This window comes from Amblyomma mixtum, chromosome 5 (genome assembly GCF_055824585.1).
Source record: "Amblyomma mixtum isolate Tamu chromosome 5, ASM5582458v1, whole genome shotgun sequence".
NCBI lineage: Eukaryota > Metazoa > Arthropoda > Arachnida > Ixodida > Ixodidae > Amblyomma > Amblyomma mixtum.
In genome coordinates this window covers 116,902,017-116,974,105 of record NC_143016.1, presented here as the reverse complement: position 1 = coordinate 116,974,105, position 72,089 = coordinate 116,902,017, and the positions used below count along the sequence as shown (strand labels likewise).

Genomic DNA, 72,089 nt, shown 5'->3' with positions numbered 1-72,089 from the left:
ATTGCCAGCAATTTTCAATCTTGTGTTGACACAAGTTTTAAAAAGGTAATAATGCTGTTTATAAAAATCAAAATACTATACTCGGGGTGTTTTTTTTTTTCTTTTGCAATTCAGCAGAGGATAAGCCTGAAAGGGCTGGAGTCGGACCTTTATCCCTTTGCCATGGGGAGTGGACTCCCTGGCGTAGCGACCTCGCACCGTCTCTCTAACTTCTCTCCTTACACCCCTCCCCACACCTAGCTAGCCCGAACAACGAAAAACCCACAGCCTCGACGGTACGGGGATAACTAAAGGCCCGTCTCTCTCCCTTCCCTGTCTCGCCTCTGCTGCACTGCCAAAAATCTCTGTCCCCGATTATAGCAGCCATTCAAAGCTCTGTCTATATTAGTCGCTGTTCGCCCTAAAGTTGCGTTCTCTTCGGTGTGTTCTTTCTTACACATTCGCTATCTGCTTAGTTCTTTATGGCTGTGACTACTTCTGTTGGCTGATGCCTGGACCTGATTGCATAGCGTAAGCAGAGTATTCCGTTTTGGGCTGAATTAAGGTTTAGGGTATCAAGTGCCAGGGTATCAAGCGGTGTTGGTCCGACATTTGTCTATTTTATGTATTTTATTTATTTATTTATTTTAATCAATAAATAAAATACAGTCATGAGCAAACAAAAAAAGTAGAGCAAAGATGCAGCGTTTGAAATTTCCTTATTTACTTCTTCACAACTAATTCCAGCTAAGTTTTCCAGATTTCTAGATATAAGACAAACGCGCCAAACCAAACACATACACTCAAATGCGGTACAGGAATTTTCTTGCAATAATAACTCGTTCTGGAATTCTTATTTTCCGATGTCCGTACGCGAATGGAACGCTTTGCAACCTTGTATTACCGCGCAGCCAACATTGTAAAAATTTGTTGCGCTCGCTGAAAAGGCAGTTCTTTCTTATACACATTGTTGACCCTGTTTCGTCATGTGTATTTGTTTTCTGTTATTTTGTTTTTCAACCCACTCCTGTAATGACCCCTTTGGGGTTGGCAGTATTGCAAATAAATAAAATCTGTCTTGTGAGTAGGTCATTCCTATTTAGTTTCACGCAGATTTACTTCAGTACAAGAAAAGAAACGAAAAGAACCGTGCTTTAAGCACAGAAATAAATAGACGTCGTCCCATACAGTGCTCACCCAGATGAACGGCGCCTGTAGACTGTCTCGACAGCGACGGTCGTTAACCCAACGTGCTCACGCTAAACGCCTACGAGAATGCAGCGAATTCTTTCTCATCCATCTAACTCGACCGTTGTTTCATAAAACGTCGTTGCCAAGCATCGCCTCCCACCCAGCACTTTTTCAAGGCCATAACCGGTCCTCATCTTCCCTCCTCCCATCCGAAAAAAAAAATGCGGCGACTACGACATTAGTATTCCGCTCTTTAAAAGCTCTTTCCACTAAAGCACGAATCTATAAGTGCCTCCCAGTTATTTGCTTCTTCCGTCGTGACTCTGAGACAGCGGAGTTCGTTCGGAGGGAGTTAATTACACACGCAATTCTCAGAGTTTAATCCTTGCAGCGGACGCGAAAAAGGCTATTAAATTCGAAGCTCCGCACATAAACACACGCACACATATACATGCACTGGAATAGGCAAGGTTATAGCGTTCCTGATTCTAATGAAGAGGCATTAGGCACGGAAAAGCGGAAGAACTGCCCGACCGGGGCTGGTACGTATAAATGCTCATTTTACTCGATGTTGCGTCTGCGTAAGGGGAAAGGGGAGGGAGGGAGAGAGAGAGAGGTTTAAGGGTGCCACCAACGGGAAGACGTAGCCACTAGAATTCGTGTACGTATACATGTAATAGCATCGGATCCAGGCAGCGCGGTCAGAAGAGAAGACGCCGCTAAGAGCAGGCCTATTGAAAGAGCCGGTGTTCATTTTGATTTATGTGTGGGAGGGGGCAGTCGTGAACGCCTTCCACTTCCGATCTGTGGCGGCGGCGGGGCTCTTGCGTGTACGGTGATTCTCGGCCGGGGCAGTTTTTCACTCGCGGAGGCGAAATGGCGAAATGTGGGACTGCGGGATAGCGCGCGGACCGCCGACGCTTTTTGTAGAGCGCTCTCGCAAGTTTCTCCGGTTTATGTCCATATGCTGGGGAAAAATAGAGAAAGAAAAATGAATGAACAGAACTGTGTGTGTGTGGAGGGGGGCGGGGGGGGGGGGGGGCGATATGTATGAGCCCCCATATAGTGGAGGATGAAGATACGGTGCACATTTATCAAAAAGGAAGTCGGACGGAAATATGACCCCTTCAGAGATTCTTGAGACCGAGTCGGACGGGAGCTTCCTTCGCCACGGTTGTTCACGGCCTCCATCGGAACGGAGTGTTTTCAAAACGCACGTCGGCCATATATTCCCGGAGTGCCTTCTTCCTACCCCCCCCCCCCCCCCCCCCAAAAAAAAAAAAAAAGTAGAAAATTTAAGGAAGCAACTGCGCCAAAGCAGTTCATAGAGATGCCCGGAAAAAGATCGTAAACTTACAGCACCTTAGGTGTCACAACACAGCGGCATCCTGGAGCTGGGGGTGCGCTTATACCTGCCTGAGATTCACCGCACGCGTCTGTAAGCCACGTCTGGTAGCTATTTTAGAGTTCGCGACGAAGTTGTTCAGCAGGAAAAAAACCCGGACACGCGATACGACCATCTTCTTATATACTCCAGAGATACATAGCGAGCGCCGATCCGGCGTGGTGCGACTGTGATAATTCGAAAGCGGCAACAACAACAGTTGATAACTTTTTGTTGCGGTTGAATTGTTTCTGTTTTTTACCGCCCTCAACTTGTTCTTGAGTCGCGATGTTCTTTACAGATTACACAGAGCGAACCCATGGCCCACTTGCGATTTCCTTCTCACATGCGTCTGGTGTGTAGGCCTCTCTCAAGAGGTCTATAGACGTATTTTTGCACCTCGCGCTACCAAGTGGTTCCTGGGCGTCCCCTTATTTTTCGTCAATCCTCTGCGCACCTGTACCATATAAGCACGGTGGATTGCTAAGCACAGGTGCAGCAAGCAATCCAGCGCGCAATATGGCGGCGCACAGGTTTTAAAGATCTGTACGTGCTCATTCCTTCACCATTGCACTGAATGTCAAACGAAATCATATAGCGGTACAAACGCGTAGTGTGCCTCCGTCTGAAAAGAAATACACTTGTGAACGGTGAGTGAAATCACTGGTGCATATTTAGTCCCATTAGAGCGCTTGTTATGAAGACAAAAGAAACAATTTCTTCCCATGTTTATTCTCAGTAAAAATTAATCCTATCGCTCTTTTAACATTAGGTTCATGTTTGTTTGGCAGCAAAAGATGGATATATTGCAGCGAAAATTAGATTTAAAAAAGAAAAAAATGTCCTTCCGCCTCGCGATATAAATTCGTGGCGTCTGGTGGTGTAGCCTATCATCAGGGATCTGCATCGACACTGTGTTGACGTCACGGCATCGTGGGTTGCTTGCGAAAACAGCCGGCGGCGGCGACACTGGTGTTTCAGAATTTGACCTTGTGTAGCCCATACGACCTCTGTTTTCAGTGAAAATAGCCTATTTGGTGCTCCTTCAGTTTGCTTCTTACCAAATCATACGTCATCACATTGACTACTGCTTCTGAGCGTCGTTATTGCGTTCTTGGCCGCATCCCTAACTGTACAAAACGTTCGGAAACAAATGGCCAGGGTTGTCTGTCTGCCGGTAATAATACGCTTAAAGCCGCATCCATATTCATATCGGCGCCATTAGTGGTTGTTCACTGTTACGCAACACGTAATACCTCGTTGAAGTATTGTCTTCCTTGTCCTTCCTCGACTGAATTGCCTGTTTTTTTTTTTTCGTTTTTTTTTGGACTTCTAGGCTCACTCACTGGCCAGGCTATTTGTATACTAGCTGCGAGAGTACTTCTGCGATTGAAAGAGGTATTTTCGACTGCGTGCTAAGTGGAATTCTAGGCACAACTCTGGCACACCCAGACGACTCTTAACACCCGCACTTGCTTGGGCGAGTTCAAACTTCTTTTTTGTTAAACTTCAGTGGAAGCAAACCGGACGTTGAGGGTATGCCCTGTTTATCCTCTAACGAGACTGTCATTGTATCCATTCCGCGGTCCCAATTCCATCGTAAAATTTTAATTGAATTCGGTGGAAAAGAGCAGAATCTATATCCCGAAAGCTATAATCACTTGTCAGCAGCGTTTTCAAACCGTTTGCCTAATTTTGCAGAAAGCTTCAATGGTGCCTTCAAGCGGCTTTCACAACTACAGCAAACGCAAAGTACAGCCGCATACGAGCTTGCATGCCGCAAATGAGTCCTCAAGAGCCGCAATATGCGGAGTGTTGCGTAGCTGTTACAGTACGCGAAGACGCCGACGTCAACGAAACTGGGACACAAAACGGACGACGAAGACTGTACGCGAAACCCATTCTCGTCTCACGCATTTGTGCGTGTGGGCTAGAATAGGCTTTGCGCAGAAATAGCAATCTATATACACGCCAGCGCCTCCCGCGGGCCCATTTGCTGTCTCTTCGTTATTGCCGTATATATCTTCGTTATAGCCCGCTGTCACGGGCCGCAGCGGAATGCGCCTCAGCTGCGGTTGCGTGAAAAATGCGGGACGTGATTACGCGCGATTGCTAAACACGGCCCAACACGCGACAGAGATGTACGCGCAAACGCGCTTAAGCGAGTCTGTGCGGTGTACGGTAAACGCGCCTTGTGGTACCGCTGTTCTTGGTGAATGGAAGAAAACACCGCGACCCACACGTAACCCCCGCAGGAGCGGGAGTGTGGGCCGAAGCAAATTAGGTACCGAAAAAAAAAAAGGGGGGGGGGGGACGTAATAGCGTGGCGCAAAGCCAGACAAAACATTCTAGGAAAGGTCGCAACCGAGGACTCTTTTGGGGAGGAAGTGTGCCGCCTAGAATAATGGCGGACTCGGTTTTAGTAATTAAAAGTTGTCGGCACCATCCTCCCACGACCGTGACCCTCGAGCGCAGGGCCCCGTCGCCAGTCAAGCACGACCAATGAGGACCCCGACCGACCTGCGTTGTAGACGGGCAAAGGTGGAGTCGTGTCCAAGGTCGCACCCACGTCTATTGAAGATATGAAGAATAACCCGTCTCATCTGTTGGACTGTGCGTTTACGAAATTAGAAAACCTGAAGAATTGCCGTCTGTGAAATATAGGCCGCGAAGTCAAGCGCAAAGTTTCGAGCTCTTTTCGTCCGCATTGTTTTGTGCGACGGGAATTTATTGCCACTTTGCGTTGTCCTCTTATTTTACTTTGTGGTAGGAAATAACGGAACGCCAATTAGGGCCCTAACGGCGCGCAGGCAGCATTGAACTTTATTTAAGATCAGAAATATCTAAGACAGAGCCTCGCCCTCTTGTACTCATCAGCGAACCGAGTCTCGCTCACCGCTTTGTTCGCTTTATTTTACACCTGCGGCATTTTTTTTTCCTTTGCTCTGCCACCTCCCCATAATATGCAACTGTGTCATTCGCGCGTGTACCAAGTAACGATTTCCGTTTTCTGCATTCTGTATTTTATTTTGTTTTCTGCATTCTGTATTCTGTTTTCATCCTGGCAGTCCTCGCGATTTCGTGCATGTGTCATCACCTCAAGGAATGACGAAGAACTCAAAGAAAATTTCACAATTCCAACTAATTCCATCAGTGTGTTGGCAACGCGATGGTATAAGCAGCCGTTGTGCCTTTATCAGAAATGACGCCACCTCCGATCTGGAGGCGTTACCTCCCTCCAGCCACTCAGCCAATGCGAATACTCCGGTCTAGTGACGTCACTCCCTTCCAGCCAATCAGCGAATTTAGCTTGCGAAGAGACATTTTCTTTCCGATGAGACTGTTAATGCTCCCTCATTAATAAACGAAACAAAAGAATTAGAATATATTTTGGCGATGGAGCACCGTAGTTATCCATCAATCATTCCCACCGCCAGATCCAGTGCAAGCTAGGCCATTGCTGGTACACAACTATTATATTATTGTGACCTTGTATGTAAAGCAGAGAGCACTCTCACAGAACACAGTTTAGAATCCTGTATCTGGTTGGACTCACAGTTAAATTGCCAACATGTAGACATTATCTAATAGGCACAAGACCTGGTTAGGGACGATTACGCATTCAAGATTTCTGTTTTCTTTACTCGCAGTTCGCTTTGTTTTTATCTTTGTTCGTTTCTTAGAGATCATAATAGCAGAGTTCCGTCTCAGTATGTGGCTACAAAGGCTGAAGCGAGGCAAACATGCCGAGCAAAAGATAAAAAGAGAATCTGAAACAAACACTTCAGCGGTACATAAATGAAAGGCTGCAGCAGCTGGCAAGGTTCAGCCAGCCTGTATATAGTGAACGAAAAGTACGATCTTGCATGGTGTAGTCAACCGTAATCGGTTGGTTGGTTGGTTGGTTGGTTTATGGGTTTAACGTCCCAAAGCGACTAAGGCTATGAGAGACGCCGTAGTGGAGGGCTCCGGAAATTTCGACCACCTGGGGTTCTTTAACGTGCACTGACATCGCACAGTACACGGGCCTCTGGAATTTCTCCTCCAAAGAAATTCAACCGCCGCGGCCGGGATCGAACCCGCGTCTTTCGGGTTCGATCCCGGTGTTCAGCCAGCCTCCGGAGCCCTCCACTACGGCGTCTCTCATAGCCTTAGTCGCTTTGGGACGTTAAACCCATAAACCAACCAACCAAAAAACCGATTACGGTTGACTACACCATGCAAGATCGTACTTTTCGTTCACTACATACAGGCTGGCTGAACCTTGCCAGCTGCTGCAGCCTTTCATTTATGTACCGCTGAAGTGTTTGTTCCAGATTCTCTTTTTATCTTTTGCTCGGCATGTTTGCCTCGCTTCAGCCTTTGTAGCCACATACTGAGACGGAACTCTGCTATTATGATCTCTAAGAAACGAACAAAGATGAAAACAAAGCGAACTGCGGGTAAACAAAACAGAAATCTTGAACGCGCAGTGAAGAGCGGCTACGCCCGCCAGCCTCAAAAGAGGCCGCTCAGTGCCGAGTGATGCCTGCTCTCACAAGGCTGGCGTTGAGGGAACCCACGCTTGGCTAGGCCCGAAGACAAGCGCGCATTAAGGAGCTCACATGAGCAATTTATTACCGGCTAAGCACGTGTACGGGGGTAGCGCTCGTTCTCACACGCGGACGCACGCGTCTTTGGAGCGGGGATGAAGCAAAAAAAAAGAAAGTTATTCACCCGTCGATATCTATCGTGCATCATTCGTGCGTTCCGCGAACGCGTTATGCGTCGCGCATGCCATGAGATCCTGCTCACGGTGTGTAGAGCACAAAAGGGTTCCTACACGGAAGAGTTCGTGATCAACTAGGTTCGAAGAGGGGCGCCTAATGAGGACGTTGACGTCTTTGTCAGGCTGATATGAACACTAATCGCCGCATCTATCCTCTAATGCGTGCGGCCCTAATACGGGAAGCCTAACGGGGCCTGCTTTGTCAGGAGCGCTGGCGCAAGTGCCTAACGTGGAAGCAACAGGTGGCTGAATTACTGTGCTAACAAGGCAACAAAGAGGGGCTTGATCACCGGGGGAACTTCCGCGTGTCTCCTGCTCGGAGGAGATGCGCACACCAGTAGCATAAACGGGGAGGATATATTACTACACAAGAAATGGTCTCAAGTGTTCCCAGTCGGCCAGCTACCGGAACTGATAAATACGTTTCGTGAAATGCGTTGCCATCGGAATAGTTAAGGTAAGTTCAGGCAACGCAACCCTCAGTCGACTAGTACCGGTCGCCAGAGCTCTGATATGAGAATATATCAAGGGAATATTACAGGAAGTTATTTGGGTTCCCTCATTTGGCTCTATTTGTTTTTCCCGTGCAATCCGGAGTGAAAAACCTTGGCACAGTGACGTCATCGGAGCAGCGAAAATCGCAGCGTGCGGCTGACGCGGTGCCCTGATTAGCGAACACGCCCTGAACTTTTGTTATAGGCGTGTGCGAAACCGCAGCGCAGGGGGCCGCTATCTGCCGCTCCGTTACATTAACCTTCCCCAAAACGCCAGCTAATTTCAGCCGATAAACGTAGCTGGCCCGGATTTCGCCGAAAAACTAGAAATATTACAGACTAATTCAAAGAGAGAAATAATCTCGCATTAATGCTTATCGTACCGTTGCCTATGGGTAATTTTCTCAGTTACAAAAAGGGACATGAGGCTTGACGCCATGGTATGCTAAGAGAAGACCTACTCTACGCGAAAAGTCTTCACTGTGTTCAATTTTCAATGCGTCAAATTCATCACGGCGTTACGTCTTGACTTTGCCACGACCTGTGTCCTACGTCCGCTAATTCTTGTCCGTCTGCCCACTAATATGCACAGGTGCGCATCCCCTCCCCTGCTCCTGTGCCTATTCCATGCACACGTGATGAAACCAGACGTCGTGAACCGGGCCACGTCCCTGTTGCAGCCCTCGTTGTAATACACGACCTTTAGTGGGAGCCCACCTCATTAGTACAGCTCCAAGCTCACTCGAATATCAGGGGAGCAGCCATGTCTTTTCAGGGGCAGAAGATATCCCCGAATTATGCGTCGATCTCGGTTGCAGTAACGAGAGGGTACCCCTTGAATAACAAAAAAATGTATCCAGTGCGGCAAGATAACTCAGGCCTACCACGAATTAGCATCCAAGATTTTTATTTTTTAATCCATTATCCTAATCCAGGCAGCGCTGAGGACAACGAATACACGACGCGATACAAGGATCCCCGTTCGAGTGACACATAAACATCGCGCAGCTAGCCTCCTTTCGCGTCGACAACATAATCTCGCTTCTTCTCCAACTCCCTCTGACAACACAACGGAGAACCGGACGAGCAGGGCCGACACTTGGTTTGTGCACACCGTTGTTTGCACTGTCCGCGGAATCTGTTTTTTCTTTCCTCTCTTTTTTTCTCCGTGTGGAGTCGCAGAGCCGTCGCCAGCCTTGACCGCGCCGCCCAAAAACCTGAATCCCGTGAACACGGCCTCCCGCTACCCGACGCTCGACACCGAGATTACGCTGTCAAAAGGAAGACGCACCCCCGTGCAGTTTTTATTCTATTCGCCTTTTCCGCTGAGCTCTCTCTCTCTACCGGGCCCTGAGAAGAGCGGAGCAGTGCTCGAGGCCAGGCACATAGTATACGCGGGGAACGTACCTGCAATCTATGCTCCTTATCGTGCACCGTGTGCACGTTCTATAAACTTCGCGATCATTTATGCAAAACAGCTGCCTCCGCGATCAACACGTACTTCACTACACCCATCCATTCTGTTATCCTCCTCCTCCCCCTTTTGTTCCCGCTCACACTCTATCTGCCAACAACCATGGTCCTGCACAAAACGAACACAGTCCGCCTGGCTCTTTACACGGCTTTTTCTAAGAGGCAAAAACAAGAAGATGAGGACGTAAATTCTACCAGACGGATAGCGCCTACAGGGTACTCGGTCGGGCTCACACCCGGGCACTTTAGATAAAACGGTTCACTATCGCGCCCTGCAGCCGCGAGCAAATCATTCAATCCTTCCTTCTGTGAACCGGGCGCGGCTTCGCCTGGCGCACACAAACACTCGTGGACCCGAAGCGTGTCTACACAGAGAGGTGCGTCCGAAGGTGAGCGCGTTGGGCGAAGATTGCGAAGCGTGCATATACGGGCACCGCGAAGAGGAGACCGGAACTAGCGGGATGACCCGCAACACCGCACGAGCGATTACTCTAATTCTTCAAGGTGAAGGAGGTTCGTGAGCAACTGCGCGCGCCCCTTCTTCAGCGGCACCGGGAGAGCTGGCCCAGCAGTGGCTCTGGTGGAGGTGGTGGAAGAGGGAGGACGCGGGGCCCTAACCAAGTTCTCACGATGCGCGGCCCATTAATCACCGCCGGCAGCCGCGTGTTGTTCCGTGCACGCGTGCGCACCGAGACAGGCTGATGCGTCTGTCGATGGCTAGCTGTGAAGGTCGGCCCTCCATGGACCGGTCCCTTTTGAGCGTGCTATTTACTGCTGGTTTGAGAACAATAAGGTGCTTCGGGATTAGCGTTTGAAACCGTTTTTTCTCGCTGTCTCGTTGCTGTGTATGTTATCCTTAAGGTCGCTGCATTTGGTCACGCGTGTGAAGGAACGATGAAGAAGACGTTCCTCCTCTCATCAGCATGATACTGCCCCTGTCTTTGCGTCAACCAGGAACACCGTCTTTTTTTTTTTCAGAGCACATTGGCTACTCAGCTGCTCAATTCCAACAACCTTCACCACTCACTGGATAAGGCCATATCTTTAAGGCTCTAATTCTCCTGGGCGTTTCATCTGCTGCCTGGAAAAAGGCCTATTCTCTCTCTCTCTTGCAACGATGCATGGAATGCACTAGAGTCAGATGGTCTCAGTTCTTTCGTATCGCTATACCTTCTACCTTTATTTCTATTTTTGTAGGCCGCATATTCGTGTCTCTCAAAAAGAACAAACTTCATAACCTGGTGCAATGGTTACGAAAGGGAACGCCAGCCTCAACCACGAGGACATCTTAGAGCAGCGGTTAAAAGCACGTAATAGTTTCCTCAGCGCGTGTGTGCATCTTGCTGTGCCCTATACGGTGTGCTCAACTGAAGCGTGCGATTTAACGAACGGGTACAAGTTACAGGTGTTGCAGTAGATCGTTTTCAAGGCCGTTCACGCAACAATTCGTCACTACACGTGCGTACGTCTACCGAAAGACTGCAGCGCCCTTCCTTGCTCATAACGCCTTACCGGTAGGCTACCTGTGAATGGCAAAGCTCTCCGATGTGGGTAAAGACGGTTCCAGAGACGAGGAGGCCACGCTCTGAATGCGAGTTTCGCATCACCCAGCGCCGTTCGCAACAGCGCATGCGCGCCCGCCCGCTCACGCGCGGCTTATTTCTGACACAATCGCTGCTCGAATAAAGTCACGCACCGCAGAGCGCGCGTACTAGCTGCAGTGCTCGCATCTCGGCCTCCGAGCTGAGGTGCTGCTGGTTCTTCACTTGGCATCGACGGAAGCGGAAAAGTGCGGCGGCTGTCTGTTATTCGGAATTGAATATGCAACGCCACGCATCCTGGGGCAGAGTGGTTCTGAAGACCACGGGAGCGTAAAGAGGGAGGCTATATTGCCCAGTGAGGCGGCCTCCCCTCACATTCGATTGCACGAAATGATTATGGCTTCGACACGATCGGATAGCACTCAGCAGGTACGTCTGCGGAATCGAAATGGCCGAGGCCCTGACGGATGTAGTCGCGCAGACACGGCGCTCTGCGGATATGAGGAATCCGGCCTGCCGTATGCTGCAAATAAATATGTGTATAGTTGGCGAGTGAGGCCTATTTAATGAACGCGAGGCGTGGCTCGTCTATTTTACGCTATAGGCTATATAAATTGCGAGCTTTTCGACGTTTCAAGTTGCGCTAAGTTTCGTGACTTTTAAACCTGTTGTGCTGTCAGCTCACATTGATAACCTCCAAGGCACTCAGAGGGCGCGATCTGTTCGAAGTTTCTGCTCTGTAACGTCTTCGGCGTGACACTAGCTTCGTTATTCAGGGATGTAAGTCCATGGAACCCGTGTCTACGTCCAACCCACAACCTAGGCGTGTGTCTATCCATTCTTCCTCATTTTTATCGCTCGAAGCTTCTACCGAGCGGCATGCTTATGCGAGACAGCTGGCTCCATATGGACACGTCCTGTCGTCGGAACATCAATCAGCTGGTGAACTTGGTGAGCCGCTGATGATAGCCAAGGTCTTCCCCTCTTAGACAGTACCGTATCTACGAAGCCCTTACCTCGGTTTAGTGCCGTGCCATTAAACAGAGTAAGTACCCAGGCCTCGGGCAGCGCCATCGTCGTGAGTACATTAGTAAGCGCACGTTTACAGTGGGCCATAAACATGCAGAGCTCTAAACCATAATCCGAATAGGGCGCGTCTTCTCCACCCGCATTATAGGGCCTTCCTCAAGTCGTGGTTGTTTATCTATCAGGAGCTATTTTACACGATGTGCAGTCAGTGCACACTCCACCTCATTAACTGTAACACGTACTTTGAGCACGTCGTTCAAACCTGCGCGCGAGAAGCTTTGTGTGTTTATATTTTTTTTTTCGCTCAGTGCGCACACTTATGGCCGACAAATGTATGCAGATGTCTACACCTCAAGTTGCGACTGAATGCGAAATATGGGTGCACTGTGCTCATACGGCAGAGCTAATGTAGGCTGTCTTACGTTGACCCGTATTAGGCGGTGCGCGTACTAAGCTGGCGATGAAACTGAATGTGAAATACGGACTGAGCGTGTGTCTTAACGCCGACGGCATTGTTAAGCCGAAAATACTTGCGTATATATGAGAGGACTACTAAGTTCTGCAAAGACTTTTACTGCTCAGCTATGATTTAGCTTTGCAGGCTGAATAGCTTTTTAAATGATGTTAAATGGTGGCCTTTTGCTCACCACTGGCTACTCCTGCTGCTGTCGTTGTTGTTGGCCTCTGGTGGAGTGGCACATACCCACTGTGGGGGATTGGCCAGGGTATGTTGAAAATTCAAACAGGAGAGACACATTGACGTAATTAAGCTATAGTCATTGATTAAATAATGACCTAAGAGTAAATAATTTGAAAATTATATCTAACAAAGGAATTTCCTTCACGCAATGCTATAATCATGAAGAGAATCGCACACTGGTTCCAGGACACATCCCCTGGCACTTGCCCCAAAGTAAAGAAGCGGATTTGAAAGAGAGAGCCCCAATGGAGAGAAGGAGATCTTCAAATGAGCTCTTTGCAGAGAAGCAAACCGGCGGCAGGAGAGGAGGAAGTGATTTAGTGATTCAATTTCACCACATGCTGCGGTCAGTAAGTTATCATAGTCTTCATCTTTTTTATTGCAGCTGAATCTTTTCCGCCATATTTTCCGCATTTAGCCTTGAATTTCGTTATCATTGTCCCTGTGCAGATCCCAAACTTCCAGAAGGACAATGACAGCATTGCATCAATCAATCTTTAAATGGATCTTTCAAGGGTAAGCCTTATCGGCTTTTGAACATCGGCTCTTACATCTCAACACGAAGTAAAGTTTCATAGTTAGCGTACGTCTGCGTACAAGTGTCTTGCGTTTCAGGGAATCGGACATATTCCAAGTCTGGTCATAGACCGGCTTTGCTCAATCCACCATATATGTGGCCAGCTTCAAGCTGTTTCTGAAAGAGGGCAGTTGTCACGTGTTCAGCTAAGTGACTTTACTGCAATGTAACGCCGCAACGAGCAATCAAAGCCATGAGCCGCATGGCTTCAGCAAGATTAAAGGTGCACTGAAGAGGAATCTGAACTCGTCTTTTTGCCGCGGGCACTCGATCTACACGTTCCGAGCATTCTTAGAAACTGCGATTTATTGCCCTGTGTGGCCGATTTCCATAATTAAATCGAATTAACGTCCGGCTCCCGCCTTTTTTTTTTTTAATTCTCCCTCGTGCGGTGGGCGGAGTCGACCAACGCGGGGAGTGCCTTTCACCCAGTCCCGTGGCGGCTTGCCGCTCTGCCATCGGCGGAGTAATACGTAGTAGTCCGTAGAAGCAAATAGTCCGCGCGTATTTTTATTTCTGTGGGCTTATTTTGCGGTTATATTATCTGCGAATGAAACTATTCATTCACGGAAACCTAAAAAACAAAATGAAGCGAAAGCAAAGCCTCCACGGAGCTGGCTGAAGGGCACTCCACGCGTTGGTCGACTCCGCCCACCGTACGAGGGAGAATTTAAAAAAAAAGGCGGCAGCCGGACGTTAATTCGATTTAATTAGGGAAATCGGCCACACAGGGCAATAAGTCGCAGTTTCTAAGAATGCTAGGAACGTGTAGATCGAGTTCCCGCGGCAAAAAGACGAGTTCAGATTCCTCTTCAGTGCACCTTTAAGGGGGGGGGGGGGGGGGATGCATTTGTTGAGCTTTCTTCACCCCAAAAAATAGAGTCACTCCCCCCAATTCTTGCAGCCCCCAGACAGTTGGTCGAGGACACAACATTCTCGCACTAAGTGTACGGATCAAAGTTCCCATCCATTTACATCACGCCGCACTAACCGTAAATTTTTCACGACTCGCGGACACGGTCCACTTCCCACAGCGGCTATTCTCACTCACAAAACATCGTTCTGTCAGGCGGGACCCCGACAACGCCCTCGATACACATCTTCAGTCGGCGCCAAGACGAACTCCGACTGCGGAACTTCCGCGCGACTCTGGTTGGATTTATATTTACATTCGTACCCCATGGCGCCAAGAAGCACGCAGCGACCTTCACGTATGCGCAGAGTGTCGAGCGCGAGGTCCCTTCCTTCAGCCCGGCCTAAGGGAATGGCGGACGAGTCCGTCCCGAGCGAAAACTGCGTCCTCACACCTTATTCCCAGCCGTCGCCACATTTACGCTCCGAACAGACCGCCAAGCGACGCAGCTGGGCCGTCGAGCTGGAAACCGCCACTTCCCACGGCCGCCACGCAAGCGCCAGGAGAGGGCACATCTTCGCGGGAGGTTGGCTGACGTTCGGCATGCGGCGTCCCTCCACTGGCGAGCGCGGGAGTGCGCGCGCTTCAGCGCCGTTCCGCGTCTGCAAGACACGCCACTGCGACGGCTTGCGTTTACGGGCTCGAGCACGCGGCGATGCACGCTTGGCTTCACGCGACAAGGGGCGTGGCCCGCGGGAACGACTGCTGGCGTGTCTCGCGCCCTGCACCCCTTTTACGGCCGGGTCTGGGTGTTTTTCTTGCTTCTTCTTTTCGTTTGTGTGTGAGTTTGTGAGATCAGGCTTAGTGGCTGTGTTGCTTCGCGGTTCGTTGCGTACAGAGCAGTGGTGAATTTGGAGTGCTAGCTGCCGGGCGCGCGCGAGGTAAAAATATGAAGTTTGTCTGAGCATAGCTTGCAGCGAAACGTACGTCCGTACGAGATGAGGCGCGTTACAACGTAACTAAAGCGGTGTAAGGCGTAACAGCGGTGGCAGCAGCGCTGTCAACAGAAAGGAGGAGAATGGAGCAACGATAATCCCTCAGCACAGTTTCCTTTTCAGACACAATGCGCTTAACTCGTACAGCTTCAACTAAAGCGTCAGACGCAGCCTACTCAGTCGTAACTTACGAACATCTGTTCTAGCATTTCGTTTCACTACTCATCGACCGGATTACGATTCGTTCTTTGCTCCACTGGCAGACAGATTGCACGAAGTACAGAAGAACTTCCTTAAATGCGATGTGTGTTTTAAAATGCGCTAGTTTTTTTTTTTTTTTTTCACATTGCAGGGCTATCTAAGTGCTGCCATCGATCCCATTGACATGCGTTGTTGCCTGCACCGTCGTCCATCACCGTACGGGAGCGCCCCAAGCGAAGTTTCCGAGTCAACGCGCCAGTAGCCGCAGCTTAGTAGCACGCGTATGTTCGGGCGATGGCACCGTTAATCCTTTCGGGCCAGCTCGACAACGGCAGCAGAAATCTTCCTCGATATTTTTTATAGTAAATCTAGTTGGTCGCAGCTGGCTATCACTACCGTCAACGTGCGGCAACTTGCTCACCACGGTCAATGTTACCTTGACCTGGTATGTATACATTCAGGCCAGGCCACATGGTCTAGTCACCTCTTAATCGTGCGGAGCCGCCGCGATCTCACTGCTTTGCGGAGCGAGAACGAGCAAAACAAAGCATAAAAAAATAAAAACAAAGCGTCACAAACTGACTCCACCACCCGACAACGCTTACAAGATCCTGGAATACCTTCGTGGGTTTAGGCCTTGCACGGCGCCGTGCAAGACGACCTCGCTTCCACGAAGAAACGGGCACAACTTGCGGCGAAGGCGCTCGCAGACGGCTCGTGGAGAGGCATATTTAAGCGCCGTTCGCTCTCCTTGACTGGTTGATCTCTGCGTTTGCCTTTTTGTTTTGTTTTGCTTTCGCGTCACGCTTTGGGTGCGTCACGACTTTCCGATCACTCGGGGAGACACCGGCGGGGCAGCGATGACTCCTCCGGGCGTGTTGCCGCATAGGCAAAGAAAAGCTCGCGCTCCGCCGGTTGGTTTGCGTGCACAGGCGATGTGACGGGTGCCGTCACGACGCGACCGGGGTACGGCACTGTCGTTCGATTCCGGCTTCGACGCTGGGCTTCCTTCCCGATGCTCGTAATGCTGCTGCCGCTGAGTGCGCCGTCCGCGTTGCGCGTGGAAGGCCGGTTGCGCTGCCCTTGACCGAGGCTGACGCACGGCTCCGCGGAGTGGGCGTCTGCTGGTACCGCTGATACGGGGCGATAGTGCGCGGAGCGGACACTCCTATTCCTTTCTATCGCTATAACGTAAGCACGTATAAAACCAATTAGAAGCCTGGATTTCTGGCGATAACACGTCTGGACGAAACGTGCTCAAGCCATTTCAGGCAGAAAGGACTAAAAAAGAAACTGAGGCTAGTCGATACTGAGTAACTGGTGGCGACGTAGTAAATAGCGCGCAAAAAAAAAAAACACAACGGTCAGCGGAAAGGAACCGACTAACGTGTGTCTTCTCGATTCCTTTTCGCTCTCTGTTGTGTTGTTTTCGCGATAGTTTCTATATTAAAGGAGTAAATGTGCTAGACGTTAGTCGTTTGGGGAACTAGCTGTGGTGCCACAACCGTTGGTTTCTAAAAGAACAACCCCCACCCACTGAGCGACTCACTGCAAAGGGACTTCATCCACGTTGCTTTCACCTCGGGTTAACGATTCGTCATGAGGGCTGAGTTTTTAATCTCATAGTGTGCACACTCGAGTCAGTACCGGAAAATTCACACTAAAATTATGTACTCGTTGCTGCTCTTCCAACAGCCCAGCGATCAATATGGCTGCATATAGTGCCCGGATAGCTTGGCGTATTGGGGTTCAACGTCCCAAAGCGACTCAGGCTATGAGGGACGCCGTAGTGAAGGGCTGCGGAAATTTCGACCACCTGGGATTCTTTAACGTCTACTGACATCACACAGCACACGGGCCTCTAGAATTTCGCCTCCATCGAAATTCGGCCGCCGCAGCGGGGATCGCACTCGCGTCTTTCGGGCTAGCAGCCGAGCGCCGTAACCACTAAGCCACCGCGGCGGGTGTGCCCGGATAGCGTATTCCGGGAAGGTCTATAGCATGCTGGCCGTCACTGCAGGGCTTACTTCGTCAACACCGATAACGACGCAGTAACTCAAACGAGCAAAGATCGTTGTCACTTGGACAACGCGTTGTGCCGTTGCGCATGGCTTGCCGGAACGGCAGAGCGCCAATGTCTGCGCCCCCTGGTTGCGCGACACCTAACGACTTAGGCAGAACCGACGGCTCCACGCGGTAGGCGCTTTTCGTGTGCCGAGTAGCCGTGAGCCGCAAGAGAAACAAAAACGATAAGCAGCTGCGAATGCAAATAAGACTCCAGCAGCGAGCGGCTCCGTTTCAAGCTCCGTGCCCCGTTCACGCAAGCTTCCGTGACCGGGCAGGCTGAATGCGCATATGACTTCGAAATAATAAGCCGTAGCTGTTCCATTCATCTTCTTTTTAGACCGGAAAACACGCACGACGCAGCGCGGTGCGCGTTGGCATCTTAAAGTGCGGAGGAACTCTTGTGCGGGTCATCCGCACTGCATGCCATTTCGATAAACGATGAACGCATGCACGCCTTGCAGCAGACCGCGGGAACTGCGGTGTCCTCGTGCCAATGCATTTTTGGTCGGTACAATCCTTGCATTGCGTTCCCTGTCTTCTATGTTTTTTTTAAATAACAGAGCCTTTGCGCGAATGTCTGCGCGCTGCGTGCCAGCATTACAAGTATTCCTTTGTTCTCATTATGCAACTAACAAGAACGCGGAAGGGGTAACGGGAGAGCGGGGGCTATGAGACCGGAAGTGCTTGAGTGAAAAGTGCTGTGAAGCAGAAAATAAGCTTCTTCGAAAAGAGTCGAAAACAATGGCTGGCGGTTTAGCATTACTAAGCACGAAATATTGTGCGAAAGAACAGTTTTTTGCCAGTGGACACCACCGTCACGTACTCTTAAAGCGCGATTGAGGTGTCCACTGACCCAAGGTGCCAGTTATGCGCGTCTTCAACTTTTTCATCGTCATCGCCAATTCACCTACACCGTAATCTGGCTGCCGCTGCCCCAGTGCCGCGTTCCTGCAGCAATGTTGTCAACGCCAACGCGTATTGCTCTAGTGGCCTGTTTCTAACACAACGTTGTCCATGCCAACGCATGCAGCGCACATATCTCTCTGCCAGTACCGTGACATAGCTTCATGCGCGAATATTAGTTTGACATTTGTGTTAGTTGACGAAGAAGATTATTTGCAATCCACAGCGCGAGAGTGTGTTGCAGTCAAACACGAGGTTTGTGCTGTTGCGGCGATAGCCTATAGCGTTCTCGCGCAGTGCCCAGCGACGCTGACTTGTTCACGCCACCGCGGTTTCGAATCCCACTCGCGGATGTTTCTTTTGTTTATTTTGTTCATTTAATTTGGCACAAAACCACAAACATCGCAAAATCCTGCTCGGTGTTTGCCCATCGGTATCGTGCTTTCGCACTAGTTGTTAATAAAGAAACGCGATGGAACATACACAATCAGGCAACTCCTATTCGACGCCGTGAAGTCACCGGAGTCTTCCTACCCTCACCACAAGAAAAGACCGAGAAGCTAAACCGAAAGAATGAAATCCGGGACAAATCATTTCCGGTGTCTTATAAACCTCGAGTGTCTTTAAGCTGCCAGACGCGATTCACTGTGTTTATTCGCGTGCTGTGCCCAGAGTCAAAACAGCAATCGGGTCAATGTATGGCATCGTGCTCGACATGGATGAGCATTTAAACAGACTACCTGGCTACTTCCTTCGCCGCACCTGTCTTCCTCTCGTGGAATGCAATAAGCCCAACCACAAACACCTTCCAACGGCCTCCGTAATGCCACCACAGAGTTCATTCAAAACTCAATGCGCCTGAACAGCAGACTTCTACGACCTCCCGCGGCAAACTCGTTAAAGCCGCAACAGGTGTCGCTCCGCCGTCGAACTCTGCGAGTGTTTCAGAATCAACCCAGAGAAAGCAAAAGCGAAGCGTGGGGAGAACCAACGCGGCAGCGAGGAGCCAGGCATATATAGACGGACAGCTCGTGACGGGCCTCGTCCGCACCCGGAAGTGCTTACCGTCGCGGAAGAAGACTCGTGCCAGACACGACGGGTGACGTCGTCTCGGTGAAACGCGCGCGCGGCGCTCTCGACGTGTATGCATACACACGCACGCATCGCGCGTCGTCGCGCAGGAAGTACGTTTACGGACCGGCAGCCCCCGTATAATAGCGGCCGAGGACGCGCGCTGGTGACATTGCCTTCCTGGTGACATAGTAGGTGTGTACTCGGAGGAAGACGTTTATGCGTATAAAGCGAGCATCGACTTTTACCGTACACAGGCTGGCTTAAGCGGTGACGTGTCGACCTGCCAGGGAAGTGCTGGTGGTAACACAAGGGAGGGAGAAACGAAAAAAAAAAAGAGATAAAAACTCAGCGACCGTGAAAACGTTTCGGCTTTTTGCTGCACTTAGAAGCCTAAGTGGGAACTGAAGCCCTTTACATACCGAATTGTGTGCGGGCCCGTTGTATAGGTGTTTAAGTGACCGCAGTCCCCGAGACACGACATGAAACGGCGGCCGCAAGAATTTTAGTGGTGTGGCCCAGCATTTCTTTTTGTGGCTGGTGGGGTCACTTGGTGATTGAATTTAATCAGAGCACACGGTTTGCTGTTTGGGGCTTGAATGCTCTCAGCGCAGGACATCCTCAGAGTAACTATATGCACATCGTGACGCTCCCAAACAGTTGCCGTCGCATGCATGGTTTAGCTTTTCTAACACACGATAACAGATGGTTCATCTGGAACAAGAAGGAACATTACCTGATATAGTATAGCCGTCATGACACAGCCCACGTCATATGTACTTGCCCCGTTGTCCTTAGTGCGCTGCTGTTAGTAGGTAAAAGCTTCACGAGGCCCAACGACCTTACATCACCGCGGGTAGCGAGACCAGCATAAGCAATAGTCCGTCGGAGAAGCTGCTGTGGCACCCACCACAAGCGTGCTCCTCTACAGCAAAAATAAATACGCAGCCCTTCCTAAAACTCGTTCGGCTCCGTGGTGTCTCAGTGCACGGCTATGCTGCTCGGCCGCTGAGCGCGAGTTAGCGGGTTTGATTCCGGCTGACCCGTTTTGCTGGAGGCGAAACACAAAGGACACCCGTGCGCTGCGCGATATCAGTGCGCATTGAAGACTCACAGGTGGCCGAAACCAATCCGTGCAGGTTTCCACAATGGCATGCCTCATAGCCCAAAGCGTTTCTTTGGCGCGTAAAAATGCATTCCTCAATCTCCTCCATAAACTCCCCTCTTCAGTCGCATCACCGCATACGTACACCTCACCCGACAGCTGCAACGTCGCTTTTAGTCCGTGCTCTCCTGCACATCTTTCTCTTTGGCCGAGAAATTAAAGTCGGTCTCTTGCTTTATATTACAACGCTTACACCGATGGCCTGTAACCAGAACGAATCAAAAACTACCATTGTAATACAAACGAGCAAACCAAACCAAACCTATGCAAAGCAGAACCACCATCCGGTTCGTTAGTTTTCAGGCTCCTTTGCTCAGACGGCTCGGTGTTTCTTTGGTGAGTTCGCAGCTGTCTTGCATGCTTTTACTGCCGTTTAACTAACCATGCGGGCAAAAGCAATGCACACTGCAGCTGCATCTAAAAAGAACTAATTAAAGAATCAGCGCTCTGTTTGCCGTACCACGAGCTGAAGACTGTAGAGACGCTGCAACGTGTTCTCTACTACTGCGTACACTTCCAGCGCGTGATGATGTGGGCTGACGTTCGTCTCGTTTGATGGATCATTCCCGCTCGGACTCATCACAGGCTGCCGCAGCCGTGTACGCGTCTCCTCCAGCACCACAGCGTCTCGTTTACATCCTCCAGTCCATATACGGCCTGCTATGGGATCGTAACGAACACTCGCCCACTGGCCGTCACGCATGGGCCAATCCCGCTCGCTTTCTCGGCCCCCGCCTTTTTGTTACCGCCTGGCTTTCCTCGGGTTCCTCTTCCGCTTGACGCAATCCGGCCGTCTCCTTTTTGTCTCGAGAGCGAGTGCGTAATACCCTGTCATGCATGGGTGGACGTCTTTCTCGAACGGCGAGCCAAGGGTGGGACGTACCGGATATTCCCGTGTGACTAACGGGGTTTGAGATGGTAATGCCTCATTTGATGCGGGCGAAGCTTAGCTTTGTCTTTTGTCGAGGATCTCCTGTGGCAGCGAGTAAGCAGTATCAACAAAATGGTTTTGCTCTTGTTCACTGTATTATTGGTAGGCACGGCATATAAGTCGCGAGATATTTCATTCCAACTATCAAGTCGCAGTTCCTTCTTTCTTGAAACAATACTGCGTGTCCTGCACCACACAGCTTCAAGCAATGCGGCAGCCTATAGAGAGCCCGACTGATCACCTTATGCTCAGAGTACTTGCTGTCAGAGTAAATTGTCGCGGGGTCTCTTTACCGACCCAGCACTCGAAACCCCCAATGCGCCTATATGGGAGCAAAAAGGATATAAGCTGTCCTCTAGCGCGTTCATTTTGATAAAATGGCGTTCGTTAGATGACAGCTTACTCCTGCGTGCATGCAGAGTGCTTGCAACACACTACCAACACAACTAGCGCAATAGTTCCAACAAATTCTAAAAAGTGCTGCGCGTGCCAAGCGTGTGCAAGTCCCATGGCTGTGCAGGGCGAATGCTCGTTCATGAAACACAGACGCAAGCGCAGTTCTTTGAGCGAACCTTCTACACTGCGTGTATGCGGCGACCGGCCGAGTGAACGAAAGAAGGGAGGCTTCCTTCCTTGACGGATAACCCGTGCCCGCGGAGGGCCTCTCTCCAAAAGCGCCGTTCGCCCCGCCTCCCTTTTCTACCTGTCACGTGTTGTTCTTCTCGCGGGCATCATTCATTCTGCCGGGTTTCGTGGCTACGTTACGCGCGCCCACACGTTGACGTCCGTGCCTGTCATGCCGGTCGGCTCTTCTGTGCTTCGCTCCGCGGTAATCCTCGTCCTCTCCCCCTGCGGCATCCTTCGCTGTGGCTCGATGCCTCGTTGACCTCCGCCCGTGCCGGCATCTCCTGTAAGGACAGCGGTCTGCTGGCACCCACGCGCGCTCAACTAAAGCAGCTTCTTGTACGCAACCATCCGCAATGTTCTGACAACCCTTCCGAACGGTGGGTGAAACGGGCCATTCAGGAGGCGGTGATATCGTGTGGTCTCGCGCGACCTGAGCGCCCGTGTTATCAGCGCTAAAGAGGCGCAGAGGTTACGTTGTAAGCAAATGCTGCAACGAACGACAATACGCGTGTGCTTTGTCGGAGGAATGAATGCTGACCTCACGACCGCTATAGCATAAGCACAACGAAGGAACAACTGCGGACATCGACAATTCTTGCCTGTTTGGCTGACCCCTGATGGATCGTATTCTTCCGCCTTGTCTTCCGCATGCAGAAATAACCGTCGCTGGGCTATATTTTTTTAGTTCTACACGCAAATCTTTTAGCATTTCGAATAGTCTGTGACTGTCGACTTTTGAACAGAAAAGGCGAAAGCGTATATAATTGTAATTTTGAAAATGAGTACTACTGGCTTTTGTTACAGGAGGTTCCGTTCATTACTGTTTCCTACCTGCGACGAACATATATATTCAGAGTTTGCAGCGATTCTCACAGGTCTGCATTTAATAGTACAGACAACCGCATGCAGACTTTGTTCGTGGAATCGGGCTGCGCCCCTTTTCTATATCTTCATGTCTTACATACCCATTGCCCTTTCCTAACCTGTGCCCAATGTCATACACGTCCAATGAAAGGAAAAAATGCTTCGGAAAGGTAATTGTGTGACATTCATGCGGATCATGTTTTGCTGTCGTTTCGCTTTCTCGTGGATTCTTTTCTGGCAGTAACTTAATGTAGAGGGAAGCATCTCCCTGGAAATGGCGCAAGGAAAAAGATAAAACATCCAGATTTGTTGCTCAGGAGTTTCCTCTTCTCGTGGGCCGGAGCTCGCAGTCGCCCCGCTCAGTCGACAAGTGGAATATTACACAGAAAGGGCGAAAGAAGACCTTTACAGCAATGCAGGAAGAAAAATAATAACCTTAGGGGTTATAAAGACATTGAAGGTCGGGTCGGATGAAATTCCGCTGAATGGGCGTCAGTTGCTCAGGGCCACGACTATGGGACGAGGGCACAGTGTATGGCTGTGAGTGCAGGTAACTATGGGCGCGTTTGCTGCCGTCCGCGGTAACTAGAGGTCGGCAGGGAATGGCCGGTGGCCGTAGGCCGTTTAGGTTTATTATTGCGAAAGCAATACTACTTGCACTTTCACGCCTTTGCCGTGCCACGGCGGTGACCACCATTGACCTTCATTTGACCTTGATTGCATTAGATTGGATTAGATTAGATTAGATTGGATTGGATTGGATTGGATTAGATTACATTATATTAGAGTAGACTACATTGCATTGGATTGGATAGGAGTGGATTGAATTGAATTGGATTGAATTGTAATGGAATGGAATGGATTGAATTAGATGGGATTGGATTGGATTGGATTGTATAACCGATGCATCACCACAAGTCTAACCACAAGCACCACCACCAGCTACACTAGCAGCTGAACCATGGCGTAGCTACGGATATTGCTTTCGCAATTACCGGGCTTAACCAAGCTAAGCCACAGAGAATTTTACATGACGCACCCGATACCCGTGGCGGCGACGTGGCGGAGCTGACCGACGGGGTGCTGGCCTGGCCGGTGGTTGATGAACTTTTGTTGTTGTTTTTTTTAATGCGAGAGCATTTAATGGCTCTGTCGCGCCACCAAAAAGTGTCTGCAAGTTTGTTCACATGATTACGTCGTTTCAAGAAAAATGTGTGCAAGTGTGATTGTGACAGATAGTGTGTGATAAACTGTTGCCTTGGGGAAAATTTGGATGATGTACAATTGATTATTTAATTAACGCGAAAAAAATGTACTTAGACGTAAAATTAGCCATGGACGTAGATACATGGACGTCAGAATAGCCAATGACGTTGATTTATTATGTGGACGTTTTGCTTTCGCATTGCTCCAGTGCGGGTCGCCGCAGTGATCTCAAAGTTTTTTTGTTGTTGTCGCAACTGAAACAGCATCGGAACATCACCAGAACATCACCAACCACCGGCGAGGCTAGCGTCACGTAGATATTCATCCGTCATCTACTTCTTCGTCGGCGGCATCGGTGCCGAAAGCGGTGTCGCTACAGAAGGAACGTCTCCTTTACAATGAAAAGAACTACACACCAACCGCTTCGTACGGAAGAAGCAACGCCGTGCTTTTTACCTTTACAGCCACAAAAGAGGCGCTCTCCGGAACAAACGGCGTCCTCGAAGTCGCAACTGAAAACGGCTCTATTCGCTTGCTGTTGCACATGTGGGTCGGAAAAAAGACGCTTTCGAGAATGTAGGGGCATTAACCTCAGGTGTACAATGCGTTACCCGTATGAGAGCAAAATTCCCGGAGGTGTTTGTACTTTTCGCATAGAGTAATAGAGAAGTAAAGAGCGGACACTCCCGTAGGCCCCAGCGGCCGACTTTTGTGCACAGCGCACATAGCGGACCCGGGGAAACGCACTGGCCTCAGAGATGACAGGTGTAAACAGGAATCTTGGAGGCTCTACTTTCAAAACCTGGTGGTGGGCATCTGCCCTTGACGCAGCTTTGTTGCCTCTTTGGAAGTGCTGAGGAAGAGCCGCCGCCGCCGCCTTTAAGGCCGACAGCTGCAGCTTCTTGTTGGACAGTTCACGGGGTGGAAGAAACAACCGTCGCAGCACAACAGCAGTACACAAAACGGACGTGCCCACGAAGCTTGCAGACGCCGCAAAAATATACAGCCGCTCACGCCGTCGGTCCGTCGCTCACTGCTGCCTGGGCGTGCTTGCCCGTTGGCTTGACGCACTTAAAAAACGCCGCTGTTGCTGACGTAACTGCGGCCGTAGGCGCGCAGCGCACGTCACTGCAAGCCAAGACATGCCAAGACCATACTCTTTTTCTTTTTTTTATTTGCACGTTCAGTACCATCTGGCGGAAACGGGGAAGCGCCGAACTCGGCCGCGAAAGGGCCCGAGTGTCCGCTCTTTACTTTTATGTTACTCTATGCTTTTCGCTAGTTAGCGCATGCAAGTAGGCTACTGTACTTTTTTTTTTTGCCGACAGTCCGCTATGGTCGTTTCCTGTCCATTGCCCTTATTTCTTTGCTTTTACTTTCTTCAAACGTTTACTTAAGGCACTGTATGTAATGCGGGGTGGAGCACAGTGAATGATGCTGGCAACATGTCTTCGTTTCGTTAAGTATTAGCTTCAACTGGACAGTTAAGCGAAACCACCTAAAGTACAAACCGTACCACACGTCAACCACTAACCAACTAGAGGACAAAGAAATGAGGGCAATCAAACAGACATGCCAGCGCGTCAGGAAGCTTGGATCATATCAGTGGCACATTGGGTCACGTCTCACAGACAACGTTTGTTGGATCACGAGGTCTTGTACCCCTACTGCGTCTGCGGGTACCGCTGACGTAATTTGGCTTTCTACCTTTACATTCGGTCAGACCAATTTCACGGCTCCTGCCTCCGACGAAATATATTACCAGCGAACGAACTGTTATTTGACGCTGCTTACAATCACCGATTTCACGCGTCCGGGGCCCTGTCCTCGACATTCTCGGACACTCACTAATATAACATCACCCTCGATGAATAACACTAGACAGTATACCAAAAAATTATCGCGGAAGTTCTGCGCGGTCGCTTCAAGCATCCCGTCCGCTCATGACACAAAACCACGACCACGAGATCCACCAAGGTTCCAGCACGGAACATGCACACAGTGAGGCGGTATATAATCTTCGCATCACCGTTCCTCGACGTCCGCTTGAAAGGAAGTCGATTGCGCCGACGACAGACGAGCCATCAAGACGTCAGGGGGCTTCGCTTCGGCTCGTCTCGCCTTTGACCGCTCCCGCCGGGGAACCCGGCTCAATCGTGCTTCCGCGGCCACGCCACGCAGCTTGCGTGACCCCAGCATACTTGACCCGGCAACGCTGCAGCAGCCGCCCTCTCGGGTCGCGCGCCGAACATCGTTTGATTCGCCGCTCCGCCGCCGCGCTGACAGGAACCGCGCATAGCGTTGTCAGCCAGAGGCGGCCAGTGGCCTGCGGGCTGGTTAGGGCAGCTTTGTGCGCCGGTACAGCTTTATTCGTGGCAGCAAATTTGACCCGTGGCCACGGCGTATGCCCCGGATGAAGGTATAGGGTGCAATGGGGTTCGTCAGACAAGGATAACAAGGTATTTGACCTCCGCCCTGTCGTGTTGCTAGACTGTCATCCTGACCTAAACGAATAGGAAAAAATTGAATAAATGCATAAATTTGTTCAGAGAAGGGAGGCCTGTGACCATTGGAGGGCACACTGCGCTGGATCTTGTAGCCGCACAAGAGACAAAGCAAGCTGGACGCTCAGATATAGTAGACTCCACGAGATAAAGTAAAATGACGAAAGAGTTAACGTGGTTTGTCCACATGGGAATTGAGTGCACTCGCACTTCGATTTACACTTCGGTGTCGGTTCGGGGCTCGGCTTGAGAGAGCAATGGGATAGCGCTGTGTTCTGGATGGAAATTGGTGAAGACGACGGCATCCAAAGCACAGCGCGAAATATTAGAAATATTGGATATTGGCTGTACCTATGATGTTGTGTTCTAATGCAGCGGCTAGCAAAACTGATCTCTTCGAGCCGTCGCTGGTTCAAAATCCACTCGCAACCATACAGTGCTGTGCCGTAACGTGTTTTGCATGCTTGGTCATAAAGCCTGCTGGCACGTTGCTCACAATCCCGTGGGAAGGTTGGCAACGAACAGAAGCTTCGGACAGACGAAGATTGCCGAAATCTGAGATTTAGGGTTTTGGTGCATTCGCGCTAAAAAAGAACAGCAAAAGTTTTTTACTGTGCTAGCCTTATAGAGCTTCCACTCAACCGCTTAGCCATTGTCTGTGTGGTCACTCTGCGTCCTTCAGGAGCTGGATCGCTGGGTTCCACCCGCCTGGGGGGCAGGTAAGCCACCCTAGGTCACGTGACCTCGTGGCGTCATCACAACCTGCCCACCGGATAGTGGCCAAACTGCCCACCGTGGCAGGCGGCAGTTCAATTAATTACCGACCGTGACAGGTTGCTCGGGAACAGCAACCTGTGTCGCACAAGCCCTCCCGGTGGCAGCACCTGCCATCGCAGGGCAGTGTTGCACCACTTAATAGCTGCACCACTGCGCCAGGAGTGCTATGAGGATTATCAGCGATATATGGATGTAAAGAAAAGTACGACCAACTCCGCGTATAGGGGCATTCACTCAGTAACGCCATCGTGCCATAGCCTTAAGGCAGAACCTAAGTGTTCCTGCCCACTTTTAGTGCGCTAGCAGTGAGACCCCCCTGTACAATTTCACCGATCTCGATATGACGCCTGCTTGAGCTTGAAAACTGAGCTTCGACCCGAAAACGAAGTAAAAACCGAATTGCTGGCGCACCTAATTCGCATTTGGCTTAACAACGCTAAATCGTTCGTCACTTTTTTTTTAAGAACGTGCGAAGCATCTTAACCACGTTTTGAACTTAGCAAAGCACAATTAAAAGACAGGGACAATAAGAAGAAACACACAGGACAAACGCTTGTGTCCCTGTCCCTTCTTGTCCCTGTCTTTTAATTGCGCTTTGCTAAGTTCAACATGTATTACCAACTCGCCCAACTTTCTGCATTGCTTGAAATCTTAACCACGTCAAGTTGGAACCAGTATCGTTGACCACTTACTCCCAAAGATGCACATAGACTAGTAAATATGCCGTATGACGGAAACCCTCTAATTAACGTCTGCTAATCTGGGGTCCTTCCTTCCCACGTACCGAAATCTTAGCGCACGGCACTTCTCGCACTCGATCATGGAAAAACTTCTGTATACTTCCTTACAATGCCACAATCACTGCCCAATGGAGTCGGCAAGAATATTTAAATACAGTATGGCAGAGCCCTCGTATGAGCGCATTGTGGATAAAATTCGTGTGTGATGGCGTGCCAGCCACCGCGTCTAGCCCCAAAAGTGGACCAGAAAACGAAATTTAGCCGATTAAATCCATGCACTACTGCACTACCAATGGGAGTCGTGAATAAAACTTTCTACGTCCGGCTGGGCTTGGCAGCTATGTCGTTCATCTGCGGTCATGTCGATCGTGTGTTCCGGATGAACTTGGGGGGAGGGGGGACGCAGGAAATATTATAATGCTTTGTTCTTCGCACTTGGGTACCGCGAAATCTATGACGGTCAATGTTTATTGCATCAACTGGCTCGATTTACGTTTGTCCCATACGCAGTGTTGACCTCTGACCACTCGATCCCGTTGTTAACCACTGCACGTGTCCTCTGCGCAGGTTCCTGCAGCAGCCACGACATGCGGTGGAGAGGCTTCACCCTGATGGTCATCGTCCAGCTTTTCCTATGGAAGGTAAGAACAATCCACATGGGCGATTGCATAAAATGTTGGTTCGGCGGAGTAAAATAGCGAGACAGGCCTCTCTGCGGATGACCTAATGGCAAAGGTTTGACGTCGACACTTAGTGGAGAGTCCGTGTGTTTTCAGGTTCGTGGTGCCTGCATAAATATCATGGGGAACACGCAAGAGGCAAGAGGCTATACATGCATAAAAGCGTGGCTTGTCGCTTGGCGTCTGTTCCAAATTTCACTTTTGCTGCTACGACGAAGCATCCAAGAAGCCTTTCTATCGGTTTAACAAATGGTCTAGGTCATGAATTTAGTTGTGTGCTTAACCGGAGGATACAGTAACTCCATTCCATTCCTTATATATAGTGTAACCGAGCAAACGAACGGAACACAGAAAAAAAAATAAGCCTGCGATTATGCTTTCTCAAAAATGTGTTTGGCCAACGCAGTTGCACTCGTTTGCAATATGTGCTTCTGCGTCGCGAACTGCGTGACGTCATCCTGCCGTCCGTTGCGCCCCGCGACCCTTCTTTTTGCCTGTTATGTTTAGGGTTTATGGGGATTTAACGTCCCAAAGCTACTCAGGCTATGAGGGACGCCGTAGTGAAGGGCTCCAGAAATTTCGACCACCTGGGGCTCCTTAACGTGCATTGACATAGACTGTTATGGTCAATTATTCTTCAGTAGGAAGCCTTAGTTCAACCAATCAGCAGCATCTAGTAGTACGTGATCGGCGAGCGCGAAGCGCACTCAGACGGCTGCATGATTGCTATGACGTCATGGTGCATGGTCATGTGACCATCGCTTATTACGTTCGGACGGCTGAGAGCTTGCGGTGACGTCACGGAGCAGTGCCACATTACCGGCACTGATCACATTGAGTCAGCTGAGTCTCGTGACGTAACGAGATGGCCATGTGATGTGTTACACCAACATCGTAAGCAGCTCAATAGAAATGGACGCTTAACAGCTGCGCTGTAAAAGAAATAGAAGGGACACCATCTCTGCCTTTCGTGTTTTGAGTTGTTTTCGTTGCGCAGGCGTATACCAACTGGCCCAGTATGCAGCGCTGTTGCAATCTGCTCCCCCATATGTCCACTAAAAGAGCTGGAGTGCAGCACTTCAGGCACCGCCAATGAGAGAGAGGATTAGAGTCTACTTGACTTTGCCATGACCTTGCGATGGCATCGTGCCAGCATAGTGCCACGGGCACTATGCTTCACGTCATAAGCTGGGGATTTCCCGCGTCGTTGTGCTTTAAAACACAAAACCAACAGAAACGCTCAGTGGAATCCACTTAAATTCCCCTCTCAACACAGGAACAAGCAAGTAAGCCAATGCCAGCTTAGTACGCAGTCCTTCTGTCGCTCTTTCTCAAGCCCTTTAAAGCAAAGACAGTATACAAACTGATTGTTGCAAACCCTTTTTCCTTGGCCTGCTCGGCGAACTAGTTGTATAGCGATGCCATCTCATGTCATCCCTCGCAAGCATTACACTGCACGCTATGTGAACTCTACACGAGAGGTGACTCGTTCCCGTTCATGATTTTTTCTGAACAGCAGCGCACTTCGTTTCGTAGCTCGCCCCACGTAGCCCGTCGTTGAATCTTCCCTGTCGGAGCGTATATACAGCCTCTCCCCCCTCCCCACCCTCAAAAAAATAATTAATACGCGTAGTGGGTTTGTTTCCGGGAACGTCTTTCACGGGCACCCGAGCACGCGCGAGCCCCGACGCGGGTGGTCACGACGCGCTCGACGCGTGTATCGACAGCGCCATAGATCTTTACCGGGAAGTTTTCGCCGCCGACCGAACGAGAACCCCCGGCGTTCGATGCGATGAGCGAAGTGTATCCGACCGTTCCGCGCTCCCGTAACGGCCCATAAAGGGAGAAAAAGCGCGCCTCTGCGTGTGCCTAGCGCGCTGCTCGTTTTAATGAGGCCGTTTGCTCGAGAAGCTGGTCGATCAAGTTGCATCGCTCCTTCAACGGGGGAAACCGCGCCCGTAGTGAGCGAGCGTGTTCAGCCGTAATTGGCGTTTGCGGTCGGGTTTGCTTCCCGTTTCGCATTATTCTTTTTACTTTTACGTAATCTCTCTTGTATACGCGAGCAGTATGGTGCAACTTGGCGGTGTGTGTTCTCATCGTTACATAGCGATGTGCGCAAGAAATGGGCTGTACGTTTATGTATGCCTTTGCTAAAACGCAGCACGCTGATCAGTCAAGGCTTTTTGTTCGCTCTGATCGAATCAGGCTGGGCACATACTTCCGGTACATGTTACTCGTTCTTGTTTAGCGTTTTCTATCTTCGCGGTGTAGCTATATATATATGCCTCTTTGGTTCTCCTTCGGTGAATTTTCGTAACCGCTTTATGCGTAACAGATTAGCAGCGTGCGTACTAAGCAAAGCTCAAGCCGACCGTCGTCGGCTATGCCGCTCCTGGAACTGTGATGATCAACGTCAGATGGCGCTGATCGAGCGAAGGGTCCGCGTGAGCGTGATATCGCTAAAAAAAATTTAGAGAGTGTACGTTCGAACAAATGGCTAAGCAATCACAGGTCACCCGCACCTATAGCAGTGAACGTCACATGCTTCACTTCTTACGTGCCCACAGAAGACTTTTTAAACGCCAAATAAAGGTTCTTACTTAAACTAACCCGTCCACTTTCCATCAAAACAGCAATGCTATAATCTTCCCTTGTCTCTATAAGCTATCCTGTTCAACATGCGAAATTCTACGGTGATGTGATTTCTCTCAATGTAATGCATGTTCTTTCTCCCAATTTCGACAGAGAACTCAAATATACGGTGTCGTAAATTCTTGACGTTCGAATGTTTCATTGTAGGGCTGCAAACTGTAAACTCTGATCAGGCCACGGGGCAAGAATATACAGCAGAGGGTACACTCCATTGAAAAAAGCGCGCGCACACGGCCGCATAGCACAACAGAGGCCAGGGCTCCGATGGATGCGCATTCGGAGGCTGCATGGACCTCATTATGCAAGTTCATCGAGCTTTTCTTTGGCCCTCGAACGACAGCAAAACCGGCTGAGTCAGCAGTGTGAAAGCGCGTCATTAGGTCATCTTGCAGTAAAACACTGAAATCAAACTTTGGCGATAAAAAAAAATAAGAAAGAACAAGCTCACTGGGGATAGCCGAAATCAAACTAATTAACTGGCGATTTGTTTCTCGAGGCGTCCCCTACACAATAATTGATATCGTTCGACCGTCGGCGACGCAGAGATATATACAGACGCTCCAGATTACGCTATTGTTTAAATTCTGCTGAGGATGTGTGCTGGCGTAACGATAAGGTGTTGATGGGGATGCGGTAAACAATGGGTTGAAAGTGTTAGTTGTTGGACAAACGCGCAGTTAGGAACCACTGTGGTTCATTAATTGTGCGTTCGAGGCCAGCGTCTAGTCCCACGTTGGAGGGTTAGAGCAAACGAAAGATACCCTCATTACACCTAACCACCTACTCAGTTTCCAACTACGTTCTGACCCCTCCTGACGCAACAGCCCTGATCCCTGTGCCGATTTTGAGCACTGTCTCTTCTGTTCACCCTTCCCTACATCTCTCGCCCGGGGACGGTCTTTGGAGCAGCAGGGATACCAGGTCACACCGGTAAACAAAAGCCCTTGCTATAAGGCAAACAAAAATGGCCTATGGGCGAGTATGGGAAAACTTTGTGCTAAGCTACATCCGTCTGTGGCCTTTTATGATCATCTATATATACCCAAAGAACTGTTTATCGCCAGCTACTGAAAAATCTATGCCCCTAAAGCTATAGTTTCGGAACCGTACAACTGATTATACTGTCTATATAATAGTATATAAGCCTGCAACTACAGCTAAAGACAGCCATCGGAAAGACTATGGATGCTTGGGCCAATTAACTGTAGCTGGCCATGGCATATTTTGGGCCATAGCGTATAACTGCTCGCTGGACTGTTGTGTGCACCCGGCGCTAGTGCGGTGGAAGCGGATACAGAACCGGTTAGCAGCAGTCCAGAGAGGAGGTGTTTCGACGTCCCCCTCGCCCGATGGAAAAATCTAAACGCTTGATCAGCGCTCTTTAATACAATCACTTTTGTTGATTAAAAAGCGCGATTTTCGAACATTTTTACATTGGAGAAATTTCAGTTTATGCTGCGCAGGTCACTAACAATTGAAGCATTTGCTATGACGTGAGTGTCTGGATATCGAATGAAGATTTTGACAAGAATACAGGTTGTATTTTAAAAAAATTACACTGCATCGGTGGCGCCGTTAAGCGCGTAATAACCTACAGCAAAATGCAATTGTCTGCGTCAGCGGTTAAGTATTGGCTAAGAATAGCCATTTATCTTTAAAAACGCGCACTCTGCTAGTTGCTACTGTAGCGCAAAACGTGGTGAATTCCGGATTTTGTTTGGGCAACACACAACACTGAAGTTCATAACCTCCAGTCCAGTATGCCAACATTAAATCTGATCTGGGAATTTATTCAACGTGGCTCCTTTATTGTCCGAAATTGTTCGCATGCAGTTGTTAGCAAACACCTGGCGACGCTAAGTTCAGCAATCCAGGAAGATCTCAAATTTTATAGTTGTATCGTCCTGCCAGGCACTCCTGTGCATCGCCTTAATTATTTCACGTCTACCTTACCAATCCAATATTCATTCCTCGGGAGCGACGGGCCGTGTTAATTGTTGTAAATAAATGGTTAGGGAGAGGAGAAATTTGAACGTGACAACCTATAGCTTCAGCAGATCGAAGCGCCACCCGTGGAAGTGGTCTTGCCAGGGAGGCAGCGATCGATGAAAAAAAAAAAAATTCGCAGTGGCTTAGCTCTGGTTAAGCCTGGATATACAAGCGAAAAGCTGCATTTATGCTTCGTTTGACGTCATGGCTGTCGCAGTTCGCGCACAAGGCACTGGGAGCACCACGATAGCGGTGTAGATTTTGAGCCAACTCCCTCGCTATCACTTCTGGGTCTTCTTTTCTTCCTTCCATGGCGAATGTCTGCGCCTCTTCTACGGCCGCCGCCGTCGCTCACGCGTTATCGCAACGCCTTGCGAAAGAACCTTCTCTTGGGACTGCGGTGGAGACCGCGCGGCAACGGCGAAGGGTAAACCGGTGGCAAGGAGGAGAATAGAGGGGGTGGCGAGGAGGGAAAGGACGCGCCACGGCGGCGCCCAGGGATGGCCCACGCGAAGCGCGGTGTTGGCGAGCCTAGTGAAGCTTTTCGCTTCAAAAAATTGCAGCTCATTAGCTTACTTGGCCAAAAGCGAAGTATGTACGCTAACATGTCGCGTTTCGTTTCGCTTTCGGTTCGAGGCTATGGTTCCAAGGTTAGGCTTCAGGCAAAGCACGGCGAAGTCGGCGACCGTGGACCTTAGTGTTAGGGCATTATATAATTTAGGACCGCTTTACGCACCTTGTGAGGACACTGCGATAGCGGTGGGTTTTGGATGCATTGCACAAGGATGAAAGTTAATGAAGACGGCGACATGCGTTGCACAGGGCGAGAGGGTGGCAGTTATACACGAGGGGAGATCGATTCCGGCGACAGCATAATTCTCTCGAGCAGTGAGCTGCAAAGCTGATATGCTCGCGCCGCCGCGGGTTCGAAAGTTAGTCGCGGTGAAGTAACGGCCATATTTATTTTATTCCGGCGGTGTCTAGCTGGCTTCAGACAAACAGACAACGGGATTTTGTAGCGAAAGCTGCTCTAGGCTAGCAGAGGTGCATTTCGCAGTGCGCGGCACAGGCCACTACTGCGCATGCGCTGTCACCATGGCTACCAGTACCATGGCAACCGTGGCGCCGCTCGGAGTCGCTCATAATAAAGAAAAAGAAAATTGGGATCTATGTGGGAATCGAACCCGAGCCGCCGGCGTGCGAGGCGGGGACTCTGTCACTACACCCCTTTTTTTCTTTATTGCATGGAAATAGCACCGAAAAGAAAAATCTAAGCCTGCTTACAAACGCCACAGAACACCAGGCAACCATACCCTTGCATGATCCCACCTTCGAAAACATCATAAGTCTGGGAGGCACGCACATGCATCCAGATAGGGGAGTCAGCTAGACGGCTCTTGCAGGGCAGCATATACTCCCCGCACCAAAGCGCATTGTTCCCGAAACAAAGATTTCGACGTCCGTGGTGATTCGGCGTGGCGGCCCACCATGCGGCTCTTCCACGACACGACTCTTCCACGACACTCCGACGTTTGAAGTTGAATAAAGGCGCGTCCAGTGAATGCACAGTTCTTAAAAACACATCTTCGAGATATGTGTTATGGCCTACATGAGTAATTATGAGCATGTTAATTACAGATGTCGCAATCAAGCGAGTATCAAACTTTCTCCGTTTCCGGTAAATTTCCTCCGTGCTTGGAGTGTAGTAGAAGCGCCATCATGCGGCACCCACTGAACACCCCTCTCGCAATGTACGGCGCTAGTCCAGCAGATGGCGCAGGTGGCGGACCGCGCACAGCTTCCGCGCCGCGTGAAAACGAGGCGAGGAAGGCTAAGCGGGCGGCCGAGACACCCGAAGAACGAGAGGACCGTCTCGCGAAGAGACGCCGCCAAGCTGCTGAATGACAGCGACGGCGTGTCGCTGCCGAAGTGTCAGTAGACGAGACTGCTTTCGCCACGCACATCCTGGCCTAACTGAGCTAAGTCACTGCAAATTTTATTTCGAGATGCGAAACTTTAGTGCTAGCGCACTCAAAACGGCAATGTCTGATTATGTGCTGTATCGAAAATTGGCAGGACGATCATGAAACCTGATGCAAGAAAATTGCGATGGCAGTTGTGTTTACCCCCGGCGATTACTTTAATGCTTTTAATCTGAGCCCAGGCTTCACACACGCCACAGGATTTTTTTTTATGCGTAGCATATTGCAATCACTCAGTTCAGCCCTTGGGCGCGGCCGGGCAGCCACCAAACCACGTGACGTGACGTCACCAAACCACGTAAAAAAATAGAAAAAAATAGCAAAAAAAAAGGACGGCTGAGCATGGTGGCGATTGCCACCGCCCCGTTTCAAAGGGGGCGCTCCTATTCATCCATCCATCCATCCATACGTCACGGAGGAAAAGCTGCTGAGAAAATCGAGTGCCCCCAAGCAATACCTCGCGCAAAAAGACCGCGCAATATGCAACGCATTCTTGGCTTAACCAAGCATTGAAGGACTATGACCAAGCTAAGCCTGGGCATCTTTTTTTTTTTGGAGGTGAAAGTGGGTAGGGGTAGGTGATGATGAAAATGAAAGAGGGCGGAGGGTGGAGAATGAAAGTGAGTTGGGTGGGCGGGCACGCCCCTAGCTGGGGTATGTATGGTGCTTCTTCTGGCTGTCGCAGTAAAATGCTCCATTGCCGCTTAGAGGGTGTGTCATCAAAAATATTGCAATGCGACTGCGGTAAGACGCCGGTTCTGCAGAGAATCCGGCGTCGGCGTTGTGAGCGAAAAAGGCCCGAAGAAGCAACCTAGGTCACATGACCATGCGGCGTAATCCCAGCCTGCCCACCGGGTTGAGAGCAAACTGACCACTGTGGCAGGTGGCAGTTCATTTTATGATTGTTCACGAAAGATTGTTCGGGAAGAGCAACCTTAGTCCCACAAGACCCACATGGCGGCAGAACCTGCCATCGTAGGGGCAGTGGCGCATCGTTTAACTGCAGGGATGTATGAATGTAAAGTCGAGAATTACTAATTCCACATATATGAGTATTAACGCATTAACGATACTGCGCCATGCCCTTAAGGCGAAGCTTAAGTGCCCCCTATAATTTTCCCTCTTGTTTCAGTCTTCAGCGTATCGTTTATCGTGTCGTTGTCCACCCAGCCCTCGAGTTGCTAGGCGCAGTAGTTTGGTACCAGTTTCTTGTTAACAGCTTACTGCCTCTTTTCCACTGTCGGATTTCTGAATATCGCCTCGGTGGCAAAGTGGTTCGAGTTTGGAACTTTTACGCGCTTTCCGCAAGATTACGAGTTTAAAATTTATCTGCTTGTTCCACCATAATAGCAGCTGTCTAATGAGCTAATACCACCTATTTCCTATACACAACAGGCTATCTCAGTAAGTTACGTGAAAGTATTACGCCCATATTTTTCCAGGACAGTACTTTCGAAATTGTTTTCTTTTGTCTCTCGGCGCGGTCATAATTAGAGTTTTCTGGTAATACCTTTTGTGAAGTGTCCTCCTTTCAATGGTTTTTAAGATTGCCTTTCATGTCTGTCACCTTCTGTCTCAACAGCAGCATTGCTTCCCGCAGTTTATGCAGACAGATGAAATCTCGAAGCCATTGAAAGATCCAAAGGAACCAAAAGCACGACGAAAGACAGTTTCAAAAAATAGCAGCCAGAAGTGTTTGGTTTATGGTTTATTGGGGTTTAACATCCCAAAGTGACTCAGGCTATGAGGGACGCCGTAGTGGAGGGCGCCGGAAATTTCTACCACCCAGTACTGCAGGCGCCATGAGCACCGACCACATACCTCCCATGCATCTCGCTTTCACACTGTTACAGCGCTGCGCGCGCTCCACACCTCCAGGCCTACGAGACAGGAACAAGACAAAAAGAAAGTACAGAAAGGGCGGCAAGCGCGCGGCCGACCTGGATGCCTCGGGCAACGCGACCTTGAAAAACGGGCGTCACTCGCCGGAAGGGCGCAGGTTCAAGGGGACAGTCGCCGCCGACGCTGCGGCGCGAATTTACAGCTCCTTCTAGCCTTTCCTCCGGCGCCCGCAGCGACTGCAAGCGCGATAACGGAGTCGGTGCACGTACACTGCGCTCCGGGGCGACGTCGGCGCGGCGCGACGACGTTGCGTAGGACACCCTGTGACGCACCGCGGCATCCGCCGGCCTTCTTACCAGGCTGCGCGCCTCTCTGGCGAGCAAATGACTCCCCGGCGCGAACGTATATATTCCGCTGCTATTTTTAGAAGCAATAGACTATGCTTTAATTATGTCTGCCTTCTAGCCATCCTGACTCACTTAGGGATGCTAGTGTTATAAGAGTATAGCTGTCTTGGTGAGACAGCGTTGAAATGAAGAACGACGACGGTACAAGGCGACACAGGAAGGACACAATGAGTTGGTAGTTAACAACTAAAACATTTATGTAAAGCTCCTGCGGCTTATATACGCATCACGGGCTTGATAAGGTGCATCTGGTTTGCATATATGATTCAGGTAGTAATGCATTGATATGCCCTTCCTGCACAGTCACTGTGCCGTTGTCGTCTCTTCGTATCACCAGTATCATGTTACCGGTCAAAACAGACATCCTACGGAAGAAACTGGTGAGAGTGCTAATTTAATCAAAATCGGGGCCCGCATACGGCCACGGAAAGCAGAGAGCCAAGATGCAGGTTTTATATTTTCACGAGCAAGTGAAAATGCGGAAACGATGTTTTTCCCACCACCTTTACTATGAAGATTCGAGTATGCGCTGGGCGCAATTAGTATAGCTGCAACGACGCAGCATGTATCTCTCCTAAAAAAAACAACAAAAAAACGAGATTGACACCTCATATTTGTCTTCTTTTTCGATTCCGCGATGAAAAGCTGCTTCGGTTTATATTAGAACTGGCAGCTATATATAGAGAAAGCAAGCTAACTACTATAACAAACTGCGTGACTCAAAAAGGCCAACTTCCTCTCAGTCGCGCCGTTGGAAGCGCGCTCAATGGACTGAATTTCCTCCGGAAGCCGGAGCCGCAGCGCAGCGCACGGTTCTTGACCTTCCAAGTAGAGATATACAAAAAATAAAAGACGAGACCAAGTAGCCGGCTGCTTTCCTGCGGCGGTTGTACGCGTACGTGACCGCCATGAGGAAACAGGGCCTGCCAGTCCAGTTGTGTTGCAGCGCTGTATCCGAGTGTCGCTGCGCAGCGAGACATGCGGCAACTGCGACGCATATACGTCGCAGCAGTCGGGTCGGCCATGCCGCATTGTTAGTTGCGCATAGTAAAGTCTGCATTCATCAAGCCGCTTCGTTGCAGCCGCTGTGTGAGAGCTCAGGGCGACGATTCTTTAACTCAGGACCCCTCGCAGGCGTGCGTGTTAGTGCTTCCGGTCTCGAAAACAATCGAAAAACAGTGCTCCTATATATATATATATATATATATATATATATATATATATATATATATATATATATATATATATATATATATATATATATATATATATATATATAAATATATATATATATATATATATATAAACGTAATTCGGCCGACATACGGTAGAAAAACAACAAAACAAATTGTTTTGTTCTTGTTGTTGTTGTTTTTCTACCGTGTGTCGACCGAATTACGTTTATGTTCTACCAGATCCATCCGATCTTCACCCCCCTCTTATATATATATATATATATATATATATATATATATATATGAAAGAAGCAAACAGCCAGAGAAACCAAGGGGCACAGGGGATTTTTTTTTTTTAAATTTATTTATTTACTTTGTGGTGTTGATCAATTTAGAATATTACTGAATATGTTATCGCTTAAAGCTAATTGATTAGAAACGCAGAAGAAAAAACAACCACTGCCGCCGGTGGGATCCGAACCCACGACCTCCGAATTACGCGTCCGGTGCTCTACCCCTGAGCTACGGCGACGGCTGTCAAATCTTCTGCTTTCGGGGGTATTTATGTTTACAAGTAATCTAACTTTGAGAGTGTTCATCAGCGCCACCCACGTTCATAAACGGCGGACGTAGAACGTCCTGAGTTACCGCAGGTGTGACGTAGAACGTCATCGAACGGAGAGGATGGAAGCTGCGTGAGAACCCTCTTATGCTTCCTATGGCGTCAAGGCTGCCAGAACCGAGGCCCTCGCTAAGCAATTAAGCAAACAAGGGAAGGGGAATGAGGGGCTCGTTATAAATATGAAAGAAGCAAACAGCCAGAGAAACCAAGGGGCACAGGGGATTTTTTTTTTAAATTTATTTATTTACTTTGTGGTGTTGATCAATTTAGAATATTACTGAATATGTTATCGCTTAAAGCTAATTGATTAGAAACGCAGAAGAAAAAACAACCACTGCCGCCGGTGGGATCCGAACCCACGACCTCCGAATTACGCGTCCGGTGCTCTACCTCTGAGCTACGGCGACGGCTGTCAAATCTTCTGCTTTCGGGGGTATTTATGTTTACAAGTAATCTAACTTTGAGAGTGTTCATCAGCGCCACCCACGTTCATAAACGGCGGACGTAGAACGTCCTGAGTTACCGCAGGTGTGACGTAGAACGTCATCGAACGGAGAGGATGGAAGCTGCGTGAGAACCCTCTTATGCTTCCTATGGCGTCAAGGCTGCCAGAACCGAGGCCCTCGCTAAGCAATTAAGCAAACAAGGGAAGGGGAATGAGGGGCTCGTTATAAATATGAAAGAAGCAAACAGCCAGAGAAACCAAGGGGCACAGGGGATTTTTTTTTTTAAATTTATTTATTTACTTTGTGGTGTTGATCAATTTAGAATATTACTGAATATGTTATCGCTTAAAGCTAATTGATTAGAAACGCAGAAGAAAAAACAACCACTGCCGCCGGTGGGATCCGAACCCACGACCTCCGAATTACGCGTCCGGTGCTCTACCTCTGAGCTACGGCGACGGCTGTCAAATCTTCTGCTTTCGGGGGTATTTATGTTTACAAGTAATCTAACTTTGAGAGTGTTCATCAGCGCCACCCACGTTCATAAACGGCGGACGTAGAACGTCCTGAGTTACCGCAGGTGTGACGTAGAACGTCATCGAACGGAGAGGATGGAAGCTGCGTGAGAACCCTCTTATGCTTCCTATGGCGTCAAGGCTGCCAGAACCGAGGCCCTCGCTAAGCAATTAAGCAAACAAGGGAAGGGGAATGAGGGGCTCGTTATAAATATGAAAGAAGCAAACAGCCAGAGAAACCAAGGGGCACAGGGGATTTTTTTTTAAATTTATTTATTTACTTTGTGGTGTTGATCAATTTAGAATATTACTGAATATGTTATCGCTTAAAGCTAATTGATTAGAAACGCAGAAGAAAAAACAACCACTGCCGCCGGTGGGTTCCGAACCCACGACCTCCGAATTACGCGTCCGGTGCTCTACCTCTGAGCTACGGCGACGGCTGTCAAATCTTCTGCTTTCGGGGGTATTTATGTTTACAAGTAATCTAACTTTGAGAGTGTTCATCAGCGCCACCCACGTTCATAAACGGCGGACGTAGAACGTCCTGAGTTACCGCAGGTGTGACGTAGAACGTCATCGAACGGAGAGGATGGAAGCTGCGTGAGAACCCTCTTATGCTTCCTATGGCGTCAAGGCTGCCAGAACCGAGGCCCTCGCTAAGCAATTAAGCAAACAAGGGAAGGGGAATGAGGGGCTCGTTATAAATATGAAAGAAGCAAACAGCCAGAGAAACCAAGGGGCACAGGGGATTTTTTTTTAAATTTATTTATTTACTTTGTGGTGTTGATCAATTTAGAATATTACTGAATATGTTATCGCTTAAAGCTAATTGATTAGAAACGCAGAAGAAAAAACAACCACTGCCGCCGGTGGGATCCGAACCCACGACCTCCGAATTACGCGTCCGGTGCTCTACCTCTGAGCTACGGCGACGGCTGTCAAATCTTCTGCTTTCGGGGGTATTTATGTTTACAAGTAATCTAACTCTGAGAGTGTTCATCAGCGCCACCCACGTTCATAAACGGCGGACGTAGAACGTCCTGAGTTACCGCAGGTGTGACGTAGAACGTCATCGAACGGAGAGGATGGAAGCTGCGTGAGAACCCTCTTATGCTTCCTATGGCGTCAAGGCTGCCAGAACCGAGGCCCTCGCTAAGCAATTAAGCAAACAAGGGAAGGGGAATGAGGGGCTCGTTATAAATATGAAAGAAGCAAACAGCCAGAGAAACCAAGGGGCACAGGGGATTTTTTTTTTAATTTATTTATTTACTTTGTGGTGTTGATCAATTTAGAATATTACTGAATATGTTATCGCTTAAAGCTAATTGATTAGAAACGCAGAAGAAAAAACAACCACTGCCGCCGGTGGGATCCGAACCCACGACCTCCGAATTACGCGTCCGGTGCTCTACCTCTGAGCTACGGCGACGGCTGTCAAATCTTCTGCTTTCGGGGGTATTTATGTTTACAAGTAATCTAACTTTGAGAGTGTTCATCAGCGCCACCCACGTTCATAAACGGCGGACGTAGAACGTCCTGAGTTACCGCAGGTGTGACGTAGAACGTCATCGAACGGAGAGGATGGAAGCTGCGGATCCCACCGGCGGCAGTGGTTGTTTTTTCTTCTGCGTTTCTAATCAATTAGCTTTAAGCGATAACATATTCAGTAATATTCTAAATTGATCAACACCACAAAGTAAATAAATAAATTTAAAAAAAAATCCCCTGTGCCCCTTGGTTTCTCTGGCTGTTTGCTTCTTTCATATTTATAACGAGCCCCTCATTCCCCTTCCCTTGTTTGCTTAATTGCTTAGCGAGGGCCTCGGTTCTGGCAGCCTTGACGCCATAGGAAGCATAAGAGGGTTCTCACGCAGCTTCCATCCTCTCCGTTCGATGACGTTCTACGTCACACCTGCGGTAACTCAGGACGTTCTACGTCCGCCGTTTATGAACGTGGGTGGCGCTGATGAACACTCTCAAAGTCAGATTACTTGTAAACATAAATACCCCCGAAAGCAGAAGATTTGACAGCCGTCGCCGTAGCTCAGAGGTAGAGCACCGGACGCGTAATTCGGAGGTCGTGGGTTCGGATCCCACCGGCGGCAGTGGTTGTTTTTCTTCTGCGTTTATAATCAATTAGCTTTAAGCGATAACATATTCAGTAATATTCTAAATTGATCAACACCACAAAGTAAATAAATAAATTTAAAAAAAAATCCCCTGTGCCCCTTGGTTTCTCTGGCTGTTTGCTTCTTTCATATTTATAACGAGCCCCTCATTCCCCTTCCCTTGTTTGCTTAATTGCTTAGCGAGGGCCTCGGTTCTGGCAGCCTTGACGCCATAGGAAGCATAAGAGGGTTCTCACGCAGCTTCCATCCTCTCCGTTCGATGACGTTCTACGTCACACCTGCGGTAACTCAGGACGTTCTACGTCCGCCGTTTATGAACGTGGGTGGCGCTGATGAACACTCTCAAAGTTAGATTACTTGTAAACATAAATACCCCCGAAAGCAGAAGATTTGACAGCCGTCGCCGTAGCTCAGAGGTAGAGCACCGGACGCGTAATTCGGAGGTCGTGGGTTCGGATCCCACCGGCGGCAGTGGTTGTTTTTTCTTCTGCGTTTCTAATCAATTAGCTTTAAGCGATAACATATTCAGTAATATTCTAAATTGATCAACACCACAAAGTAAATAAATAAATTTAAAAAAAAAATCCCCTGTGCCCCTTGGTTTCTCTGGCTGTTTGCTTCTTTCATATTTATAACGAGCCCCTCATTCCCCTTCCCTTGTTTGCTTAATTGCTTAGCGAGGGCCTCGGTTCTGGCAGCCTTGACGCCATAGGAAGCATAAGAGGGTTCTCACGCAGCTTCCATCCTCTCCGTTCGATGACGTTCTACGTCACACCTGCGGTAACTCAGGACGTTCTACGTCCGCCGTTTATGAACGTGGGTGGCGCTGATGAACACTCTCAAAGTTAGATTACTTGTAAACATAAATACCCCCGAAAGCAGAAGATTTGACAGCCGTCGCCGTAGCTCAGAGGTAGAGCACCGGACGCGTAATTCGGAGGTCGTGGGTTCGGATCCCACCGGCGGCAGTGGTTGTTTTTTCTTCTGCGTTTCTAATCAATTAGCTTTAAGCGATAACATATTCAGTAATATTCTAAATTGATCAACACCACAAAGTAAATAAATAAATTTAAAAAAATCCCCTGTGCCCCTTGGTTTCTCTGGCTGTTTGCTTCTTTCATATTTATAACGAGCCCCTCATTCCCCCTCTCCTATATATATATATATATATATATATATATATATATATATATATGAAAGAAGCCAACAAGGGAAACAAGGGATTTTAATTTATTTATTTATTTTGTTGTGTTGATAAACATAGAATATTACGGATTATGTTATCGCTTCAACCTATTTGATTAGAAAAGCAGAAGAAAACCACACACCGCCGGTGGGATCCGAACCCACGACCTCCGTGGTCAAAACCACAAAATAAATAAATAAATAAAATCCCCTGTGTGCCTCGGTTTCTGTATATATATATATATATATATATATATATATATATATATATATATACACATATGTGTGTGTGTGTGTGTGTGTGTGTGTGTGTGTGTGTGTGTGTGTGTGTGTGTGTGTGTGTGTGTGTGTGTGTGTGTGTGTGTGTGTATTGGTTGGTTGGTTTGGTTTCGTTTTATGGGGTTTAACGTCCCAAAGCAACTCAGGCTATGAGGGACGCCGTAGTGGAGGGCTCCGGAAATTTCGACCGCCTGGGGTACTTTAACGTGCACTTCTTTGAATTCCAGTAAGATTAGCTTTCCTGTCCTTGTCTGCAAACTGAATAGTGCGCTATTTTTTTTTTCCTACGAGACCGCCACTAGATACAAGTGTACAGGGAGTATGGGGATCAGGTGATGTCTTCGCCGAACGGTTTGTTAAAAAAAAATACGATCCTGTTCGAGCTCCGCACCTGTGCGGCGAACCACGTGCTGCCTTCTCTCACTGCGGTGACCATGCTGTCCTGCCATCGAAAGCGAAGAGCAAGACGAGCCACTTGACAGGGGCATAATTCACGGCCTCAAGGGGCCCTATCAGCGGCTCGTCACAACCCATATCGATTGCAATTGACCGGCAAGGTGCTGACGTACGGCCGCCTTGCAATGATAAGGTCGCGTGGACAGAACTGACTCCGTGCGGAGTGCATCTAAAATTGCTGCCTTCAGGCAGAATTCATGGACTCATGAACAATGGAGAACACATTCGAAGGCTCACGTTATCGGATGCAAGTGGATTTGTGTCAACGCGTCATCGATGTGCAGTTGGCCCGAACTGATGACGCCTGAAATGAATTCATTGCTGGGAATAGTTACTTCGAACACGAAGAGCCATACACACTGATGCAAATAATAGCACGCCAAACACGAACATTCTCCTTCAGCTAGGAATCTGATGAAGAAGATAAATAGGAGGCACGTCTACCACCAGCTGGCGTAGACGCTTCCACCGCAACTAGTTTTAACACGTCCCTAAAGCAGCTTTTTCGTTGAGGTGCTATCGATGAGGAGCATGTGCTAGGGAGCTTGGAAGGCGCCGTAATAACATGTAGTTTAAATAAGCAGGCGCGCATGACGAAATGACCTTGTTCAAATTGCAAGTAAGCTCCACTGTATACGTTGTATACGACTGGCCGCCGCAGTCGCTATAGGTTTACTTCCGGTATTCTGAGCGCGTGCGCGTGTGTGCGCGTGCGTGCGTGTGCGCGTACGTGTGCATGTGCGCGTGTGCGCGCGTGCGTGTGCGCGTACGTGTGTGTGTGTCTGCGTGAGTGCGTGTGTGCATGTATGTGTGTGTGTGTGTGTCTGTGCATGTGCGCGGGCGCGTGTGTGTGTGTGGGGGGGGGGGGGGATTTTCTAGATTCGATGCCAACTAGATCATAGCTGGTATTGGTCAGCAGTCGTATTTGACAGCATGCCAGGCATGAATCCTACATTACAAGTATCAGCCACCTATGGTGTAAGGAAGCTCCAGAATGAAAGGAGTAATTGACAGGACGCTTATCACGCACGCTATCTCTGCACATACAAACCTACATATTTTATTCTGCCTTCCAACTAATCCTATAGATTTGCATGCTTGTCAAAGTGTTCCAGTTAGGAGTGTCCCGACAGAAGCAGTTGGAGTCATATCTGTTCAAGCGGTCACGGATTTCGCCAACCGTTGGCATCCGTTTCCGCCGGCACCAATTCGTTGCGCAGGCGAAAAGGTGGTTGAAGCGTATCAGCACGTGCTGGAAAGGCGTTGAGGATAGAACAGGACACGCTCCAAAGAGGCCAGAGGAAAGCGCCCAGTCCGCCCAACAAATGACGTGGCCCGAAGAGCGCGAAAGGCCATCATCTCCCACGATCGCGGTCGGTCTGTCTGGTACGTTTGGGCGCAAATCGACCGGTCGGCCGAATATCGCGCGGCGTCGCACTGCGCATTGGGTGCCTGGCTGCGCACGCCGCCCCTCGCTACGACCATGCAAATTGCGGCCTCGTGGCGGAGGGGTCACCGTGTGCATGAGCTGTATGGGGCTGTCTCAGTAGAACTGTGCAGCATTGTAGGGGCTAGGAGAGCAGTGCAACCAACAAAACACCGAGTCGCAAGGCTCTTCTTACGCACAAGTCAATCGCGTGAATGGCTGGCGCCCATTTTCTAGTCATTCGCGATAACGAAAGGTACGGACAGCCAAGCTGGTGCCCAATAATGACGCTTGATTCTTACGTGCAAAAATGAATATATTGGAATTCGGTGCGTTATTAGATGCACACCCGCCGCTACCTTCACGGAGCTGCATGGTATTATTCAGGCAGGTCACAGATGCGATCGAGCCAGGACCCTGGAGGAGGAAAAACGCGGGCGCTTGCTATACACACGATGTGCACCGATGGGTGCCTTCAGTATTTTTATTCTGCAAGGGCTAGATCCGGGTAAGAGGAGGGCGCCGTAAAATGACAGTCATCATTGAGTAGCTGTGGGTGGTACTGCTGCTGTTTGTCGGTGAGCATGTGTGACCGTTGTGAATGTGGGCTTACGAAAACCTGTCTTATGTCCATGTGCGCGTTCACTTGTGTTATACTGGTGACCAATTTCTCTTCACTGCCCTCACATTTCGAACCATTTTGGAGCGTTCATTTGCCATTTCTAGAGTCTCCGCGTTTTTTCGTCTTCCTTTTCGTCGTGCCTATGGCACCTAGCTGAAATAGTAAGAGAGGATGCTGTCTTCCTATTTATCTCCCAGGGATTAAAATGGACAAGACTTATTATATTGGCGACATCATCCAGTGTATAGTTGTATGTTCTGCAGCTCATTTTTGTAACTCTAAAGCAAGGACACGTGGCCTTCGCTTTGGCCACGGTGGCTCGTAACATACGATGGAAATTTCCTTCCGTTAGTGTGGCTCCTTACTCACACCGGAGTGTTTTGCGAGCAGCGCGCGTGGAAGGGCTCGCGCTGAGTCATTAGCATGAACTAGCAAGCTGAACACTCTCGATTTGTCACCATTAGCGCATCGGAACTCACGAAAACAGCTCCGTGTTTCACTCTAACCCACCACAAACGTTCCTCAGCGAGGCTTATAAGTTTAATTTCCGGCCTCGTAACAAAGTTGAGGTAGGGATACACAACGGGAAATTTTCTTCTGTAGCAGTGTTCTTACGGCTGTGGTCTACGTAACCATTCTTGTCGCCAGCCCAGCCTAAATATCGGAGCTTGCTATTGACATCGTCTGTTCATCGATCAGTAATTAGGTCACCAGTAACAACTGCTAGTGATGAAAGGGCAAAAGAATGAATTGGGGAAGATAGCTACAAAATAAAACCCTCATCCACAACAAGCCCCAATGCCTCGTGTTATGCACCTGCCTCCCATCCTATACCACGTTCGTTTCTCTGGCGAATCCCTGATCGCCCTTCGCTGGCGTCGCGACTGCGCAGGCGTCGTCTCAGGCCGAGCCCCCTTGGGAAGGGAAGGACCTGTCGCTGCCGGAGCCCCCCAGCGACCTGCCTCGCCTGGTGGGCGTCGAAGTGGCGTGCGGCAAGCGCCACATGCGTGTCCAGCTCCAGTTCAGCGCTCCTTTCCACGGCATCGTCTTCTCCAAGGGCCACCACGGTCAGCCCGAGTGCATCTACGTTGGGCCCCGCTCCGGCATCACGGCGGCCAACTTCGACGTCTTCTACGACAGATGCGGCACCAAGGTACCTTGTCAAGTCAACATGGCCCAGATACCTGGCTTTGGCACGCACTAACTGCCGGTTATTGTGGACTGCCACTGAGCGAACACTAATAGCAGCTGTAGCCTACGAATGATCTGACAGATTTGTGAACGCAAACTGCCGAATCTGTAGCCTACGAATGATCTGACAGATTTGTGAACGCAAACTGCCGAATCTGTAGCCTACGAATGATCGGGCAGATTCGTGAACAAAAATAGCCGCATCTGTAATCAACGAAGGATCGGGCGTATTCGAGGGGAAGTGTACTCCGCGTCATGGTCTGGGTTAGCGTCTCTGGTTCATGCTCGATTACGCAGGTCGACCTTTACCGGGACATGGACTCCAGGATAGAGGGGCCGTGCCCACGAGCCGGCATCGTTGTACATATGTGTACAGTCGTATTTAGTTTTGCTGCAATATGAGTCATGCGGACGGGAGTATGGCATACTCAGTTCTCCTGTCGTTTTTACTGGCTCGCAGCCGGACCACCACGGGAGCTTCTACGAGAACACGATCGTGGTCCAGTACGGCGTGGACATCATCGAGGCTTGGGATGAGGCGAAGCGGCTCCGCTGCGAGTGGCACGACGCATACGAGAAGTCGGCGCTGCGCACGCCCTCCATCCAGCTGGCGGACCTGGACGTCCAGGAGCTCAACTTCCAGGGGGACAGCGTGGGCTGCTGGATGGAGATCCAGGAAGGCAAGTGCCCCCCGCCCTCCGTGCCGGCGCATTAGCTTCTGTATGAAAAAAAACAACATTTGTTTCGTAGAATACCCGAGCCTGAGTGGTTTCACCGCGATCGGTGCAATGAGAGGGGTTCTGCTGCTTTGTAGTTAGTAGTCTTCATCGCTTATTCTGGATACAACTGAAGGATGGACTGTGTGTCGCTTACTGACAATATGCGTGCAGTGAGAATCGCTCTCGACGCCCTTCATTAAGGCCCGTTCTGGAATGTATTGTGGGTATAGCCAGGGAACTGCTTGTCCGGATAATGACCAACGCAATCCACGGAGATTATTAGCTAGTTTAACTTCGTATTTAGAGCGTTCCCTCAGTAACCACACAGGCCATTGGTGTGAGAGAAGGAAATTCATGCGCGTCCTCATCCCCTCCTGTCCCCGTGGGCGACGCAGGCAAGGGCCCGTGGGCGAAGCAGGTGTCGAGCATCGTGCCCCTGGGCAGCCCGCTGACCATGGTGATCGCCATCAACGACCGCGACAAGCAGTTCGACATGCGCGTCAAGTCGTGCGCGGCGCACGACGGCCTGCGGGGCCCCATCCAGCTGACGGACGACCGGGGCTGCGTGCTGCGCCCCAAGATGCTCACCGCCTTCATGAAGGTGCGCGACTTCAGCGGCAAGGCGAGCGTGGTGGCCTTCTCTCACTTCTACGCCTTCAAGTTCCCCGACACCATCGAGGTGCAGATCCAGTGCGTGGTGGAGATCTGCCGCCATGGCTGCCCCGACGACTGCCCCGCCCACGAGCAGCATCCACCGCCTCCGCCGCAACATGTACGTGCGCTTGTGCGTGCGTGTGAGTGAGTGAGTGAGTGAGTGAGTGAGTGAGTGAGTGAGTGAGTGAGTGAGTGAGTGAGTGAGTGAGTGAGTGAGTGAGTGAGTGAGTGAGTGAGTGAGTGAGTGAGTGAGTGAGTGAGTGAGTGAGTGAGTGAGTGAGTGAGTGAGTGAGTGAGCGAGCGAGTGAGCGAGTGAGTGAGACAGAGTCTCAGGTAGTGGCTGATCGAGTGAATGAGAGAGAGTCTTAGGTATAATGAGTAAGTCAGAGAGAGTGAATGAGTAAGTGAGTGAGTGAGTGAGTGAGTGAGTGAGTGAGTGAGTGAGTGAGTGAGTGAGTGAGTGAGTGAGTGAGTGAGTGAGATAGAGAGCATATCTGAGGTAGTTACTGAGCGAGTGAGTGAGAGTCTTAGGTAGTGAGTGAGTGAGAAAGTGCTAAAGTGGACGACTCATTAAGTTAGGGGTTGGAGAGTTAATGATGACTTAGCGTTTCTGATTGATTGATTGAATGAATGATTGATTGATTGATTGATTGATTGATTGATTGATTGATTGATTGATTGATTGATTGATTGATTCATCGATCGATCGATTGAGTGAGGCAAGAAGTGAAAGAGAAAGTGAGGGAGGGAGAAAGGGAGCAAATGAGTGAGACATGGAGCGAGCAGGCGTGCATGTACCCAAATGGCCCGGAAAGAATGCCGTAAGTCAGCATGCCGTTAAGGATAGTGTCAAAGGCGCATTAAAGAAGGATGGATAGCTGGGCGAGTTCGTAATAATTCATCGTGGGCGGTACAGCGCGAACAAGACGACGGACGAAGCAAGGAGGCTACACAGACGAACGCTTCGTCTGCGTAGCTTCCTTGCTTCGTCCTTCGGCTTGTTCGCGCTGTACCGCCCACGATCAAAGGCGCATACGAAAGTTTTGTTCTTTCATCGAGAGCGAGTGGGCGAAATGAGCGCTGCTTCGTTAGTTGCTTGGTTCCGGTTGTGCAATGGCTGACAGGTGATAGTGGAGTTTATTTCAGTGCTTGCACGATCAGTACATCGCAGACAGCGCTTGTGATGAGAATTTCCTTAAGTCGCCGCTGCTTCAACGCTACGAGAGGACAGATTTTTGCTGAAAATTCACAAAATATGGGTTAAATCAGCACTTGGTGTTTTCTTTTTTTAGAAACAAGAGAAGAAAAAATCAGTTATATTTCATAAATCACATATAGGTTATCGGTCTTTGTTTTCTGATTTTGAAGGATGGAAATTCCTGCGCCCACGAAATTCCTGCGTACACGAGCCCAAGGTCGTGTCGAAATCGGTTTATTCGAGGTAAAGGTCCGTAATTCAGGTTTTTTCGCTTTATTTTGTTAAGTAAAATAATCCACTATTTTCGTTTTTCTTTTTGTGCAGGACATACAATGACCCATATTTTGCTTATCTTCAAAGGAATATAGACGCTGTGCAGCAAGTTATACGTTTCTTTTTTTCTCCCTAAATCATATATTATTTCTTCAGCTACACTGCATTCCTCTTGAGCAGCGCTTCCGCTTCTGTGCTGGAACTGCCCGCCTTTGTGCGCTGCAAGGCCGTTCATTAAATATCAGAATGGCCATTTTTAATGCTCAAAAGCCTTTAAGAAGGAAGCTGTTGGTGTGTGTAGTGCTCGATAAGATGACATCAATAAGACGTCTGGCCAGTGCGTATGCCCTTACTTTCCGTTTCTTGAACATACTTCTCGTTATTACCCTCAAATTAAGCCGCGACTCGAATAACAAGCATTGGAAGAGGTTGAAAATCATCAGCAAAAAACAAAAAAAAAGACACCGCTCAAAACAAGCTTTCCTTTCGCGCTTCTTCGCTTGCACGAAGCAACAGGAGTGCGCGCTGTGCTGTACAAAATTTTCTTCTGGAAACAAAGCGACTCCCATGCTAATTTTAATTTGATTTTTTTATTTACTTTTACTGTCCTGATTTTGTAAAATTTATGTTATATTATTTTTTCTCTCTTTCAGTCAGTGCAAAGTTGAACCATTACATGCGTTGCATTCGAATTTGCACATAAAGCCATCGTCCCGTCTTCGACCTCCCAGCTAACAGGTGCCCTGTCGTTGCGTTGTCCAATCTGTCAGCCTATACCCTATTACTACTGCTTTTTCTCCTCTATAAACCCTCCTATTTCCAGCAGTTCATCGCCTGTGTCTTGGCCACTCCCCCGTAGTGGGTATGTGCCATTTTCCTTGAGGCCAACCAACCAACCAAGCTTCGCCACATCCGCCAGCACATCCACCGCACACATCAGATCCGTCAGTTTCAGTGCGGTGCCTTCAGCTCTGAGCGTGTCTGACTATACTCTCTTTCAGGCACATTTTTGTACACGAAAAGAGTTGTATCCGGCGCTTAAGAAATCCTTGCAGAGTGCGAATAATCGGATGAGAACCTGCTTTTCCCCACCATGAAGGGCGCTACTCATACATTGTTCGCAAGGAGTATTTGTGTAATATGTACTAGAACAATGCGATGCTTTCAATCTCATTCACGCCCTCCACACGCAAACACAGCGGGATTCCTCGATTATTTCTTATAAAAATGGTCTATAGACACTCTATAGACAGTCTATAGACTTCTTATTGACTCTATTGACTTCCTATAGATATTGCTTTTTGTCTATTCATAGTCCATAGACTGTCTATAGGCAAAAGTCTACTAAAGGTCTATGGCCATAAATCTATAGATTGTCTATAGTCTGTCTATGGCATTTGTATTGACTATAGACTGTTCTCTGGGATTTGTCTATAGACAATGTACAGACTTTATAGACAGAAGTGTATAGACACTCTATATACTGTCTAAAACTTTTTTGTAAGGGATATGCTGCAACTGGTCAAGATTTCCGCCAAAGATTGCGCTCATCCCCTCGCAGGGTGGCGACCTGCCGCCTCCAAACCACCTGGAGCACCAGGGACCGCCGCAGCGCCACCACATCCCTCCGCCTTACGCCGCCTCGTCATCGCAGCAGAAGTTGCAGAGCCCCCCGCCGCCGCCGCCGCAGCGAGAGCAGCAGCAGCAGCGGGAGCCGCAGCGTGAAGGGGTAGCCGCGGGCAGTTCCCTGCACACGGTCAAGCAGGAGCACCAGCCTCAGCAGCAGCAGCACAGCAGCGCCACCCAACCCCCGGTGCAGCGCCAGACTATTCCGTTCGGCCTGCCGCTGCTCTCGATCAACGTCCTGCCTGACCACTACTGTGAGCACCCCGGGACTTTCGTTAGCTGCATGCATGAGGTCAACAAAGAGGGTTCAGTTTAAGCTAAGGACAACGCAGCGAGCTATGGTAAGAAAAATGATAGGTGCAACGTTAAGAGATCGGAAACGGGCGGAGTGGGTAAGGGAACAAACGCGCGTTAATGACATCCTAGTCGGAATCACAAAGAAGAAATGGGCTTGTGCAGGGAAAATAATGTGAAGGCAAGATAACCGCTGGTCCTTAAGGGTGACGGAGTAGATTCTAAGAGAAGGCAAGCATAGCAGGGGCCGGCAGCAAGTTCAGTGGGCGGAATAGGTTAAGAAGTTCGCGCGGATACAGTGGCCACAACTGGCAAAGGACAGGTTTAATTGGAGAGGCATGGGAAATCCTTAGCCCTGCAGTAGGCGTAGTCGGGCTGATGATGATGATGACGGGGATGATCAGAGGTGGTCATTACTACTGTGAGTACCCTGGGACATTCGTTACCTGTATCAGAGGCGGTCATCACTTCTGTGAGCAGTCTGGGACATTCGTTAGGTGCATCAGAGGCGGTCATTACTATGGTGAGCACCACGGGACTTGCGTTAGCTGTACCAGAGGCGGTAATTACCAGAAATTCGGTAGAAGTGCTCCTATTTTTCTTGGCTGCCACCACGTGCTGCATGGCTTTGAATATTCAAAAACAGCTCGTTGATATAATCCAGGACGTAAAAAAGAAAGAGAATGACCAAGTGGCTGCAGAGCAGAACGTGATAGGGCGCTAGGCTCAACATCACCGGCTGGGGGCTGTCCCGAAATCCCTAGTAATGGAGTTGCTTTGAACGGGTAGGTAACTGCTCTGCCTACGCCGCATAGTCTATACAAGACAACCACTGCCCCACAATACCATACAGATGACTATTCTTAGACCTCATGTCCTGAATTCAACTACCATTCCTATTTGAGCACAACCTGGTCTTGTTGTGCCTGAAGGGGTGGGGGTTAAAAAGCGACTGAGAAAGAGCATTTATCTTAATCGGAAACAGACCCCTTTGGAGACACAAATTGCGATTTTATGACCAGATTTCATTAACATGCAGCACGAAACTACAAGTATAGAGTGAAGAGTATAAAATATGGAGTCATGTCAGCACGACCCTGGCAGTAATGTTCAAAGTTGTCTACAATAGGCATGTTGTGATGTGGAGTGATAGCATGACCGCTAAGGATTAAGAGAACTGTGACCTCTCTGGCGCGCAAAGTGCATATTGTGCCGTGCATTTCCAGGGTGATGAAGGTCGCTAATCTCAGCTCAGTATAGCAACGTCAGACTGCACACCGTGCTTTGTTGTGAACGTTAGCCATGGAAGGGACTAGTTAAAGACGATGTCACTGGACGTTGCAGCATTGCATAGGCCTTTATGCCTCTATAAGGAAATCCACGTCGATGCGTATGTGTCGACACGACTTCCCGTGCAAGGTAGGTTTACTCATGAAAGTTACTCGTATTTTTCTACGCATGTACCGGCACCAAAATATGTGATGCAATGCACGAATTACTCAAGTCACGTCCTATTCGCTCGTGAGTTTCACTGGTGACTAGCGACGTAAACACTTGGTACTTATAACGTGCTGTAGAATTTACGGCATGAACACTGGACCAGTGGCGCACACACAGAGCGTGAACTGATAAATGTTTACTAAGACACCAAGCTTTCCCACTTTTATACATAGAAAGACACATGCTGCGCAGTTAGAATCAAAGGCATGGATAGGAATCGAGAATAAACCGAAAACATAAAAATACGAAACCTGAAAACATTGAAAAAATATTTTGAAATGCCATAAAACAAAACCCAGCCCAAATAAACTAAAATGCTAACAATGGGAACACATTCAGCAAGGAGACAGATCCAACACTTCAATTCAACGCGTTCACCGCGGCAGTTTCAGCATTTCCGGTTAATTATCGGACAGTAACAATGGACCACTGCTTACACACTTATCAACTCCGGCAGATCTAATCGCGAAGGCTTCGATGATCTCTCTTCCTGTTTTGTTATATTCAGGGACTATGATTGAGGTTCTTTCGAACAAAGGACTGCAATCTTTGCAACGATGACAATGAGCCGCCAACTTGCGCGGGTGCTTAATTAGCTCGCACTTGCCGTGCTTTCCAAATCTTTTATTTGCACATCTACTGGTTTGACCTTTCTAGTGCATTCCGCATGCTATTGATGTGCAGTAGACGATACTTCGCTATCACATTCGTCAAAGCGCTTCTCATGCTTCATGGTGCAGCTGGAAACTTTCATGGCCAGACATTCGCTGTTCACTTTTCCGCACAGTCCTGAAAGTTTTTTGAGGTGCTGTGGGCAGCACTGGTACATCGTTTTTTCCCTGCGATTTTCTTTGGGGAGGGGGGGGGGGGGGGGGACGACTGGCCGCACCATTTTCTTGGATTCTCCTTTTTCTTACAGTTTCTTGACTTTCACCATTCATAGGATCTTATCTGCAATTAAAAAAAAAAGTACTGCCAGTCGTCCTCCACTGTTTGCGTTATAAAGAGTATCCCACGGTCTAAATAAAACCGTAGGTAGACACGATATACCAGCGCTGCTAGAAAAGACTCTCGGGACTGTGCTCAAAAGTGAACAGCGAACGACTGGCCACGAAATACCAGCTGCACCATGAAGCACGAGATGTGCTCTGTGGCAGCGGAGTTGTATACTGCACACCAATGGCATGCGGAATGTAATACATTGGCCAAACGAATAGATATGTAAATAAAATGCTGGCGGAGCGTGACGACAAGTGCAGACTAATTAATCACCCGGGAAAGTTGCCAGCGCATTATCATCGTGGCAAAGATTGCAGGCCTTTGTTCGAAAGATCTTCTGTCATAGCCAGTGCAAAAAAAAATCATAAAGAAAGATAGTCGGAGCCTTCACGATTAGATATGTCCAGTTGATAAGTGTGCAAGCAATATTTCATTGTCACTGTCAGATATGTAACTGGAGACGCTGAAATCCTCGCGGCGAATCTGTTTAAGCGTGGAATTTAGCTTGTATTGAATTCTTTTCCTTCGTTAGCATTTTGGTTTCACTGGGTTGTGCTTTGGTTTATTGTGTCTTTAAATCTCTTTTAATGCGTTTTTAATTTTTGTAATATTATGTTTACATTTTATCTTTCATTCATCGTCATGCGTTTGCTTCTAACCGAGTGACATGCGTTTTTCTCTCTATAGGAATAACCTTAATGACATGTAAACTGTTACCACTTTGCACTCTGTGTGCCAGCGCCATTTGTTCGTGTTCGTGCCGTAAAGTGCATAGCGCGTTGTAGGCATCATGTACAACCAACTAGGCTCTGTTCTAACGCGCTTAAACAATTGCTTCAGAACGAGCTTCAGCGCAAGGGCTCTTAATGCGTCTTTCAGAATCATTTGCCTACTTTCGGGCCTACGCAGGCCTGACGTTTACATCAATGCATGCCAGCAAAAAACGAAACAGCCGAAGTGTATACCAAGCGAGACTTTATCGCATCTTTCACGCTCCTCTTCGCAGTTCCACCGACACCACCGGGAGTCCAGATCGGCCAACTACACCCACACAACATCGGCTCCGTGCACCGGGGTCCACCTCACCTGTCGTACCCGCCACTGGATCCGCACCTGCAGCCGATGCCGCGGCGTCCTGCTTACGAGGCGGCCGACGAGCAGGTGCTTCCGGAGGACCAGCCCAAGGAGGTCATCACGGACCCTCCCGAGTTTTCCACGACGCTATCGGGGCAGGAAGACACACCTCACGCGGCTATCCTCAATGCAGCAGAGTCGAACGCTCGGCAGCAGGCGTCCAGGGAGCCAGAGCCCTCTGCGTCTACCGTGCCGCCCCACAAGAAGCCCACGGTACGGCCTCTCTACTACGATGCACCCAAGTCAGCCGGTGCACAGCCGCCGAGTACCGAGAAACCGGCCACAATGACGAAGGCTGCATTGCCTCAACCAGAGAGCGACTACGATGACGACGAGACGACGGCAGCTACGCAGGCGACCACGACGACGACTGTCCAGGAGGCGTCCTCTACACCAATGTCCCTCAACAAGAACAACCTGCCGCCGCCAGTGCGGCCCTATCCCCAGTCCCCGACGCGGGAATCCGATTCTGATCAGCAAGGCGTCTTTTTTGAGGAGAACCACGTCCACACACCTGACCCAGTTTCAGCGAGACCAGTGTTCTTTTCGTATTCACCTCCTTCTAGGGCACCGGTTAATACCCCAAGCCGGGAGGATCAAAATGAATCGGATGGCAACGCCGCCAGTGGCGGTAAGTTTAGCGCTATCAGACCTCGGCCTCCGGCAACTGCTCCACCTAGCGCTAGCGGCGAGTCGTATCGACCTCCGAGACCTCACTACCCGTACCCATTACCGAAGTTCGGGCCGAGCACCACGAACCCGGATTTCTTCCAGGAGAGGGTAGATATCGTCGCCGAGACCGTCTCTGAGTCCTCTCCCACGACTGCCGATACCAAGCCTACGCAGGAGACAAATAAATCCGAAACGCCAGCGAGCACAACGACCACAGACTCACCGCACGTTTCCAAGATTCCCATCCAGGCATCCGTCACGCTTACAAGCGGCCGCTTTCCGAACGGTCCTCGCTCGCTCAAGACCAAGAGAAACGCCGTCGGGTCATCGGACCAGCTGGGTGTCCACGGCAGTCTCAGAGTTATAGCCGGCGTAGACTTGGCTTTTCTGCCGAACGTGACCAGAGACGATGCCGCGGTCTTCACCGGCCGATACGAGGAGATCATTTACGGTGTCTGCCTGCCCGCCACAGGTCTGGCCGCTAGTGTGGGTGCGTTCGCTCTGCTCATCCTGTGTACCACGTGCATCGCGGCGTACCTCTACTACGTGCTAAGGACGTACGAGGCCAAGTCGAAGCAGTCGTTCGTTTTGCGCAGGTTTCTCTCGACGTACAGAAACAGAAAGATGAAGCACTGAGAGCTTGCCAGCTCCGTTGTAGAGTTATAACAGTGTTACAAAGCCATGGAACAATCTCAGGAAGGAAACATTGCTTTTTGCGCGGTACTGCCGTTCGCGCTTTCGATTGTTTAATCATGTAGTGAAGACTGTTGCGATCCCAGTTGGAACATGGCGTTTCCCCAGCGTTACTCTGGGAGATGGAAAGAGCTCTGAGGGCTGTTACAAAGTGCGGCATTGTGCTCGGACCAGTGGGGCACATTTTGTGAGCCTTACTTTGCGGCGTACGAGAATTGTAAGCATGGGGCGTCAACCGGCCTAGGGCCGCTTGGAGCAAAAGGACTTACTGAGCGTGTCCTCGAGACATCGCATAGAAGACGGCGACAAGAATAAAAAAAAAGAAAAGACAATATGCTGCGATGAGCGCTGACCACTAGAAAGACGAAGACATCCTCCGACTTCTTGTGCAGCGTAGTGTCTTTTGTCCAGTGTGGACACAGTGTGTGTCAGCATATGCATTAACTAGATGACTGCTGCGCAGCCGTTCCTGTCCGCATGCAGCCTCAATTGAGGAACATTTCACTCCCGAGGGCATGAGACGTGGCCTGTGCCAGCAGTGCGCGGTGTTTTCTAATTATTTAGTGGCCACACACGTGTGGCACAAACAGAAGCTGTGTGTGCTGCTCCTTACGGTGCGAACTCGACACCACTCTTTGTACTCCTTCCTAAGTGCATTTCCGTGTGCGTGCGCTTGTTCAAACTCTCGTAAACGTCGCAATTAGCGGACGTTTTCACGTGCGTGACGTCCTTGCCGGACCAAGTGTACGGAAGCCGCAGAGGCGTTGCCCTAGTGTTTTCCTCCCGCTAACAAACACCTCTTGGGCGCGTCGTGGACTTAGGGCGACGTGCCGAGACTAACCGCGCAATTGTCTTTAACACCACTGACCTCCCGACCCACCTGCTTTGTTAGTACACTTGGAGATTAGATTACGTAATTCTCAGTGCGCTGGCTGGAACGGCGCATCTGGGAAAAGACGGAAGCAGAGACAAGAACAGACCCAACACAGCGAACCTCCTCGGTTACGTCTCGCTCTCACGCGCCATTTTTACTTCAATGCGCCCGTCGGATGTAGTGGCTGGGAACAAATCTTCCAAGACTGTCATTACCAGGAATTCAGGACAAGCGCTTCTAGTTCCCTTAGCGGCCACCACGTAACGCATGGCTTTGAACATTTCAAAAAGCGCGCTTTTACGTCATCAGTGACGTAAAAAATAGAATGACTGAGTGGCTGCAGAACCGAACGTTATAGGCCGCTAGGCTTAGCGGCTCTGGCTGAGCACTATCCCGAATTCCTGGTAATGAACGCAGTTGCTGCTACTCGGCGCAACAAGCGCCAGACGCGCACGTAAACTGATATAAAATGGCAGTTTGCCGGCACAACTGCACTTGGTGAAGCGATAGCGATGTCAGTTGATGGGGCGTGGATTCCCCTGCAACACTGAGATCTATAAGCCATAGAACAGTGCTGAGGACGTCTGCGAAAGACGGCCGCATATCGCCAGCTCAAATTCACTCCTGGTATGAATGGAAATAATGGGAATATAGTACTGTTGCAGCTATATGACCTCATGACAGGAATGTAGGCTGATCAGATGGAGAGAAAGAGAACTAATGACAGGAAAGGCGGAGAGGCCGACCGGAGGAAAAGTGGTCCTGGCCTCATACTACCCACTAGGGAAAAGGTGAAGGGAAGGAAACAAACAGGTAGAGTACAGATGGAAGGTGATGATGTCATAATGCACTGAGTTGCACGAAGTGCTATAGGCTATAGGAGGGCTATAGGCAAGATAAGTATGGTCATATGTGAGAGACTCGGTCCTGTTCTTCTTTTCCGTAATTCAAAAGAATAGCTTCTAACCCTGATGTACTTTCTATCACGGAGGCTTTGCCAGCATAATATAAAACATCCACAATCTGGTCTCTGGCCCCTAACCATAATCTACTCTTTGGGTAACCAACAATATGAAATATTCTGCATTGCGGAGCTTCATCACAGCCATGGTGACCCTAGACGGGGCGCAAAAACTTGGAGAATATGAACCTTGTGTTTGAGAACGTTGCTTTTAGGCAGTGCACATAGAAAATGCCGGCTCTGGTGGACGGTTTCGCTAAGCAGAGCACTTCCGCATTGGCCCTAACATGAGAACGATTTTGACGTTCTTGTCGATGATGAAGAACCCATATGAGACGAGCAGACCTTCCTTCGCAGACCTTCGCAGTAAATGAGTTTGGCTGCGTAGTTTTTGTGCTAATTTTTCTTCCTAGTTTTCAGAAAACTCTGCGAAAATATGCACCATGGACTCTTGTTTTATTTTTCAAGCTAACCCGAGATTAACTGCAAGGCTCAGCATAAAGTTGTCCAGATAACCTTGGCCCGTTACTGCGTCAACCGAAACTTAATTGCGTCCTTCAGTGTCGCAGTCTTTGTGTTTTAACTGTCTTCTCACAGTCCTCTCTCACTGCCAACACTATCGAAGATCACCGTAGACAAATCATCGGAAGCACCTGCCTTCATTGATGCTCGAGTCGATCGGCTACACAGATGAATCTATGCAACCAAGACATTCTGCATGGGTATTTTGCCTCGTGGACGGCGGGAAAGCAAAAACTACAAAGGATCATCCAAACACCAAAAGCATCGTCGTCAGGGAAAGAAGGTGTCTGTGGGCAAGATTTTATCCTGTTATTTATTTCTCTCGTTGCTAAGCAGTTGAGGCCCGACGAATGCGTTACATCTGAATGCTTCTGTTCCTGTGGGCAATAAAAGAAAATCTTGATGTGCGAATCGCTAAATTCCTTGTGCGGTGGTTCCCGTTGCTACGCCCAACGCTGGCGGCGCATTACGAATGCTGCACAGCCATCAGTGGGGTACTCAGCATTATAACCGACCATGCACACAACGTATGGGTAGCGTCATCTTCGAACCACATTAAGTATATCAAAGTATATTTCAACGGTTCAAATTTCCTTCGCCTTTGTTATCTGGGTCTCTTATGTGTTACTGCAAGCGCTCCGTTGACACACTGCAAGGTACTGCGCGGCCTTACTTTGCCTAAAGCAAGAAAAAACTAATTTATTACATTACGGGCAGAAGTAACAACCATCTCGAAGAAGTCTGGTTTGGTTTCGATGACGTGGAGATATTGTGGTGTGCCCTTAAATCTCAGTGTACGAGCGTTTTGTAATTTTGTCGCCACCTCTTAAATCCTAAATCTGAACCCGTATTCAAAGCACCAGAGTGCCGTAGCTAATAAGCCACGCCGCGGCGGGTTTTGTAAAGCACACTGGCCTATGTGTCATATAAAAAAATTCTGGACAAAATCTTTTTTGAGCAGGAAACCGTTCATGACCTCTATTTTTTCAGTAATGTAAGATTTCACTAAACAATCAATATATCGGCGGATCACCCGACTGGCAAGCTTGTATTTTTTTTTCTATTAACGTTTTTGCTCATGTCAAAAGCGTTCCCCATTGGTTTCCTAAGAGAGTATTAACTGTTCGATGCGATCGGATGGAGACACTTTAAAAGAAAAATTTTGCTACATATCAGAAGAATGGGTCATAACCTTCAATATTTCCATAACAGTGTCTTACAATTTTCCAATTTAAGAAATTTTCCTCCGAGAATGTTGGACATGACACATGAACGGGACAATCAGCCGGCCTTCAATATTGTGAGTATCCTACACCAACTATAGAGGCTGAGCTTTAAACTGTAGGGGCTGAGGAGGGCAGTCGCCCCCCTTTCTGAAAGCTCTGAAACGCCAGTGGGACTGGCTGCATACTTCTGGCAAACAGTGCAGGTCTTGCGCGCATTTTTAGTTCAACAAGAATCTAAAAGCCTCGTATCCTTGTTTTCATTCCTGCCAGCCTACATCTCAAGACGAACTGCTGAGCTTTTTATCAGTTCCACATGCTTGAATTCGCTGCAGCGCACCAACGAACAAGGACAGCGTTGCTATGGTGTACGTCGTTCTGTCGGTACATGTTTGTTTTTGTGTACAGCGGTGAATTCAAACCTGTATTTATTAAACGGTGCTAAGCATCGCAGACATGCTGCGGCTGATTGGTGGCTATGAAGCGCTCTGCTTAGGAACACGAAATGGCGAGTCCAATTCTGGTTCACGACGAAGCACATTTCGCTGCGAGTTGCGCCACATCACCGTGGCCACAGAGGATGACGTCACTTGTAGTGCCCCACCGGACTCTGAGGGGAGATGAAAGCATGACCACAGCTCTCACTGATGGTGTGATTAGTTCATGAAGGAACGACCTTTTGTACTTTGTCTGACAGGTCAACTTAACCAAGACACCGGGCTCTGGCACGCACTGAGGGGTGTAGTGGATGGTGGTTCCATACAAAACGTGTTCACGACAGTGTTGGTCAAATGTTTATTAGAACCCCCAAAGGTTGAGTAGATTTGTGATTAAGGGAGTATTAACTAACCGACATCCTCTCAAGCGCAGCCATACGGCTTCAAAAGAAAGCTAAAGGAAAGATACCATTGGCTAGCCGTTCCGGTTAGCTGAGTTAGTAGAGCAACTGCTCCGGTAAAGCGGTGGCCTCGGGTTCGAACCTCGGACCAGGACGAATTTTTCTTTAACTGCAAGGTTTCTGAGAAAGCTCTACAGTTTTCCTTTGTAGCCGTATGGCTGCGCTTGGCTGGATGCCAATGAGTAATTGCTCCCTTATTACAAATCTACTCTACCTTGGGAGGACTCCTCTGGACATTTTATCGTTTCTAAATAAGTTCGCCTACGGACTTTTAGCCACGAACTTTATTTAGCATATCAGATTTGCGTGTTATATAGCTGAGTTTGAACTGTTATTAGGGTAATAAGCTGGGTGAGTAGGCGTATGCTTTTTCTAGCAGTGGGAGGCTGCGCTGTCCAGCTCGAAGCCTGAAGAGCAGCTCAAGCTGATCGACAGGGCTTGAAAGACTGCAAAGGCCACTGGGGCCCTGGACTGAGGGCTCCACCTACGCTGAGAGAAAGAACCCTTGTACAATAATGTTTTTCATTCATTCATTCATTCATTCGCGCTTGAAAAAGAGTCCGATATCCAAACATAGAACGAGAGGGAAAGCGTGTGAGTCACGGACACTGACTGGAGAAAGTTCACTAAAAATCAAAACAGAGTTTGAGAAGGGGCGCTGGTTGCACATGTAGAGGCTGCTAGAAAGGATTATCAGGCGAACACCATGGATATATAGAGCTCTGTAAGTTTCCCTGAAGTTGACAACCACCTTCTACCTGTCTGGGGTGCTAGACACGGTTTCTCCGGCCATGAACACCATGAACAGATGGTGACGGAAATCCAAGAGGTAAGTTTCATTTCATTTTTATTTCAGTTTTCTGAGCAACCAAAACAAAATTCAGGGGGAACTTTGGCTCTCTAGAGTGCTGCAAGGCGAAAGCCTTTCCTGGCGCACTGTTTGACATTGACTGCGAGACTGTTTGTGCTCTACCAGTGCTTTATTTGACTACACACTACAACTACACACTTTCACTGACGACTTTGACTGCTTCTTCATAAAGCAGACTCTCTCTCTGCTTCGATGAGTTCGCTTGTATCACTGGCTCTGTTCGCAGTAATGAGGTATGTAATGTGGTCACCCACGGACGCCTTACGCCCCCTGTCGGAGCGGACGACAATTATTTTATTAGTTGTCGTGTGCTCCAGAAGGGGGCGTCAGGCGTCAAGGTATTTAAATATTTATACAGAAAGAACGTTGACTCACAGTGGCGGAAAAGAACTAGAAAACTAACCAGTAAGTATGCCGGTCATGAGGACGGAGAAAGAAAGAGCATTAAACGACAGGTTAAAAACGCGGAAGTTAAAAATTGGATGAATTCAATGGAAAAAAAACATAGTGTAGAACTATATTGATTCTGGAAAAGGCAGATCAGGAAAGAATTTTTCTATGATAACTCAAGAGGCAGTGCCCTACTTTTTGAAGCTAGATCAGGGTGTCTTAGAACGCGCAGCTACAAAAAGAAATTTAACGAAGAAGATGACACATGTGCAGTGTGTGGTAGATCTGTGGAAACAATTGAACACCTCATAATCAAATGTGATGGTATCCATCCGGATGTCGATGCAGGCACAGTCACTCTTTCTGAGGCCCTAGGATTTAAAGATAACAATGGTCATGTAAATAAATCTGCAGTGGAAGTCAGCAAAAAGCGATTGGAGGATTGGTGGCTGAAAAGCAGAGATGTGACATAAGGTTAGAATTGTAGGAAACCGTAGGCAAAGGTGATGGAGAATCTTAATGAGAATTGCCAACACAGTAAACAAAAAAATAAATAAATAAAGAAAAGCTGAGCATGGTGGCAATTGCCACCACCCCGTTTCAAAGGGGGCGCTCCTATCCATCCATCCATCCATCCATCCATCCATGAACTCATTACTTCGAATCTGTGCACTCTGGTGTCATAACCATTTCGACCAACCGAAAAGCGTGACACCTCTGCTGACAACCTTCTGTCCACAATGATGAGGCATTAAAGGCTTTCGCCTTAAAACTGAGGATGGCCAGAAGAAAGCAGTGTAGCACCAACGCTTCACTATCCTCGCCGCCCCTGGGTATTGAGAGCAAGCAGTGTATACGAATAATCAGGAGTAAAATTTTAACAATACTCATCACAAAGTCGACTTCACAAATACAGTGACATACATGGCTATGTCAGTTTTTGCAATGTAAAAAAAAACTGTAATGAACACTATAACCACAATTTGAAATATCGCATTTCTCTAACAGGCAGCTCCCAGTTCACAGAGGAGTTGTATAATGATTACGAATGGCGATGATTGTGCAGAGGTGTCCTTTTGTATTAAGCCCCTCAAATATAGTAAATCCGAGGATGTAAGTATCTGGTACGCAAACATTTCTCGGGAAGCACGTACTTGACATAATCTCGTTCTTGTTGTTGTTGTTGTGACTTTTATATACTATATAGCAGGAGGGTGAAACTTCGTATACCTCCCAGCGGCCACTAATTACAGACGGTAGCGCCAATTCCTCCTTCAGTGAGGTTCATAGCGATTGGTGTACGAGTTACCTCCGTGACAGCGGACGACCGAAACACACGGGCGCAGAGTGGTGTTCGCATGGCATCTGCTTCACGCAAGGACTGGTCCAAAATCGGGCCCGTTAGGGGAGGTGGGCGGTTGTATCGTTGTGCGCCTGCTCAGCGCCGCGCTTTACTTAGGTTTTCGTACACCCTTTCTTTACTGTTGTGGAATGTTGAAATTGGTTACGCTGCTCGTCAACAATGGTAACCGTAGCGCTGGCCCAATATACGGAGAAGAGAGAACATATTTTCCACGGTTTTATTGACACATACATCCTTCCCGTTACTTTCAGTCTAAAGAGATGTTTACCCGCTCACTTTTCACAAAATTAGATCGTAATGCATCCGCTTTCTGTTAGTTTCCGCACCATCGTCTCTGCTTTCATTTCCTATCTTTCGCTGTGCTATACCCAACAGCCTGATTCATATCCCTTTCCTTTCTCTTTATATTGTGTAGCTAACGTCAATTTTTGCGTACATATCGTAGAGAGAGAGAGAGAAAAAACTTTATTGCACAAAGAATTCGGGGCACGCTCCAGGGTCCCCGCACGACCCCACTGCACTCAAATGTTTATGTTCCTAAGGTCCATAACACTGGCAGCCCGGCCGGTTGCGATGGTCTGCACGGCCGGGTCCTCCGAGCGCAGCAAGGTCTCCAAGTCCTCCCAGGTCTTGAGGTTCTCTAGGTCCCGCGGGGCAGGGTCCGCCGGGCAGACGGAAAGGATGTGAAGGGAAGAGGCGAAGGGTTCTGGGCATAGGGCGCATGCCGGAGTGGGGAAGGAGGGATGATAGTGGGCTAGGGTAAGGGGTGAGGGAAGAGTGTGTCTGTAGTCTGCGCCAGAGCGTTGCGTGTTTGTTATCTAGGGAGGGGTGGGGCGGGGGGTAGAGCTGCCGTGAGGCTCTGTAGGCCTGCGTCAGCTCGCTGAATGAGTGCATGCGCTCCTTCGTGAATCCCCGACCCGAGGGCACCTGAGCCCGGTTTAAAGAACCTCGGGCTAAAAGGTTGGCGGCCTCCTTTCCGGGATTCCTGGAGTGCTCGGGCACCCGTATCAGCTCCACTTGGCGGGGCGGGGGTGCATCGGGCGAGTCTAGTATGCCAAAAGTAGGGACATGGACTCGGCCTCGAGCAAAATTTAGAATCGCAGTTTTAGAATCACTTAAAATGTACCGGGCTTCCGTGCGGGTGATAATAGCAAGTGCAATGGCGGCTTCCTCTGCAGCTTCTGGGGAGGTGTCAGGAGGGAGAGGTAGTGTGAGAACGGCGGATAAAGAGGAGTACACCACAGCTGCTGTCGCTTCATCACCCGTGCAGGCAGCGTCCACCCATACGGCGTCCGGCTCGGGGCCGTATACGCTCGATGGAGTGCCTTCGCACGGGCTCTGCGGCGCTGCTCATGGTGGGACGGGTGCATATTCCTCGGGAGCGGCCTGATGAGGAGCTCCTGGTGAAGGGGTCGTGGGATGGCGAGGAGGGTTGGGTCGTTGGCCGGTATTCTGATTCCGAGGGAGTCCAAGATATACCGACCTGTGGAGGTTTGTGTGAGCCTGATGTATTTGGCCTGTCGGTGGTGGTGGTGGTGGTGAAAACATTTATTCAGAACGGACAGGAGGTGTTTGGATCAGCCCGTAAGGGACCGATCCTTACAAACACTAGGTGGAGGTCCCTAGTATGGGACCCCAGTGGCGGTAGCCGCCGCCCGGGCGCGCCCGACTAAGGCTTGTTGGGCCTGTAAGTCGTGGCAGCCGAGCAGGGTCGCCTCCCAGTCCTCCCGGGTTGGGTTGGGGATAGGGGGAATGGCCGGGTTGGAGGGACAGGCCCACACCATGTGATAGGTGTCCGAAGACACCGCACTACAGTGCGGGCAGTTGCCGCTAAAGTAGGGATCGAAATGTTTTAGGGCTGCCGGGCACAGCAATGTATTGGTGAAGAGGCGGAGAAGGAGCCGCTCATCCGCCTTCTTGAGGCCTTTACAGGGGCTAGGGTAAAGGCGATGGCTATCTTGATAGTAGGTTGCGATATTTTTGAACGTATAGACCGGATTAAAATCGGGTTCCTGATCAGGTGGGGAGGTGAAAACAGCCCGGTGAGAGAGCGCGCGGGCGGCTGCGTCTGCTGCCTCGTTTCCTGCCAACCCCTGATGAGCAGGGGCCCATATGAGGTAACGGTGAGCGGGCTCCGTATACCGTATGCAATTTTGGTATATTTGATATGCTAGGAAGGGAGTGCAGCCTTGTTCGACGTTCCGACAGGCCCATCGCGAGTCGGCGATTATGTATTTTGAATTGGAATGTGAGGCCGCGAGAGCAATCGCGACCTCTTCTGCTTGTGTTGCACTGCGGGCTCTGAAAGTGAGGTCGTTAACTGTGTTGCTGTTGTGAACTACCGCGGCCGTGTACCATAGCGTGACGTCATATCAGGAGCGAGAGGCGGGCTACCAACTCGGCTCGTCGAGTAACGGCGGCCGCTTTCCACGGCGCGCCGCGCTCCTTCCGCTAGAGCGGAACTGCCTGACGAAGGCCAACTTCAGTGCCTTTACCTACGGTTTTTCTCGAGTGACGGCTATGCTCCGAGGTCTAAGAAATGCCTTCTGCCTTACTCGTCCGCGCATACGAAGCTTGTCAAACGAGCAATAGCTTTGGGCGCCTTGAACAATGCCCTCAAAAGATCGTGCCATCACCGACAGCAAGCTAGCATGGAATCTCAGCTGAAACGTCTACGCGAAGCGGGTTTCCCGGATGCCCTCATTTCAGGGATCGGCTTCAAGCTCCTGAAAGATCTCCGCCTATCTAGCCTCCCGATGAGGCCACGCAAAGAAAGAGAGAAGATGGCTGTTATGCAGTATATGCACGGGATCAGCCACTCGTTGAAGAAGATAGTAGGGCGTGCTGGAGTGAATTTGATCCTAACCGCACCCAGAAAGCTCAATATGCTTTGCAGAATGGTGAACGAAGATGCCCCAAAACCAGCGCGGTGCAGTAAGAAACATGAAAAAATGTTCACCACCTGTGACACGGAGGTAATCTACGAGATACCGCTGTCATGCGGCGCATCTTATGTGGGCCAAAGTGGACGCTGCATAAACGACCGTCTACGAGAGCACGCCATTAACATCCGTACGGGATACGGCAGCACGCTGGCAAAACACGTATCTGCCTGTCATTGCACACCTAACCTTGGACGAAGCCAGATTTTGAGGCGGTATAATCATCAACACAAACGTGAACTATACACTCTTAGAAAAAAGGGTGTGAGAAAGGGGTAAAAAGGGCATAGCATGGACTTTTACACCCTTTAGAGGACCCTAGGAATAACTTTACACCCGTTAAAAACACGCTTCCATCACTTATCCCCTTTAAGAAAACTTGCACCCTACTTACACTCTCTACCAGTGTTGATAACTGCGCGTCCGTTCCTGCCCCTAAAAAAGCGGGAAGACTATAGTTTTCTCGTGTGCCACGACGGGGCGCTCGTGCAGCATTTTGTGAGTGCCTTGATGCGCGCCGTCTTCATACAGGGACGGTGAAGAACGTATATAATGGTCGATTTCTATTGTGTGGCAAACACATCAAGTAATTACGCTGAGCAGTCTGTGCTGAAAACGGAATGCAAATCCTTAGAGCTTTTTTTGTTATAGACTATTTCTAGTACGACAAAAAATATTTGATGCTTTAATTTTACATGATGCGACGATAAGCTCCAACGCTCACGTTCTATGCGCATTTTAATCTGTGTTCATTTTCAAGGAAATGTAATATTTCCTCCTCGCGCTCAGCTGCATGTAACAGCAAGATCGGCGGGCCTCGATTTAATGTGATAATTGCACTTACAGCATAAGCTCACGTTGTTTTATAGGACATTCGTGGTTTACGTATTGCGTCAGTTGACGTTACGAGTGCTTAAATAACCTAAATGCAATTTGCACTTGACAACCTTGCTGTTAGCAGGACGGGGGGGGGGGGGGGGGGGGGGGGGGGGGGATGAGCCTAGGGTAATCTTTTACAAAGGAAGAGAAGAAAAACTACTGATTTTTGAGAAGCAAGTTGGGTCCTCGGCCACTTTACCCTCCTCCCTTGCACTGCAATTTCTTGTTTATTTCTCCACTAAATTTGAAAAATACTTTTGAATACTATGCGCCAAGAGAAAAACAGAGAGCAGAATACTGCTTGTCGTAAATAATTATTGTGTGATCAATAAATGAATGCTCAAACTTTGTCACATCTAAAATTTCTCATGGCACACTCGCAAAACAATTTCTGTAAAAGGGCTGTGCAGGGAAGAGGGAAAGGTAGGCGCCTTCGGCCACGGTGACTGCAGCAATTAGTCCAAGTAGTTTTTTTTTTTTTTTTTTTTGTCGCGAGTCCATGGCTCCGCATTTATAAACGACCAAAGGGGACAAGAGTGTTTCGCTTGGAAACCGTTGAAGCTCGCAGTAGGGCGCGCATTCGTCACTTAAACCTGGTTTCCGCGTCTGCTGAATATGTCATGATAAGAGTCTTCTGCGTGGGCGCGGCTCGCTGTCCACTGCAATAGTTTCCTCAAAGTCTGTCTTGTGGTCACAAGCCTCCCTGTGTCCGCCACCGCGCTTCATTTCCTGTTCATTTGTTTGACATCCATTTTTTTCAGCGAAGTTTTTGGTCTCGCCATGACTGTGATCTCGCCGATGTACGATGCCGACCGCGTCCAAGGCTCTTACTTGAGTCATCAGTCAGACGCGGAGCAGTGTAAACCGCTCCCTAGAAACTCTTCCCCCCTCTTGCGTCCATGGTTTACGTTCAGTGACCCGGCGGATGACTAGCAGAAGGCTTAAAAATGCAAGCTGTAACTCGCCCGTAGTCGCACGTGATGAAAGAACCAGTAGGTTCCAAAACGTGTTTTTTTAGTAATTTTTTGGTTGGCGTTCTCTCCAAATTAAATACGAACCAAGAGTCTCGATCACAAGCTCTTTTAAGATCACTTCGTCCATCTCCCATTGCCTAAACCACTATCGAAGAGGCTGCTTGCTTCTTTGGTCTCGTTTTTTTTTTACTTATGGAATGTCCTGGAGGTTTGAAATCAAAAGAGCTACTACGGGGGCTGCATCCTGTCCACCCCCGCCCCCTCCTCTTCCTCCCCTCTCCAAGCCCCCTGGATATTCCCGTGAGGGTTCTCTTGCGTTCCCCGACGCGGAAGCACTTGCAGAAAAGATCAGTCAGGCGCGGCCAGGTGTCGACCAGCGCTGCCGGCACCATGGCGTCCGCCACGCTTCCAAAGATATGTGTCAGGAATAGAAAAAAAAAGCATGAAATGAAGCGGGAAGCGAAAAGAAAAAAAAGACCCCAGCAACGAAGAATATCTACCCTGAGCCGGCGGCGTAGCTTTCTGCTGCCCCGGCCGAAAACTGCGACATCTTAATGACCTTAACTATCAAACATAGGATGAGCTCTTCCCAAAAACATGGAAACGAAGGCTTAGCGGCGCCACTCCAGAGGCCAATGCCTTGCCGAGCACCCAAACTGAAGACCGACCTTCAAATTCTCTGTGTACAGTTTTATTGGAATTTTTCTGTGACCCCAATGAGGAACGAACGAATATTGCAAAACACGCTTTCGCTAGAGAATAATACAGGAGCGAAAGAGACGCGGACGCGCAGCTTACCAGAGCCTTTTAGATTCGCAGCCCTGATAACCGCTTGAAAGATAATAACCCCGTGCTCTCCAGTCTTTGCGCGATTACCTTGCTGTCTGTGCAAAATGCTGACTCCCTGTTCGCACGAGTACAGTCAGTGGTTTGAAGTTATCCCGCATTACGAGCTTTCCGACTGACTTGGCACTGCAAGCGCAAGTGAGTGTGAATGCTAGATAAATGTGTAAATGCTGCAATAAATAAATGTTGTAAAACTTATTTTTTATTAAGTGTGTTCTTTAAAAAAAATTCAATACTTTCAGATAAGCGCACATATCCATGTTTGTCCCACATCCTGTGGACCATCCTGTGTACCATCCTGTGTACCATCCTTTCATGCACCTTTTTTTTCGATTATGTATGTATGCTTACCTAAGACTTCATAAACTAGTACCTACATGTTTAAAACACATTGGCTTCATCTGCTCTCCTGCTATAATTACAAGCTGACATTTGCATTGTTTTGATACCTGGGACATCCTCTTGAAAGAAGTACACCAATGAACATTTGAAATTTATGAAATTTGAATTTCAGATGTTGTATGAAATTTCAAACCATTAAATTTCCCCAGGAGTGCGCCGATAAGGACGACTGCACTGATACTGTTGTTTACATCGCTGCGTACGAACATCTAGTGCTCGTTTTCATGAAATAAAACGCAATCTGCGCTTTAATTATATTAAACAATCTCTCCTCTTTTGTACCGGTTGTACCCGTGCTTGTTTAGGCAGTGCGACAATCTGTGGGAAGCGCCGATGTGATCGCTCACCTGAGAAACATATGACAGCCGGGTTGTTGCCATCGCGTAGGAACGGCACTTATCACTAATTGTCCCTGCTTCTTCCGACGTGAGCAGTACTCTATTTTAAACTACTTTATCCAGAAGTTTGTTTGGTGACCGTCCGCGTTAAATGAAATGGCCTGACTTGTTATCCACAAACTAGCGTCGGCGACGACTGCTCTTGGCCGTAAAGCACTGCTCGGCGGTCTGGGTCACACCGACGCTTCCCGTTCATCATATGTGCGCCCTGCGATGTAAGCAATAGTTGACTTCAGCTCACAATTTTCGTAACTACACTCGCTGACCATTGGCATTTGGTTGTAAATTCGCTATTCACAACCGCCGCAATCACAGACCTCAGCCTGTGGACTCGCTAGGCCTAGTCGTCGCGAAAGGGAAGGGAGTCGTCGACTAAAATTGATTTCGCAAGCGCTTGTCGTTGGTGAGTGTTCACCTGTGCACATTTGAAATGAAGCCGTTCATTTCGCTTATTTCTAACACGGATAATGTAGAAGCGCGAATATATTCACGCTCAGCCGCCGACCTGCCGAGGACACGAAGGCTGACTGTCCGCCGATCGAATTCGTCGGTGTCGTTGACCTAAAAAACTTTTCCCACTACAGTCACATTATAGTGCATTAGATAGTTCACTATAATCACATGCTGCTGTTGACCGTGAGAGTGTTATTGTCGGACTAGTGTGACCGCAATGACTGCCGCTGTCGTCTTCATTGTACTCTTAAAACAAGCTAAGGCTTATTCGAATGCGTTTGGAAAGTGTCCTGCAGCACCGTGGGGGTCCGTCGAGTCCGAATGCCATTCGACTCAGATCCCATTCTAACGCAACCGCGTAGCACAGGTATAATTCTCCACGGTAATCAATTACATTTCCGATGGAGACATATTAATTGTAATCGGTTTGCTATTTTCTGTAAGGTGTACAAGACTGATGTCAAACAGAGCTGTGCCAGCTGCGTCCTCATTTTCTACCTGATCAAGGAATGCGGTTTGTACCACTGCTCACTGTAAAGAGGTGGGGAGGAAAAGGGAAAAAAATGTTTTTTTTTGTATTCATCTCTCTTTCCTCGGCTGTTCTGGGGGAAGCGGAGACGGTAGAGGTGAAATACCAAGAAAGCAGACACGAGGGACAAGCGGAAACCGGTTCGGAGAAGGAAAAGAAGA

The 72,089-nt window shown here is 49.1% G+C and overlaps 1 protein-coding gene across 1 annotated transcript; it reads left to right on the top strand.

Moving 5' to 3' along the window:
• The first annotated feature begins 14,400 nt into the window (after positions 1 to 14,400).
• On the top strand, positions 14,401 to 59,222 carry LOC149343436 (uncharacterized). The gene is made up of 7 exons (XM_089546967.1): positions 14,401 to 14,575; positions 28,608 to 28,681; positions 47,343 to 47,603; positions 48,102 to 48,321; positions 48,756 to 49,132; positions 52,047 to 52,365; positions 55,911 to 59,222. Exons 1-7 carry the CDS (start codon positions 14,401 to 14,403, stop codon positions 57,344 to 57,346), a joined length of 2,862 nt encoding a protein of 953 aa, XP_089403093.1. The 3' UTR covers positions 57,347 to 59,222.
• The last annotated feature ends 12,867 nt before the right edge of the window (positions 59,223 to 72,089 follow it).

Coding starts and splice junctions, on each gene's coding strand:
- LOC149343436 (XM_089546967.1), top strand. CDS start 14,401: ATGGCGGACGAGTCCGTCCCGAGCGAAAACTGCGTCCTCACACCTTAT. Junction 48,322..48,755: donor CTGGATGGAGATCCAGGAAG/GCAAGTGCCCCC, acceptor TGGGCGACGCAG/GCAAGGGCCCGTGGGCGAAG. Junction 49,133..52,046: donor CACCGCCTCCGCCGCAACAT/GTACGTGCGCTT, acceptor ATCCCCTCGCAG/GGTGGCGACCTGCCGCCTCC.